This window comes from Bombus vancouverensis, unplaced genomic scaffold, assembly GCF_051014615.1.
Source record: "Bombus vancouverensis nearcticus unplaced genomic scaffold, iyBomVanc1_principal scaffold0034, whole genome shotgun sequence".
NCBI classification, from domain to species: Eukaryota; Metazoa; Arthropoda; class Insecta; order Hymenoptera; family Apidae; genus Bombus; species Bombus vancouverensis.
Genome location: NW_027468925.1, coordinates 385,334 through 457,422, shown reverse-complemented (window position 1 = coordinate 457,422; position 72,089 = coordinate 385,334). Strand labels below are relative to the sequence as shown.

General features: G+C 35.2%; 2 long non-coding RNA genes across 2 annotated transcripts; both read left to right on the top strand.

Annotated features, from left to right (window-relative positions):
• Window positions 1–6,120: 6,120 nt before the first annotated feature.
• Window positions 6,121–6,942, top strand: LOC143304423 (uncharacterized). The gene is made up of 3 exons (XR_013061112.1): window positions 6,121–6,343; window positions 6,419–6,539; window positions 6,660–6,942. It is a non-coding gene; the product is annotated as an uncharacterized LOC143304423 (long non-coding RNA).
• Window positions 6,943–25,416: 18,474 nt separating this feature from the next.
• LOC143304408 (uncharacterized) lies at window positions 25,417–67,308 on the top strand. The gene is made up of 2 exons (XR_013061095.1): window positions 25,417–26,168; window positions 66,214–67,308. It is a non-coding gene; the product is annotated as an uncharacterized LOC143304408 (long non-coding RNA).
• Window positions 67,309–72,089: the final 4,781 nt, after the last annotated feature.

Genomic DNA, 72,089 nt, shown 5'->3' with positions numbered 1-72,089 from the left:
TGTGATGATTCGAGAAATGAACAAATGTTATATAAATTACTTGAGCTAAGGAGGGCTGTATAATTCCAAAGATATTAAAAATCGTAATTTTCCTCAAACCGCCCTGCAATTATTATTTCACTTAAAAGCTAATTAAATTATACACGATAGTTATTACTAATACACGCGATCGCTCATGGTAATTATATCTTTCAAGTTACGACGAGATAAAGAATTGCTTCAACCTGATATACTCTATTTAACCAATCGCAAGTTGATTAAAATATTTCCGCCAGGACTTGTTTACAATATCGATTACAATAATTCCCCATGATCATGAAAAGGAAAAATCGCGTCTCTGTCTCTCCTTCTGTTCCACGTGCGCGACCGTTTTCTTCACGACGTACCTGGAAAAAATCGTCGATACTACAAATAACTGATTTGTTTCCTCTTTCGTGTAATATCAATCCATGAGCCAGCTGAGCGTGTCCAACTCGATATTTCCAAGGATACCTGGCTGAAAACGCATAGCAATAGGGAATAAATGGAATTACAGTTATCGAAAATCGTAGAAAACAAGCCCGAAGAGCTATCTGACGTCCATCGGTGGAATCCACCGAGGAACGGTCGACAAACTTCGGAAATGTGGTCAGTCGAAGCTTGCTTGATCAACAATAAGGGACAGGGCATGTCCTGAAAATTGATCATGGACGAAGGGGAAATAATTAATGTACAATATATCCAGTCCATATACAATGTATTAAAATTACATACGTCATGATTAACGTCTAACTGTTAAAAATGTGATGGCAATATGGGGGAATATTTTTCGTAATTGACAGAAAAGCTTTAACCATTTAATCATCGTTTATATAGATTTCATAAAAAATTCAAATGTTCTATAATTAAGTAAATAAATTGCGATTAATACACGTTTAACATGATATCAACGTACATTTCGATCGAATAAAAGCAAACTTAATTTTACTAGCTAAAAATGTGCTTAAGGTAAAGTTAGTCCTACTAAAAGTTAGTCACAGATTAAGATCATCGAATTTTATTGCATTCTAGATCAACTTATTTTGACGATTCGATATGCGTACGAAGAAACATGAATATAAACATACATACAAAGAGACATATGCTTATGTGCATGCATGTGTGTACGTGTAAGTACCGTACATGTATGCACGTGTACCGTTCAACGGTACAGTCACCTGTTTTTATGCCGCAGATACAAGTAATTAACACCGTATGAGTTGTTATTCGCCTTCAAGACAGATTAATTACAATGCAACTTGTTCAGAACAATTTGAAGCAGTTATAGAATGTTGACATTTCGACCACACATGCACGCTGCTGTACAAGGAATTGCTTCATACGCGAGGAATTGCACTGTCCTCCTCGCGCGCACGGCTTCTCCGAATCTCTTTCATCCACAATAAATTATTTCCTTTTTGTTGGAATACAACGATATCAGTCGCATGCGGATAGAGTGTTTGATCGTACAGATTCTTCCATTCGTTGCCCAGCGCCATCCCCACTAGCGTACGTTCGTTAGATGTACCGCGGCGGCTGGCGTGTGCATGCTCTTCCGAGAACTCGGCGGAAGAAACGTAAGGATATGGATGGAACATTGGGCACGTCGGTGTAGCGCCTTGACAGCGTAGCGCTTTGTATCGAGAAGCTGCTAGAAGGTTCCGTGGCACGTGACGTTACACAGACATCTACTCAGGTCACACTCATTACAGAGAGTGGGGGTTCAAAATCTTTACAAGCGCCACAGGTCACTAAGGCAGTTAGTCTGTGAATAGCTAGCCAACTGTCTGCATTCCAGAACGCACATTTATAACTCTCGAAATAATTGTTTAATAAATATCACATTATATTATTTCAACATAAACATTGTGTCTTCCACAGAATATTAATCCTAATTCCAAGATTAAATTCTAACAGGTTATGGGCCCAGACCCAATGTGCTAGTGTTGAAATAAGTTCGTGACTAAAGTTAATATTAAACAATTAACATAAAGCATTACAGTGAGATATAAGTGTATAAGTGTATAAGTGCGGACTAAAGCAAAATAACAATGGCAGGCAGTGCACGTTTCGAGATTCAAAGACTTAACGGCAGCAATTACGAGACGTGGAGAGATAAACTCGAATTGTTATTAATTAAAGATAAAGTTTGGACAGTGATCGGAGATCCAACTCCAGCGCCCGATAAGATGGATCAAAATTGGCTAGATAAAGACGATCAGGCTCGTGCGACAATAGGGTTACTTGTCGAGGATAGTCAGCTTATTCACATTCGGGGCGCAAGATCGGCGAAGCAAGCATGGGAGGCCCTGAAGAACTATCATCAGAAAGCATCATTATCGAATAAAGTATTTCTGCTCAAGGATATATGTCGAATGAACTTAGCTGAAGGCGGAAATTTGGAAGAACACTTAACAGAAATGTTGAACATGTTCGATCGGCTAACAGCATTAGGAAAACCCTTGGATGAGGAGATATCGGTAGCAATGATTCTACGTAGTCTACCAGAGTCATACAGTCCCCTAATTAGCAGCCTGGAAAGTAGACCGGAATCAGATCTCACTATGGAATTCATCAAAGGAAAGCTCATCGACGAATATAAGGGGCGCAGAGGTTCAGGATGGACAACAGACCAAAATGAGACGGTAATGAAAGTAAGTGATGGTAGAAGTAATAATACGAAATGCTTCTTTTGTAAAAAACCCGGGCACATGAAGAAGGATTGCCGTAAATACGCCACATGGAAAACAAAGAAGGATAAAGTGAATAAGGTAATGGAATATAGATCCGATGAAGAACAGCAAGCTTTCGTGAGTACAGAACATAGAGCATCTGAGAAAATTTCCCAAGAACTTTGCCTCGGAATGAGTGATAAAGATACAAGACGTACGCATGTATGGATTATTGACTCAGGGGCCACGAGCCACATGACGGCAGACAGAAACTTTTTCAGCAGCTTCAATCCAGATGAAAAGGGTTTTGTACTACTAGCAGACGAAGTTAGGGCAGTCCAAATAAAGGGCAAAGGATCAGGTATCATAAAGCACCCAAGTAACGGTAAGATAACAAACATGCATATTGACAATGTGTTGTACATACCTGAGCTAAGCTCAAACCTACTCTCGGTGAAAAAACTAACGGGTGACGGCTATAAAGTAAGCTTCGAGAATGACGGTTGTCGTATTGTAAAAGATGGAGTAGTGGAAATATTCGCTAAAGCCTCAAGCAATTCATATCTACTGCCGACCATCGAAAGCGCATGTACAACGAAAGAAAAGCAACACAACGAAAGCTGTCAACATACCTGGCACAAGCGTTTCGGGCATAGAAATATAAACGCGATAAAGCAATTAGAAAACGGCCTTGCGACCGGGATAAAGATAAAAGACTGCGGAATAAGGGAAATTTGCGAGTGCTGTATAAAAGGGAAAATGACGAAAAAACCTTTCCCTAAAGAATCAACGACAAGGACGAGTAGCATTCTGGATCTCATACATACAGATGTTTGTGGCTCAATGCAGACTGCAACTCCAGGTAAGAAACGGTATGCTTTAACCATAATTGACGATTTCAGTAGATTCACAAAAATATATCTGATGGAAACAAAACATGAAACCACGAAATATATTAAAGAATTTGTGCAATCAATGAAAAATCAATTAAATAAGGTACCTAAAGCAATAAGATCAGATCGAGGAAGGGAATACGTCAACAACAACCTGAGGAATTACCTGCATAATGAAGGTATAAAGATTCAATATACAGCAGGATACTCACCGCAGCAAAATGGAGTCGCTGAAAGAAAGAATCGCTCTCTAATAGAAATGGCTAAATGTATGCTTATTGACGCCGACATGGACAAGAAGTACTGGGGTGAGGCAATACACACAGCCAACTACCTGCAAAATATCCTACCCACAAAACACACAGGTAAGACGCCGTATGAATTATGGTATTCTAAGCTACCTGACGTCAAAAATCTTCGTCCTTTTGGTACTATGGCATATGCACATATACCTCAAGAGTGTCGAAGAAAGTTAGACGAGAAAGCAGAAGAATTAAGGTTTGTCGGATATTCGGAAGAATCGAAGGCATACAGACTACTCGATACAGCTGAAGACAGAGAAAAGATAAGTCGTAATGTGATCTTTCTTGAAACTCATAAGGAACCCGGGACAGAAGAAATTATTTTTGAAGAACAGACCGTTACTGAAGGTACAGCAAATAAAACAGGAGATAACAATAAGGAAATTATTGAAGAAAAAGAACCCAAAGATGAATCCGAAGATATTCAAGGTTCAGAGCCAAGGCGATCAAAAAGACTAAATAAAGGAATTCCTCCTGATAGGTACATGGGAGCACTAAACATGACAGTTAGCCTAGAAGAGCCAAAGGATCGAAAGGAGGCACTATCAAGGCCAGATGCAGAACTGTGGATAAAGGCGATGGATGAGGAAATGGATTCGCTGAAGAATAACAAGACTTGGGACCTCATGATTCCACCTAAAGAGCGAAAGGTTTAAGTGCAACTAAATTGAATTTTCTGTTACAGAAGTGCAATTTGCAGAATCAATGATCAAGCGACTAATATCGTTGAGGAAGGGTGTTGGAATACAACGATATCAGTCGCATGCGGATAGAGTGTTTGATCGTACAGATTCTTCCATTCGTTGCCCAGCGCCATCCCCACTAGCGTACGTTCGTTAGATGTACCGCGGCGGCTGGCGCGTGCATGCTCTTCCGAGAACTCGGCGGAAGAAACGTAAGGATATGGATGGAACATTGGGCACGTCGGTGTAGCGCCTTGACAGCGTAGCGCTTTGTATCGAGAAGCTGCTAGAAGGTTCCGTGGCACGTGACGTTACACAGACATCTACTCAGGTCACACTCATTACAGAGAGTGGGGGTTCAAAATCTTTACAAGCGCCACAGGTCACTAAGGCAGTTAGTCTGTGAATAGCTAGCCAACTGTCTGCATTCCAGAACGCACATTTATAACTCTCGAAATAATTGTTTAATAAATATCACATTATATTATTTCAACATAAACATTGTGTCTTCCACAGAATATTAATCCTAATTCCAAGATTAAATTCTAACACTTTTACAAACAAACCATCCATTTTAAAATCGTATTTAGCGTTGATGAAATTTTAATTACTCGCCGTGAAAACGTCGCGATTGTTCTCGACACCCCTCTTTGCCGGGATAAGAAACGATACAATCAAGAATTCCTTCGTATACGGAAAAGAGGGTCATACGCGCACGCCATAGCTGTACATTTCTACGTCTTCCCTTTTTTACCGACGACTCACGTAATTGTTGCGTTCTAACGTTCTAAAATTGGACCAATCAACGATCCTTTAATTACTCGTCACGGAGACTTGGCAATTGTCTTCGACACGTGCCTTTGCCAGGACAAAAATTATTCCATCAGAAATTCCAGATTCTACGGATAAGAAGGACACGCGTAAGAACGTCGTTTCCGTCATCCTGGTAACTAATTACTGATTCTACCTTGTTCGTTAATTGCACGATTTTTCGAGATTCTCGAGAAAAAAAGAAGAAGAAAAAAAGGAACAAGAAGTAAAGGAAAACGATTCATACGTATACTACATAAAACTGATCGAATCAGTTGAAAAATCCAAGCTGGCTCGAGGGGATTTTTTATCGAGAACGCCGGTGTAGTATCAACGTAGCGTCGCAGTAACGCAACGTTCAGCCATGCGACAGAAAAATGTATCACCATGAACACGAGCTTCTTTGCGTTTATCGACGAGATTCGTCTGACTAGCATTGAAGATGATCGATGCAACTCAATTACGGACCGAAGATACCTTCGCTTATTATTACTACTCTTGCTTGTTATTACTTCTTACTTCGTAGCAAACGTTTCCTGATTTTGTTTCGCAATTATCAAGTTACCATCGCAGTACGGTGTGCGATGGACAAAAATAGAAATAGTCGCTGTTCGATTTTGATCTCATTACGCCGATATGATATCGTCAGCGCGTAAGTAAGTAATATTATAATTGTAAACAATAATCGTCCGCGGAAGCAATACAGGATTGGTAAAATGGGAGGATTAGTAAAATCGTTAGCACATCAAAGTCTAATCACTTGAAAATTAGCTCGTTCACTGTACGTTCTTGTTTGTTAGCTCTTGTTAAATAGCGTTTGTTACGACTTATATATGAAGAATTTGAGCAAAGATACGTGCAATTTTAATTTCTAATTAGAAAATTTCTTCCCCCCTTCAAAGAGCAATTTGAAAAATATCGTTCAAACCACCTTACATTAATTTTGATCGTTCTGTGTCAAGAAGGTATCGTATCACAAAGTTACATGCTATGTAACTTTCGTTACAAACTGCTACATTCGATGTTCATTATTTTTTTAGTTGGATCTTTAGTTAAAATTAAAGTTACACGAAAAGTCTGTTCTTCGCCGAATGTCAGCGCAATATCTGAAGACACGGAAGGGGAGATAAATGATTTCTGCATGACGCTCACGATAAAGTGGTAGGATTTATTTACTTAAGCAACACTTCTCACACTGATGTGTGGTGATAAACAAAAAAGCAAATATACGAGTCAGGGAGATACCAACAAAAATTTTATAAACAGGCTTTTACTCGACAGATCTCCTGATGTCAAGCTGCAGAGAGACTGCACGTTATATGCGTCTTTTATCTTCGTCGCGAGTGCTCGCCCAAATGCCGTACTGCGATGACATGGCGAATTTTTTTCTCGTTTAACATGTTCAAGTCGGGAGGATTTCTACGATTCCTGCTTTCCGCTCAGGAGAAAAAAGAAAAAGGTGGAAACAATTTTCTCGCTTGATTTTTATTTCACAAATATTAATTCGTTATTGTTGAGAAGTATTGAAAAAAAAGTAAATAAATGATGTTGATACGTGCATCGATTTCGCACTGAAACGTGTTAATTTGTCAGTACATATATATTTACTGCTGAAGTTTATTTGTTTTTATATCTTCATAAATATAATTGAAAAACAATATCACAAATTATTTACAAATGTCAATGATCGCGTGGAAAAAACAGAACGTTCGTGATAAAATTGTCACCTGGTAGACCAAATGTATATTCTAGAATTATGGACATTTTTATGAATATGGAATATTTAGGAAAGCGCGAAGATAAATGTTTATCAATGGCAGATAACGCGAGAATAATCCGGGAATAATATGTTAAGAGAGAACACAATACAATTATTGTTCGAGTGGAGTATTTCATTTTATAGTTTCCAGAAGATTGATTTTCTCGGACAGGTGTTCGCGTTCGAATAAAAAATCCAGCAAATGGAGGTCGAAAATAGTATTTCTTACGCCATGGTGGTTGCTAACGATGTTCTGGTGTTCTATCGTTCATATCTTTAATTCATGTTTATAACGCTATAAACACTGATCGTTTATATGATAATATCCTAGAAACTGAAACGGAATTATCTTTCTAAGAGACGTAGTTCCTTCCGTCGATTTTATTTATAAATTAGTAATACTGATTAATCAAGATTATGGGAAATATTGCGATTGATTTAAGAACAATATAAGAGAATTGTAGTTTGTATAACATAGGCCATGAAAAGCAACAGGATATTATGAAACTTGTCTTTAAGGGAGGAAAGTTTCACTTTGTTAAAATGCCATTCTTCAAAGTATGATTTTACTCGACGAATGAAAGAATAATGGTAAATTAGATAATATAGATTTAGAATAATTGAATAAAAGCTGTGTAGCATTTTATATTCTCCAAATAAACGAGAACAGAATTATAAAATAGAAAGGAATAAAAAGAATAGAGAGTCGGATCCAGGAAAAGTACTACAAATAAAATTAGGGTAGAGAAGTATCAAAATTAATGCAAGAGTGTATTAAAATTTTATCAAAGTAGGATATATTTTCCCCAAAGGGAAGCAACATACCTCCGAGCGATTTGATTAAGAAGCCACTAACCAAAGTTCCCTCAACGAAAAGGTGGTGAACATCAAAGGAAAAGTTGGCAAAAACATGATGGCAGTTTCCGGTAAAGCACAATCTCGCAAGATCATTTTTTCGTCACGCACTAGCCCTTTCGTCGAACCCATTAGACTCCCTGTGGCCATGGAGCTAAATGGAAGGTCGAATTATAGAAAAAAAGGTCTCGGTTCCTTGTCGGAAATCGAAGAAAAATATACTGTAACTCGATCGAAAAAAAGGAATGTACTTGCTAGAAAATACAAGAGACATGTTTAAAAGAAAATTGCAATTTTCAAATATTTTCCTTTATAAATTGTTGGTACTTTTTTACAGGATTGAAACGATCGATAGGGAAACTGTGTCAATTTGGTGCATAATTTATAAACGATAAAACGGAAGTATCAAGGATATATCGATTCAAGAACTCTGTCTCTCCCTATTATTTCTCTAACGTAGAGAGATGTCCTTAATTAAAATATTCCAAGTCGAACGATTCTGCGCATTGCTTCGTAAATGGACAATATTTATCATTTTTAACGTGCACGCGCAATGACTTGAAAGGGGAGTTCTGAGCTCTGTTTGCTCTTAACGGTGTATTAATATTCGATTGAAATGAGAATCTAGAAACAAAGGGAGAGAATATTTTTATCGCAATAAATGTAACGATAAACGAAAGGACACGCGTGCATATGACAGGAAAGAAAATGGATGAAAGCGTGCTTCAAAGAAACGATAAATCCCCTTGAAAACAAAGCCGATACGGATAAACTAAAAAGTTTTTTGAAAAATTCCATTAATGAAAAGGTCATAATGAATATATAAATATACATAAGTGGCAAGTGTATCCTCCAGTCAAATGATTATTAAAATTGTTAAAATTGTTAGAAATTGAAACAAAGTTCTTTAAAGCCATTATAATTACCAACTTACACGTAATTTATATTTAAAAAATTAAAACTTCCAATATAATTAACTTGTTTCGACCTTTTGCCTTACATGATTTTTTTCTTTTTTTTAAAAACATTCCACGGTCGGCGCATCAAACATAAAAAGAAGATTAAAAAGGAAACACCAAACAGATTTCACAAAGGACGTAACCTAACATACAAACACTCACCACACTAAAGAAATAAATCAATCAAATTCGAAGATGGTATCCCACTGGTGGTAACCATCCACATGCTATATTGCTATATGACTAAACTATAATATTTTACCAAATGTCCTACTGGACAAATTGTAAGATATAAATAAATAAATAATAGAAAAAAAACATTCCGATTGTTCCATATTTAGATGATTGAACTATTTAACCATAAGCTATACACGCAATACTGTATAGTTACTAAACAGTATAACTAAAGTGTAATTAAAGGAAGCATAGCTAGCAAAATGGCGTTAAATGAAAGTGGCCGTTAAAAAGCAAAAGATACAGAGCGCGAGATAAGTAAAACAACCTAAGGTTTATTACACATCTCGAAATGGAAAAAGTCTGTTGAAAAAATTGTTTAATCAGCTAGTTAAGTAAGAGTTAAGTAAGGAAGTTACTTAAGAAAATGATATACCTGCCAAGTAGGACCGAAGCGAAATTGAAGGACGATTAGATAACATTTAACCGTGTCTTTTCGTCGAACTCGTTCAAGATCGTTTACGCCGGTGAACTTGAACTTAAATGTGTATTCGTAAAAAGCGAATGGAACCAGGCAGCCAGGATGGCCTTGCTTGCGGTCGTTTCATCCATTCATGGGAGTCACTTCTCTCGTCTTTATATAAAGAAACGATCGTACAAATTGCTTTTCGGCTCTTACCTTGATATACAGTTAACCGTCTCGCATCTAAACCTTCGTGTTAAGGAAATTAGAGGATTTGGGAATACAAATTATTGACTATATTTCCATACAACAGTTATACATCTATATTCCTCTCTAAGAACGTCTTGCACGCACGCTGGTTGCCAACCGACTTTACTCTTCGGTTTCTCGATTAACTCTAACGACTCTACTCTTCGACGACTCGATTAGCTCTGTCTCTCGCAACACACACACTTTTCGACTCGCACACTCTGACCTTTCGGTCGTCCCACCTTGAAACCGTCCTTCTGATCTAACGTTGTCTATTGTTTTCCTTCTAACATCTGACAACAGTCTTTTGTCTCCACTGAGTCCTTGACGCCCTCTAACCCTTACACACACACTCTCATGTACAGTGTAAATGTATCACTTCCCTAACACTTCGAAATTGCACGTTTCTTCGCTCCATCCTGGAGAACACGACGTTGAAATAATTCTATGAAAATTTGTCAATATTTTTCGAGTCAAGGAAATCGCTAATATCTTGAAATTTAACAATTCAGAAAGACGAACAAAAAGAAGAAAATTAGAAAAGTTACTTCGAAAGAGGGAAAGTTACCATTTTTCTATTAATTTACAATTTCTCTCAAGTCACAGTTTTTAGCGTGAGCTCGCGAACCAAAGAGAAATTGTAAATTATCGATTTACGAAAGTCAAGATATTTTATATTTCCCAAATAAGCAAACTCGATATCGTAAAATACTACGAACAAGGAAGATTGAAAAGAATGGAAAGATGTCGTAGAACCGATCGAATAATACTACGTGTAAATGAAGAACGAATGACCAAAAAACAGGAGAAAATATAGAAGCGGCGGGAGAAATCAGATGCATACGAAACTCGAAGGAAGAAGGACACGCTGAGAGGCAAATATTACGCACAGCTGTAAAAGCTGACACATATTATGCAAGCCAATCGGAATATCTGTTTCGTAGTGACGGTCATGTCTGTTTCAAAAGCGGACAATTCGATAACGACCAGCATAAACATTATCTCTAACATTAACGACAGATTACGAAACCGCAACATAGGAACTGAACGGTGTCCCTCGTATATTTCCTTCTTTCTGGCCATTCTAAAGGCTGCTACAGCTTCCAGTTTACTAATATGGTATTCTTCTGCATACGTCTATACGTTTCTTTAAATATAGAAATCGAGCCTATCATCGTGTAGAGAAGGACATCAGGAAGTAGAACGAATGATTTATCGCGCTGATAATCACCGTCATCGTTACATTTTTGCTTGCTGTCTTTCTTTCTGATTTTTATTTTATTAGCAATCATGCGTAATACCACGATTTGCGTCACAAGAGAAGGGCGAATGACGAGATACAGAAATTTCTCAACCGATAAGCAAAGTAATTGCATTGTGCCTGATTTCCTGCAGATAATCCGAGATCTTGTTTGAAATTGGAACTCCAGACAATTTTAATACCGTTCTTTTATTCGTGCTTCAGGATAATGTTAACGCTGTATCGTTTGATCTTCTCCGATGCATTCTACTTCTCATTGTTCTTTTAATTCTTCTGATTTTACACGTCGTTCGTTTTTAATTTCTCCAACATTGTTCTCTCGTTAATCTTCAAGCATGAAATTACCCTTTTTTTAATAGATGTCTTTATAGTCTCATCCTCTTCGTTGATGCTGCATCTATTAATTCTTCGTTAGTTGGTCATATTATTCGTATAACTATATAGTTAGTTATTTGCGTTTAACTTTCTCAACATTGTTCTTTCAGCCATGTTCATAGCCACTAATTTTTCTATTTTTAGGCGTTAACCGGTTGAAATATTGTTTTTTTCAAATTACAGTCAATTCTATTTACGCGCTGTTTCAAATTACTCCAGAAATAACATTTCAGTTCTTATAGCTGACTTATCTAAAATTCCTTAATTGCCGAGAAATGTAACGGAAAAGGTCTTACGTATTTTCGTTGCGTTATTCCAAGGCGTAACAAAAAATTGGAATTTTAAGTAGAAAACATTATCCATACCATTTATCCGTTTATAGAAGAGTGTAAATGGCAGGTAATAACATTATTTTCCTCTAAAGTCAACTGGGAAAGAATGGTTGCTACTTAGGCTATAATTTATTAATAACATACTTTACGCTTACATACGTAAAGCAAATATCTTATTTTTCCTAGAAAGTTCAATTTTCCTTGACATTAGTGTTAAGGAAATTCGAGGATTTGGGAATACAAATTATTTTCTATATTTCCATACAACAGTTATACACCTATATTCCTCTCTAAGGACGTCTTGCACGCACGCTGGTTGCCAACCGACTAGCCTAGATTCTTCTAACATCTGGCAACAGTCTTTTGTCTCCACTGAGTCCTTGACGCCCTCTAACCCTTACACACACACTCTCATGTACAGTGTAAATGTATCACTTCCCTAACACGCCTCCTTACATTTATACTGTACACTTAATTTTATTTACATACTTGTCGAATTAACAAAATATTTAACATTTATCGCTTTCTTTACATTTCTCTTATTTTACATTCATCCATGACCTAAACCTTTCAAATTTCTCTCTACACAGTGCCTTCGTAAAAATATCCGCAGTGTTTTCTTCTGTACTTACTTTTATTATGTTTATCTTATTTTCCTTTACGTACTCGTGAACGTAGTGGTAATGAACTTCGATGTGTTTAGAATTTTTTGTAAAAGTTCCGTATTTTGCTATACTCATTACTCCAGAGTTATCCTCATAGATTTTTACAGGGTTATCGTCTACATTTACATCGAAGATTTTCATTAGTTCTCTGATAGTCATTACTTCGCTCACCGCTTCCGATAGAGCTACATACTCTGCATACGTCGAGGCTTCTGTCACACACCTTTGTTTTTTAGACTTCCATCCAATTACATTTCCATACAATCTAATTACATACCCAGAAGTCGATTTCCTATCTATATGATCTCCTGCCCAATCAGCGTCCACATAACAATCTATCGTTTCGCATTTTTCATTTCTTTTATAATGTAGCCCTAAATCTCTAGTCCGGTACAAATATTTCAATATTCGCAAGGCATATTTAAAATGTGTCTCGTTACAACAATCTTGAAATCTACTCAGATAATTCACACTATAACTTATATCGGGTCTGATATTTACACTAATATACAGCAATGCGCCAATTAAATTCTTGTATCCAATGTCCTCTCTATTTATCTCAGCTTTTTCAATTTTTAAGTTGGTCTCCATAGGTGTACAGTACAATTTGCCGTTATGTAATTTATATTTGTTTGCTAATGATTCTATGTATTTCTTTTGGCTTAATCTCATTTCATTTTTTAAATAATCATACTCTATATTTATTCCAAGATATTCTTTTACTTCACCTAAATCTTTCATTTCAAATCTATCAGTTAATAATTTTTTTTTTTTTACACTTTGTACCTTCCCTTTGTTTTTACTACAAATCAACAAATCGTCTACGTATATTAACAAATAAACAACATTTTCTCCCTCTCCATAAGTATATAGGCACAGCTCTATATTGTTCTTTTTAAAACCTAATCTCGTCACATACTTATCAAAACACTCATACCAGTCCCTCGGACTTTCTTTTAACCCATAAAGCGCTTTCGATAATTTACAAACTCTATTCGTTCCGTCCGCATATCCCTTTGGTTGATTTACATATACCTCCGAGGTTACTTCACCATTTAAAAAGGCAGTTTCTACATCCATTTGCTCAATTATTAATCCATTTTGACAACAATATGATAGCAATATCTTAAAGGTCTGATTACTCGCCACTGGAGAATATATGTCATCGGCTACGTTTCTTTGTTGAAATCCCCTTACCACTAATCTAGCCTTATACCTGTCCTCTGATTTTTTCGTGTAAACCCATTTTACATCTAATACTTCTTTGCCTTTTACCCTTTCTACCAATTTCCAAGTTTTATTCTTATAGAGACATTCTATTTCCTTATCCATAGCCTGTTTCCAAACTTCATTATTTTCGCAACAAATCGCCTCCTCAAATGTACGAGGGATATCTACTTTACAATAATTTGCATGAATCTCGCAAATATTTTCCTTTTCTGGATACCTTACTGGAGTTTTCTTAATACGTGTAGATCTCCTAGGAGTGTTTGAGCTTTCAATACTACTATTATTTTCATCTTTCCTACCTTCTAACTCTTCCTTATCCATACCATCCAATGAATAGTTATCTTCGCTATCATTTCTATCTGCCTCTAATGAATTTTCCTCAAAACCGATACATTTAGTGTCTGTCTCAATGACCTCTACATGTCTAGCTATTGTTATTTTTCCACCTAATAAAACTCTGTATCCTACTTCACTATATCCTAATAGAATTCCCATATCTGCCTTCTTGTCCCATTTGGAAACTCTTTTTTGTTCTGGCCTTCTTACAAAAACTTTACTACCATATAGATGTAGATTTTTAACATTTGGTTTTTTCCCGAAGAATATTTCAAAAGGTGTCTTTCTTTCTATAGTATTCGCTAATATTCGATTTTTCAAGTATGCCGCTGTACAAACTATTTCCGGCCAGTACCTTTTATGTACTTTCGCTTCCGCTAACAAGCAACGCGCCATGTCCATCACTGTTCTATTATACCTTTCCGCTGTCCCGTTTAATTCATGTACGTATGTTGGGCAATTATTTATTCTTATACCTTTATCCCTAGCAAATTTATAAATTCGATTATTTAAATATTCTTTACCATTATCGCATCTTAATATTTTTAACCTCTTGCCCGTTAAATTTTCGGCTTCATTTACGAACTGTACGAAAGAATCAAAGACCTCATCTTTTGATTTTATACAATAGATCCTAGCTATTTTACTATAATCATCGATAAATGAAATGAAATATTTTTCTCCATTGAATCCGGTGGTCTTAAAGGGACCACATACGTCCGTATGAATAATTTCCATTATTTCCCTAGCCTTAGTTCGATTATTTTTGAAAGGTAAGTTATGCATTTTGCTTTCTATACACACCATACATTTCAAAAGTTCCTTTTCAAATTCATTCGGTATGCCAGTCACTAGCTGCTCTTTACCCAAAATCTCTAAATATTTAAAATTTACGTGTCCTAGCATCCTATGCCATCTTTCCTTTTTACTCATACCACTACGTTCGGCGCTGTTTACTAAGTGCTTCTTCCCTTTCAATATACTTTTTATTCTATATGTCCCATTTTCTTTGAACGCTACAGCTGTAAGTTTATTATCCTCATCTATTACTTTCGCAATATTTCCTTTGGAAATAACCGTATTCTTATTGTCTGTTAGTTTACCTAAACTAATCAAATTTGCGGACATTTCTTTCGCGTAAAATACTTTCCTCATATTTATTTTATTTGGTTTTCCGAATGCTTCAAAATAACTTATAACATTCCCAACTTTTGTCGCTTTTATCGGTCTATTATCGCCTAAATATATATTTACCGGTTCTTTTAGGTCGATAGATTTATCGAAATAATTTATATCATTAATTATGTGATCAGTACAACCGCTATCTAATAGCCACACTATTTCGTTCTTACTTATCTCATTCGTCTCACTGCTGTTTGCTGCGTGCGCCGTTGCTATCCATATGCCTGCTCTTGAGTTTCCATGCTCGCCCGTGCCGGTTGTTGATTGACGATGAAAGTTTCCACGTCCTCTGCTCGTATTGCCTTTGTTCCCTCTTCCTCTGCTTCGACCACGTGTTGGCCCATGCCAATAGCCGTTACTGCTTTCCGCTTGGACGCCATTTTGACACTCTCTCGCAAAGTGTCCTAATCTTCCACATCTGAAGCATCCTTCCTTTTTTGCAGAAAAGGCGTTGGTTTGCCTTTCTCCTCGATTGGATTTATTTTTCTTCTCTGCTACCTCTATTTTATTTTTTACATACGCTACCGTTTGATCCTCTTCTTTCAATGCGTCTATTATGTCCGCTATGTAGCTGTATTCTTCGGGTAACGTATTCAGCACGTAATTCAGCTTTTCCCTCTCACTTACTTGTGCGCCCGCACTTTTTAATTCATTGATTAATTTTTCGAAATCGTTAAAGAATGATGCTGAATCACTGTAGTTCTCCAGTCTTATGTTTTCCAATCTCCTTCTGCATACGATCTGCAGTGCCGTCGACTCTTTCAAGTACATTTCATCGAACCTTTTTATTATATCATACGCCGTTTTTCCTTCCCTAACATACTCCAATTGTCTGTTCGATATTGCACTATAAATTATATTTATCGCCTTCAAATCCTTTTTGTCCCAGTCTTCATCGTCTCTTTCGTTCTTCATTCTAGTTGTAACAACCTCGCATTCCTTATATTTGAGAAACATCGTGATTCTTTGCTTCCACATTCCATAATCCTCGCCATCGAATATAGGTACCATGATTTCCGATCTCTCCATTTTAATTGATTCTTCTTTTTTTCTTTTCTTACTCAAGCGTTCCTACGTGCTCGAAGTATATTTTTTTTCTGAAAGTTTTTTTTCTTTACTGAAAACTCACTCGCAAGATCGTAACCACGCACTAAATATCTTGCAAAACTAGTAACCACGCTCTGCTACCATGTTAAGGAAATTCGAGGATTTGGGAATACAAATTATTTTCTATATTTCCATACAACAGTTATACACCTATATTCCTCTCTAAGGACGTCTTGCACGCACGCTGGTTGCCAACCGACTAGCCTAGATTCTTCTAACATCTGGCAACAGTCTTTTGTCTCCACTGAGTCCTTGACGCCCTCTAACCCTTACACACACACTCTCATGTACAGTGTAAATGTATCACTTCCCTAACAATTAGCCAGAACTCTCTTGTAGTTTACACATGTGTGTTTATTTCTTTGCATGATGTCTGCATTAAGATTCTGATCTATGGAAACATCTATCCACGGAAGATTACCGAATGATGTCCATGTTTCGAAATTTTGTCGCAGATTTTTACACGTGAGTAATGTTTTATGAAATTAAATAATTTTAAATAATTTTTTTAGTAAGCTTTATCTAGAATGTATTATTATCTACAAAAAAAACAAATCAAGGAATTTGTCAGGATATCGTTTATATTAGGACTTTCTTGAATATTAAAAAAATTGTAAAATTTCTAATTGCATCGCGCTTTCTCGTAACAGAAAATAGCAGATACTTTACGATATGCTACTATTAATCTGTAACAAAAATTGGTCGGCGATATTATCGTGCGATATTATAGCGTGTCGCGTAACACGACGACGAAAAGAAGGATTTATGTTCAGAAATAACGGAAATGCGATAAAAAAAGAGATGAAGTATTTCGAAAATTTTTGTAGACATAAAAGATAGATAAATAACAGTGTTGCCTGAAGACATAAAGAAAATGGATAGATAATGGTGTTGCCAGAAAAATCGCTGAAAACTGAACATACCTAAAACTGACAATGAGTAAGTTCTGTGTGTTCAAGTTGAAACATCGAATTATTGAGAACACCTTTAATTTATACACGAACGAATGTTAATTTAATGTTGCTTTTTAAACCTAAAGTCAAGTCGATTCTGCTTTTCCAATAAAATTATGTCTCATATCACGCAATGAGAAAGCATAGCTTCATAGCTATCGGTAATTCGTGGTAATTGTAAAAAATTAATCTGAGAGTTCTAAATATTTAAATAATTTTATAATTGATATGTAAAATGATAGCTATTTCCTTTTAAAATTCTGATTCAACTAATAGTCAAAATTTCATTTTTCGTATTTACCGTGTTGATTATCGAACCCTCGACGCTATATGGTTGCTCTCATAAAACGTTAACACCTAAATTCGCTAACTCAGATGTCAAATAAAACGATTCGCTTTTATTAAACGCAAGTGCCTTAAAAATCTCAAGGTCCTCCGAATTGAACTCCACAATAGATCCAACCTTTCTACTCATTTCGACATTAATGGGCCTTGGTAAATAAAAATTCTGCCACAACTTGGGACGAAAGTTGGACTTTGAAACATTGGTTTGATAGTGGTGCAAGGTTTAGGAAGTTCCGCGTAACATCGATCATTGTAATTGACACTTATTGGACAAGAGAAAAATAGATATTTTCGTAAATAAACTAAACTCATAAAATGAGACACGCAAAGTAAAATCGAGTTCTCAAACACAAGGAATTCGTAAAAATATAAAACATTTTACAAAGTTATTATCTTTCTAATTGCTCATGAAAATGGACAATTAACAACTTCTAATCTATAGATAAAATATAACGATGCTAATAGAGCAACAATTTTCAAAATGCAACGATATCAATAAAATACAAATTTCCAAAATACGACTATGCGAGGATAAACGATGTTTACTAGAGTCTAGAAATAGTAAAGAATATAAATTTGAAGAATTTGATTTAAGAATTACAAATAAAATAAAATAAAATGAAATGACATAACAGGAAGAACGTAAAAATGACAAATAAATCGATAATTCGGCAAGGGAAAGTTCGTATCAAGGATAGTTGCGGTTTGCCAATGAAATTTTACCTGAATTTCTTTCATTGGTCGTACACACGGCTTATCTAGTCTCATGTTTTCGCCACTCTTCCATCTTCATTCGTTCTTCCATGAACCGGTTTCAAACTCGTCTTCGTGGCTTCTGGTAATCACTTGGCCGACCTTCTTCGGTCGCTGCTTGCCTGCGAGTTGCTCTTCGATTCGCTGGGAACCACGGACTTTCCCTGGGCGTCCATTGCTTTCAAGGTCATCAGCTTTCCGATGAATAAAACCGAATGTGACAGCACGCAAAAATCGTTTCGGCTCGTTGTGTCTAACCACGACCGATGGTTTGCCTGTAACGAAATTCCGGTTACAGGGATGGGAAAACCGAATCTTTCACGTCGTATCGAGTTTCAAGACAAAAGAATAGGAGTTTACTATGGGCGAGCTTCTATTACAAAATTCACAGCTTCTTGAATTTCGATCAAGCTCACTACTAGATCCAGAACTAGGACACCAGCTCTGGAATTTTGTTACGGAGCTTAGAACGTGAATTCATTGATTATTCGTCTCAGTTTGTTCGTAAATTCATGTTAGGTGTTTTCCATTGAAAATAGAAAAATTTAAAGGTACATGGAGAGAATGATTTATATTTAGCTTTAAAATTTCCTCGATTCCTTGGATTTCTTTGTTTACTTCTTCAATTCTTATTTACTTCTTCAATTCTTATTTTACTTCTTCAATTCTTATTTACTTCTTTAATTTCTTTCTTGTTTAAAACAGATCTACTAAACTGGATTTTTTGTTCTTGCTTAGCTAAATATTTAGAGCTAAACTTCTCAAAGAAAAAAAAAAAAGAAGAAACGTGTATTTATCGTAAAAAGAAGAAGCTGCAAGTTCCAAGATAGATTACAGAAAATGTTACAATATCGTCACTCGCGTTTCTCTGCCTTTCGATGTACGGAGTTGATCAACGTATATCCAGAAATTCGTGTAATTTTTCGATCTTTTTCTTTTATATTCGTGACTTGTCGATCTTTTGAATTTTTGACTTTTATTTAATTCCTCGACTTTTCATTAACTTTTATGTAACGTCGACACATTTGCATACTTCCAACAGACATTTTTATTATCCAAAATGAAAGAATATGCAAAGGTACGTCACGACTTTACAATCGAAGAAATAAATTCGAATGAGCTTCGCTTATGGTATCGCCTTTTCCATTATACGATTGTTTGATTTTCTACTCTTTAAAAACGATCGCCGAATGGTATTTAAACATACGGAATACAAACACGTGTTACAAGCATGTTGCATTCATCCGTGGGAATGTAGTAACGCTTTACGCACTTTCAGATATCTTGCTTCCTTTATTCATAAATTAATTCACGCGGCCGAAGGCCGCCGCGTTTCAGAAGAAATCGATTCAAAATTGCAAAACTTATGTGCACGTGCTATCTTTCGCTCTTTTTCCACAGACGCATGCTGCTGTAGCTTCATCGTAGTCCTTTATTGTGTAGCGCTTAAGCTGTTACTACACATTATTCTCTCATTAATCTCAATGATATTGCTATCCCAAATTTGTCTTGCAATTCAATCTCGTCTTCGTATTCGTCTTTGCTTTGATCGATATTGACATTTGAGAAATGATCTCCAACACGTTAAAGACGAAACTACAATAAAATATATCACACATAGAGAATTATAATTAATTTGAAATTTTAATCTAAATTATAAACGAATAGGCCTACACACAAAAACAGACTTACAAAAAAGTATTCGAATTTCTTTTACGAATACATTATCTGTACTATTGAAGATATTTTGAAATTTACAAGAACAATATTAAATATTGAATATTGAATTATGAAAATTATTAATATTAGATTATACTGTTGATAACGTTGATATAAGCTGTTTTTTTTTTCTTAAAAATCATCTAGTTTCGCTCTTGCATTTATAAAAATCTTCGAAGAAAGAGATCCCGAAATAGAAATTAATACACATGATGAAATAATTTGCAGGAATGGCAAATTGTGCAATCGTCTACACGAAATAGTAATTTCGTGTTTTGCAGGCATAATTGCTTTCCAAACAGCTATTAGACAATAAAACTTTATCTTCCGCAATCAACATCAAACATACATTTTAACGTCGGAAAATTCGCCTGAACTATATTTTATTTACTCGAAGATCATTAAACATTAATTGAATTTAATCTAATTTTAAATATTATCGCTTTTCCTCGAGGTGCTCCTCCTAGCTGGCAAGCAACATGTTCTCTTAATAACTTCTCTATCTAAAATCAATCTTTCATATCATGGATCGTTAATTTATGCATCATCGCGATGTCTAACCAGTTTCTGATTTCCACGAATATTACCTATGAAAATTATAGGGAAAAAGCAGGATAAATTACGTTTTATATTTTTTACGGAGCAGTTTTAAAATTGAATACTGTACAGCAAGACTGTAATAAGCCACAATTTTTGTTTTTTTTTTCTTTTTTTTTCATTATACACGATAGAAATTATTTGATTTTGGAATTGAATATGTGTTCTTGCCATACTTTTGGATATTTTGAAAATATTAATACGCTTATATTATATAAAATCCATAAAACTAATCTTATCTTTCTACCCGCGGTGTTCGATTTAATAACATCACACCAAAGTTGTTGTTTTATTTGATTTTAGGAATCTTTTCGTATATTATTGTAACTTCAAAAATATCAAAGTATTATTCATTTTAACAGATATGCACATTTTACTTCGACAAAATTTCCTCAGTTACACGTATCTTCGTATTTAACAGAATTCTTTCCACTTTTAACTGAAGCGTTTATTTTAAAAGTGATGTAAGTATATTTTTCGACAAAAATTGATAAAACGAGAGACTTGCGTGTACTTTAACGTAAAACTTTTATTTATAAACGAATTATAATTTCACTCTTAGAATATTCGTTCGTTTGGATCAATCGAAACATCGTTAATAAATGGAATAGCATAATCGCGTAATCATAATTATTTTGGAAGCAGTATAAGTCTATTTCTTAATGATCTGTAGCTTGTCCAAATTGTCGAGGCAGCAATAATTAAAAAGAAATGATATCGAAATTAAACAGCAGTATTTTACGTGTTTCAATTCTTCAACGACAAGCTTCCGACTTAAACTTTATATTTATCGTGAATCATCAAATCTTCTCTTCGATTTTATTCAGAGGAGCTGATAAGGAAGTTTGCGATATGTTTGAAGCACCGTTTATAGCTGCGATTACGAATGCAAATGTTGTCGTCCTATGTGTGGACGTACGACATGTAGACGAATCCCCGGGCATGTTGCGTTGTCATGTCGCAACGTTATCGGAGCTATCATGCACGGAAATTTTATAAGAACGATCAACGACGATGTATCTTTCCATGATCTTGGCGTGTGCACCTTTTGGATTTTGTTAAATAACAAAACGCACTAGAGTTGCTGAAATAATTTATTCATCGTGCAGCATTAAAATATTTACAAAATAATTATTTATTTACAAAATAATAAATATTTACAAAATTAAATAAAGAATGACTGTACTTCGATAAAAATTTGAAATCAATATCAAGCAATTACAGACGATAATCTGTAGATATGCATAGTAATTATAAACAAACTGTACATAACGAGGAAATAATGAAACGAAAATTGGATACAAATCATAACGAGTATAACGAGTAATTGATATCAGAAATACCTATATATTCGCAACGTAGAATTGACGACCCTGAATAACAACATGCTAATAATCACCTTGTCGATCGAGTAATTAAAGGAACGTTATTGTCTTCTGTGAGAATCACAGTGCGTACTTTCATAACGTCTTTATAAAGTCAGGCAAAAGCTATTGTATGCATAAAAATGGATTTATTAAAAGTATTAATTATGTACTATCCTGCAAGAGAAAAGAGAAATCTCCTTCCTAAAAAAAAAAGAAAAAGAAAAAAAAGGCGAAAGAAAAAAGATACTATATGCCTTCTAACGTTAATTTATGATACAGACGAACGAAAATGACAAGATCAATCAGCGTGATATACCGATTGTTCCAATTTTCTATGCTCTACAAGATGACGTAATTTTGAAAAAATATCAGCAAAAATCGTTATCTGTTTATGGTAATAATAACATCTCGCGACACACGTTGAACAGACCTATCAAACGGAATGATACAGGTATGTTACTTATAAGTAATCCCGATGATTTAGCGCTTTTATCGACAAATCTTAGAAACAACATATACTGCAGCAACCGAGACAATCTTCGAATTTGCAGAAGATCGTTGTAACCAACGAAAAAGAACGTTTTATGAACGTTGTTCAAACCGCTCGCAGGAAGATACCTCTGTTTTAGATTTCCTCTTAGATCAACACAAGACGATGACTTATAATTCTTATAAATGTAGTATCGTGGACGAAAGGCCTAAGAAATATCGGGCGAACTATGAACAATGTCGCGAGAGCCGAGGCGCCGTCGGACCCATCAATGTGTCATCGGTCTTTTCAAGTGCATAGTTTCGTGGAAAAGACCTACGTGACCCTGGCTACGAGCGTCTGCAGAACACGTGTGCGGTGGGCCTAGGAAAAAGGCAATAGTATGGGACAACGGCCAGAGAGTGTTAGTCGAGAAACAGAGTGCGAGTCGAGGAGCAGTGTGCGAGTCGAGAAACAGTGCGAGTCGAGGAGCCGAGTGCGAGTCGAGCGGAGACGGAGGTTGCGAGTGGCGTTGCCTAGAGAGTGTGGATTGCGCTGTTTTCTGTACGTTTGGTGTGAATAGTTCAAGTTAAGCAACAATCGTCTTTTTCTGTCTGATTAACATCTCTATTGTCCACTCTTTGTAAACATATTACATCACGATATTACATAAATATCGATAAAACGTCTTTCTTCACGCGTCTATTACGAAATCTATCCTCCACTGCGATAAAATATAATTAATATTTATCAACGAATTTCGAGAATTAAATCGACGAATAATTCGAATAGCTTTTCGCGTTCACGAAATCTTTCACGTTCGATTTCTATTGGCGAATTTTCAAGGAGGAACCCTTTACTGGAATACGCGCGAAATTCAAACTTCGTTTTCAAACTGTTCCGTTGCGTAAGAAAGATCGTAAGAGCGATCTTGCATCTCGCGTATATAACATGTAATTCTCTTCTTTTTTTTCTTTTTCAAGGGTATCGGGTTTCTGAAGCAAATATCTTTGACGGTTAAGTCCCTGCGTCTCCGTGTTTCGCGAGTAGATTTCATTACTCAGCGAATTTTCCTGAAGCTATCAATGGGGCTATTTTGTTTCGGGAATCAGAAAAACTACCGTGTTCTTTCGTGACAATTGATTTAATTAACTGCGGCTCGAGGAAGATAAAAACGGAAAATATCGCGCTCATTTATTTTCGGTGTCGAAGGTCGCACGAATAGAAAATTTGTAATCCTCGATTGGCATAATCGACACTATCCGATCATAATTTTTTTATCTCTCGGGTAAACATAGAAGGTCAAAAAATTAGAACTCCGGCGATATCGAAGTTTGGAAATTTGGAACTTGGACGATTTGAAAATATTTCAAAATTAGGATATTTGGAACTTCGAGCGCATCGAAACTGGAATATTTGGAAATTCGGAAATTTAGAAGTTCGACAATTTGAAAATTTGAAAGTTATTATTAGAAAGTTAAAATTGAGTGTTAAAAAATTTGAAAATGTCGATGCGATTAACCTCGATATTTTTCTATATATCTGTTGATTTTTTCGTTCACAATGTAACAAACCGAAGAACCGTAGAATTTTAATTTGAAAAAGATATCAAAAAACATTTACCATATGAAGAAACATAGTGAAACAAAGTATGGTTCACTGAACGGTTGATTCGCTTTTACTCGAGTGCTATGCGAGAAAATGATGGATAAAAAACAGAATTGCGTAAAACACAGAGAATTGTACAAGTCGAAGATAAGTAAATGATGTGATGTTGGAACAATAAAATTGCCGATTGAATGATCATTGCGAGTACCGTGTGAATTACGATGAAACCAACTTTATCATGATTCACACACGGTATACGATATACTTTTCAATTAATCCTATTAAATTTAATCACGCAAGACAAGCTGTTAATCAATTCACGTGTCAAGTATCATCGAGAACTAAAGTTTGTCTCTGTTTCTTTGTTTCTAAAGTCCTTTAAATTTAAATTCGTTAAGTCGTTAGTATATTTCCATATAGCTTTTACCCCATCAAATTCATTTTTTCTTAAATAGTAACATTTATTTTGTAAAATCTGTAAAACTAAAGCTACATATTACTCATTTTCCAACGTTTCTTTTCTACCATCGATTAATTAATGGTAAATCAATTTATATCAAATTTGTTAAATCAATTTCTATAACAATTAGTAATTAATATTAAAAGTCGAATAAATTAACGAGCCCCATTAGATAAATTCGTTCATTTTGTCGATAATGGAACGATTATTTCAAATTGTTTCATTGTTCGACTTTGAAACCACTCAAGGAACTATCAGTTACACGATATCTGACTAACGCTTCGACGGATGAATAATCAACGTTTGATTCACATGATCATTGTTTTTCCAGTTCACATTTCATTAGCCGAATTCAATACCACGGTAAACATGCGATACTAAAAATTACGTAATAATTTCTATTTTATAATCATTCTTTCCTACCTGAAAGAAATCGATCTTTCGTATATCATAAATCCCAATGTACGCAGCAAAGCAACTTAGAATTATACCTTTTTCTCTTTCTTGCTAAACAATTCATACTCAATTAATATTCCTGATTAATTAACCAGCCTAGCTGTCTGCTTATTATTGTATCTCTTCCAATCTATATTATACAAACAACACTGTAAATTACCATACGTAACATGGTGAAACACAGGAAATTCACAAATTCTCACTCCAAATACTCCGCAACTTCACCTCGTAATATCACTCAAATTTCCATGAGTCACCAATAGGCGAATTAAGTTAGTTAACCAAACACAGTTAACAAACTAACATATCAAACCATGCAACAACGTCGCAACGTTCTCGGAAGGTACACTCACCTGCGCGTCACCAGTTTATGTTTCTCGCTTTCCGGTCGCGTATACGTGTCGCGACAAAGCGACGAGAGAGAAAGAAGATTGCGATGGTAGTGAGAAGAGCGAGAAGGGCAAAAAGCGTGCAAACGAGTCACGAGAAAACCCAACGGTCGCGGTGCAACAGGAGAAGCGGCTCTTTGGAATCGTAAAATCCCCGCAGTTCTCCAGTGACGTCTTCGACTTCGGCGTTGCTGTCGACGGGACGATCCACGGAGACCAAAGTCATCGTCCAATAGCCGCACACACGACGCTGGTGGGGCTCCGCTTTCGTTTGCACACGCTATAAAGCCCCGCTAATTGTCCACGCGGCGAACAGTCGGTGCGTGCCCCCTTTTAAACGACGATGTAGCGCGGCATCCGAAAAATCGAGGATCCGTGCACCCAAGATCATTGTGACGATCGAGATCGAGCACGTGTCCTGGACTTGGATCACAGGATCACGAGAGTCGTTGCGATCCGCGATTTTTTTTGTTATTTTTCCAATTTCCGTTTTATCCTGTTGAAACAGTGAAAAGACATCCGGAAGAAGAAGAAGAAGAAGAAGAAGAAGAAAAGAGTAAAGTTTGTTCGAAATCGACTTATCGAGTCGGACAAAAGTGAAGAAGCTAGATTTCATTTTATTTCTGTGACTTCTGCAGAGAGTTTCTCGTTTTAGAAACAAAACCACGACGAGATTTGTGATACGCCTAGTGAAGTTTCGCGTTGCTCTCGGACGATCGTGGAAAAGGTAAACGTTTGTTTGCACCGATCATTCGTATCGATGTGTCGCGTGAGACTTGAATTTTGGTACAGTGGTTCGTCGTGAAAGTATTTGAACGCTGGTCGTAAAAGGCTTTGGTGTATAATGTATGTTATCTGTTACACGGAACATTATGAAGTATATCGGGAAAAACTTGTTCGATATAACCGTACCTGTGTTACCTTAGCCGTGTCTCATTACGGTGATAATTAAACTTCAAAATGTTTCGCCTAACACACATATTATAATATCTACTATATCCATAAAGGACTTCTATAAGTATTTCAGCATTTAGCATAGATAACTTACGTATCTTTATTGTATGCGTTACATAAAATATTTAAAAATTTCTTTAGTATCGGAATGAGACATGACTATTGTAGGTCAGTAAAATTTTAAGTCAATCTGAAAACTCATATATGAGCTACTGCGATATTCATTGATCGCGAACATAATACACATGATATATTTAAAAAATGTTTGCACAAATATTCAGATATTTTCATGTGAGCTACTGTATATTTGCTATTTTGCGAAGAAGGAAAAAGAATGAAGTTCTTTCATTGCTCCAATCGTGTTTTATCTCTCATTAACACTTGCGTCGATAACCTACTTAGATGACCAAATTTCCCTCGTTGAAGATAACAACTAAAAGTTTGGTATTTGCTTCGATCAAGTTACATACATACCTTTTCTTCGTGATTACTCGGTCTCTTCTCACTTTCACGACCAATTTAATTAAAATCCGAGCCAATGACTGCTATAACACTGCTATAATATAATAATATATGGCTCTTAAGATTGGAAGTTTCGTTAAATATCACGATATAATGGTGGTCCGTTAATTGATCGAGATTTTGACTTGTTAAATAAACAATTTTGTCCTTATTAGTTCTTTAAAATGTCTTCGTGATGTGACAGTCAGTGTATTTGTGTTGACCTTTAATATACTGATGTGCAGTGACTTTCACGTCTAGATTGATTTAGTTCAGATATTTTACTAATTATTAGAAACATACTGCAGACAATGTAGTAGAGCCTCTCTTTTCTGAAATAATAGGAAGACGAAATTTCATTTATCCAAATACAGTTTAAGAGTAATCGACAGATTCTTTAAATATTTATGAATCCATAATCAGATAATTTTTTCAACGTAAATAACTACACAGAGTTACGTTCTTTATCGTACTTCGAATTATCGGAGTTCTTCTACGAGTGCCACGAGTGCTTCGGCATGAGAAGATATCTTTTTATTAGAGTTTTCGTCTGCTGTTTTCATTTATATAAAATCGCCATTATTATCGTCTACGTGAAACATTTCATTACATCAGAATACTTGCGGCTTTCTACCGTTGCCAACATTCGAGGAATCTACGTGCTTTGAAGAATTTTCAATTATGTTTTTCTTTCTTTAATGTCTGTGACTCTGGCTTCTCCAATATCGTGTATTTTTCTAATTTTGTTGCGCTTACATCACTTTCCAGTTTTCTCGTTTACATCGTATTTTCCTGCGATAGTTAGACCGCTTCCTAGTTTCATACCAAATTCGTATAATCACAATTCAATGAATCAAATCAAGGAAAGAGTACATTGTGTATGAACACTGACGACATACGTATGTACATATTTGAAACGGAAAAGGGCATTCGTTACGAAGAAATATTGTGTTTGGATAATAGAACGTTCGGATATTAGGCTATTTGGATAATACCGTGATATACATTTGCTACATCCATTTCGGTGTACCAATTAGGAATAAAAACATTAAAAAACAAGTTGAAATGATTTACACAAGAAATAGAAAAATTACCACGGTATCTTACAATGTTTTAGTATATTACGTACATCATTTTGCTTCTTTTGTTTATTTTTTCAGTAAGTGAAACACAGCGTCTGTGCCAGAATAACTAAGAGTAAGTTAGACGTTTCTGAGAAACTGTAACTAACTCCGAGTACAACATACGATAGAATGGTAATAATAGTGAAACTCATATACTAGGTAAACATTTCTAGTAGGCACTATTATGACAAAAATATAACAGTACAAAGTAACTTAGGAGTAACAGAATCATAAAGTCCTTTAAGGACCCTTTGTGAAGAAACGTCGATGATGGCATAAACATTGGTATGCTGAGAGTTGAAGGATAGACGTCTATAGAATTTTGATAGTATCTGTCAGATATCTGTATCTCGTTGAAGATCAACAGCATCAGAGATTTCCTAGAACTCTGGCTCATTTAACAGCTAATTATTTTAAAGAAGGTTAGACAGAAGAAATATGATAAATCCATTTATGTTGATTTTCTAATTATAGCGTTACTTTATGATTAAGTATAAGGTTGAAGAGGAATAAACTTACTAGATCAAAGTCCTTTAAAGCTTGCTTATTCTTTCGAAGATAACTAACAAATCCGCAAAACTTTGTAGAAAGCTGTTTAATCACAAAGTTAAATAGATCTTTGAAATAGAAAATTTGCCAGCTGTGTATTCAATCTTAACGCTAGAAACTAGCAAATCAGATAAAATCACTGACATCGGATTTGTTGTTTTTGGAATTTCTAAAAATATACAAGTGTTTTCGATAGCATCAGTGTTCACTTTTACTATAACAGAAACGCGACTATATATACTTATCCATTATCGTGATATTTATCGAGACTATGTATAACATATTTAGATGGGTATCAAAAGGTCGGACGTTTTCATGACAAAATTATGTTTTTCTAAAGAACGTAAACTTAGAAAACTGCCTTCTTCTCTGTGAACTTGGTATGTTTAAATGCCACGATCGACTAACAAAGCACTGTACTACAAAATACCAATCGATGCCGATCAGTGAGAGGTAAACTCACTATTCTAGAACAGGTGGTCAAACACTGCAATTAAGCAACAAGAATAGGACAACCGTGACTCATATAGTCTTTCAGAAGCCAAAATGATCAACTCTTTGTACACTAGTTCTTGCACATTATCCTGGCACACGGCGTTAGCGTTCAATTTTTCTAGAAGAGAAATTACTTCCATAAGCTCAATTTGTCGCAAAAAAGAACGCCGTAAACAATCATAAATTCCAAGATGAATAAGAAAAAAATAATTCCAATGTTGTCGCTGGACCATGGACTTTTATCATATAAAGCGATAATTAATCTAACTTACTCATTGTGTATTACAACAAATTTTTATTTCGCTTAAAAGCTTATTCGCGTTAAATATGGTAGAACTCGATTAATTAATCGAACTTTTACCGATTTGAAGCACTCACTTGAACGTGAGCTCGTATCACGCGAACGAAAAATGATGAGTAGCGAAGAAAATTGGTGAACTCTTGTTATATGAATTCCAATCGATCCATATAAATTGTCCGTCAGGAAAATCAGATAATTGGGATTGCAATCTTAAATAAAATTTCTGTTTCTATCGACTACAATAAGTGTTTTAATGTATCATATTAAGAAACAATTAACTCGATAACGCCATTATAAATAAATAAATAGAACGATAATTCCTCGAAAACGATGGTATTCCAATATTAATAACAGATTTCTTTCCTTTCTTTTCTTCGTTTTCCCTTACGACCAAGAAGAATACCAATCAATAGGAAGACTTACGGTTGGAAGTGAAACCAAACGATCGTTCCACTTTGTACTGTTACGAGTCTATAAGTTTGTGCGAGTTCCGCGAGATCAAAACGCTATGCTGTATCTCGTGTGCATCGAATGAATTTCAATGGCTCGATCGTGATCACGATCGCTTTCCCTGATCGATTTGAAGGCGAGAAAACTGGCCCCGCAGGGAAAAATCACGTATGCAAACTATATGTATCCATGCTAGCCATGATCGCTCTTATTAATTAGTTCTGGGATGTAATAGTTGTTCAAGGTGCGCACTTTTGTGTAACCGGTTACCGAGAACGTTTGACACACGCTTGTCCTCGTTGTTAAACGTCCAGGCCGGAACGGAAGCGATCGGTCGATAACGATCGTCCTGAGATCGTTAAGTCACTCGAGTTATGACGATCGTTACGAGCCTCCATTTTCATTGGTGCGTCGGTGGACGAGTTATTGCTACTCTGCTATGCGTTTTCAATCGGAAAAGGTCGGTTTTGAAGCTGTGTTCAATATTCACGCGTAGCTTTTGCTGGAGCATACGTTTCTCATTAATTTCACGGATCGATTACTTTGGGGAGGTTTCTTACATTTTTTAATCGTAAAATTATTGGTTGTAAGATTTTTTTGATATACCATATTCTAAGGGATCTCGCTTTTTTAATGTTGTAACAATTTTCTAGAAATTGCAATGTAATTCTTAATCGAATTTTTGAGCCAGAATTATTTAAAATCATTATATCTAGCAATGTACGAGAAATATCGCAATACTTTTTTCATATAAGTTATTATATATACACACAGACAAATTATTTACATGCACAAATATCGCTTGCATTTTTTTGTCAGAATAAGGACGGTACCTGATGGGAAAATTCGTATTAATTTAGGTGGTCCTGGCTTAACGTTAGGGATAAACACGTGTTCGTTTTATTGCACGCTTTACGCACAATCCGGAAATCAATGCTAACTTAGTCGATCGTTGTTCAAAGCGAACAATTTATCACAGCTGACTAGTTGCTACGTAGGAATGTGTTTATTCAGTATTTTTGTTAAGGAAAATGTATTTTCAGTGTTGTATACTTCATGTATATACAGATGCAGCTACGACTCGGATAATTACTGATTAATGATAGCAATCTGCTATAATTGACTAATACTTACTATAATACGTTTACCTATTTTGCATACAATTTCTTTTATCTTTTTTTTTTTTTTACTATGAGCAAATGGTGTTGGATCGAACGCATTATGTATCTTTTTCAAATTTTCTTATTTTATATTTTATATTTTTATTTTATAGCTTCCTTGAAAATTCTATGAAAATTAGGATTTTTAATGATTCGAAGATTAGAAAATTCAAAGATCGTGAGACTAGAAGATTCGAAAATTCAGAATGAACAATTTGGAGATTTGCAACCTTGTGAATTAAAAGATCCAGAATTTGTTAGACTTATTAAAAAATGGTGTATTCAAAAATAGCATATTCTCTTTCGAAGACATTTTTCTCCATGTATCCTATTGGAAAGTACAAACTTCATATATCACTTAAATCTCGATTAGAATCTCAATTAAAGTAATCATCATTCCACACAATCATTATCGCCAAAAATGCCATTCAATTTGTGGCAGAAAAATTCTTTTCTCGTGTCCATCGGCATACCGTTGTAACGTAAAGTGCGTTACAGTATACGCGAAATAATTTATGCAAATGTTACCAAGCCCCTAGAAAATAACAGTTATGTCACGGACTGGTCACTTCCGGTTCTCTCGTCATTAATACTCTTTTTTTTATCTAAGTTCGTGGTAATCGCAACGAACATTAATTACACAGAACCGTAATAAATAACCATCTACACTTATGAAACATCTATGTATGGACTGTTTTAAATGTTTTACATATGCGCTACATCGGTGATTAATCGAACGCGATCATCTCGTAGATTTCGTGAAAGATCAAATCTAACCGCAATTATCTTACAAAAAATGTCATTAAATTAATAATATTTTAAACGAACTTAATTCTACGAGAAATTTCATTGAACGCCAGTAAATTAACGATATTTAAATAATAAATAATATTTCATCAAATAAAGAAATAATTAATCAATTAAAACTTGCAGGGACGATTTTATAATCGATTTAATCATCGATCTATTTTCGAAATGATTTGCAAGATTGAGATCTGAATCGTGTAAATTTGCACGGTGTAAATATCATATCGTGTTGTACGATGGTTGAAAAAAAGCGAGTTTGTGCAAAAGGGGATTTCTCTTTGGGGTATGAAAGGTTTCTTAGAAGACGAAGGTGGTTGGGAAAGAGTTTAATTGGCGGCAAATTAAGGATTCATTTTATATTTTATATTGAAAATGATTGCTCTTGATTCAACGTTTATAACGTTGGCCTTCGTGAAGTAAAAGTAAAATGGCGTTCGCTAACGGTGTCGAATTTTTTCTTAACGATTCTAGTTGAATAATATCACGAATTTGTCGGGATTATTGTAACAATAATTTTACTTACTTGTTTTAATTATCCAGTAATTAACTGTAGTAATCGTTCACTGATAGAATCAAATTTTTATCGAAAATTTTATTTAAACAAGATTCAAAGATTCATACAAATTACTATGGAGCTACAATAATTTCGTTTACTTCTTTCATAAGCACACAATCTTTACGATAAATATCTTCCTTGATAATTTTATTTATGTAATACCTACTTGGATTTTTTAATAATTAACTATAATTGCTTTTTTATTGGTGCTTGTTTCTTAACTGAATAATCTTTAAAAAAAAAAGGCAACAATCGTGTGACATTCTGCACAGTGTCAAAATAAGCAGGAACCGGAGGTATGGTGCTCTATTATTTAAAATTTTCATTAATTGTCTTTGGAATTAATTATTATTTACACATTACGCACGATACATTTTGTGTATTTCATGATCATTTCTTCTAAACAAACTCTTCTATTCCAATGACAATTTACATCTGATTACATTACATTTTTATTTAACAATCCTCACGTCCCAAAAATATTATCTTCCTATTTGCAAAAAGGATCTAATAAGAAGCAAATTATTTAAAGGACACTCCAGTTAGAACGTACAAGTGACAGCAATAAGCCTTCGATAGTATCCTCCATTTTGCAATAACCTTGCAAAAATGTTCAACGCCCTTTGATATATGCGGAAATACGAAGCGATCTTATGATCAAAGCAGTAGAAGGGGAAATAAAATATCTATACAACGGATACATGATAGGGCTTGGAAACTATTCTAGCAATGTAGCAAATAATCTACAAGCATTTGCATGTTATAAATATTCCAAAATATACATTTTCTTCCTTTCAAAAAGCACAATGTTATACGAATGAAAAATATTCGTCTGATTAAGTCAAAATTATCGACTTAGGTTATTTAGAAGATTGATCAGTAATATAGAAGGGTGAATATATAAAAACGAAATGTACGAACTATTGGAAACGGCAGAAGCCCAGATGCTGAAGATACCAGAAATGACGAGGGAACCACACGCCAGCCATCTTCTGCCCCATCGATCAAGAACGAGCGCGAGGAACGTGTCAGCAGGCAGCTCGGTTGCTGCAGCAATCGTGAACGTAACAAACACGTCCAGGCCTAAATTATCGACGTTTCGTACGTGACCATCGAACACCAAAGAAATCGCCATCCTATATATCGTAAAACAATTTCATATGATAAAGAAAAGCACGCTATCATATTTCATGTGAGAAGCAAATTCCTTGCTTCAGAAATGAAGTATTTTTAGACAAAAGATATAAAACTGTTCGTGAGATTTTTACAAGATACAATTCCGATTTTACGTCAATCTATTTGATATCTGTTTAATAGCGATACGAACCAAATAACAATAAATAGAATCGTGATATTCCGTAGTCGTGGCGTTCTAAATAGATCCAACACGGAGTACGTTTTGTCTGCTTCCTCCTCTTTGCAGATTCTGGCACAGGTTTCCTGTTATTAGCAAATTTTTAACTAGTTAATGTCGTTTGTCTGTTTTTCTTACAAATTTATGTGAACCTGTTATGTGTACAAAGATTACGATAAAATCCGGAAGAAAGTTTATGTTATATTTGTATGAGACGATCCTTTCGAAATAGTTTACTTGGACGTTCGCAAATTTTTTCATTTTACTTTATAAAACATCAAACCTCTGAAAGTCGATTATCTCCTTATATCGTTAATATTGCCATGATCTATTCATAGACTGAGCAGTTTCCAAATGTTTAATCTATTTGTATAAAAATTTTCAAAGATAAAAACAATATACAAATTCAATAAATAACATTACAGAAATAGACAATAACAGACAATAACAGAATTGACAGCAATTTATCGCTGGCAATTTAGGTGATGAATAAGATATAAAATTACTAGGTTGTAAACAAATTTTCATTACGTAAAAGACCCAATTAGACTTCTATTCAAAGAAAATGATTATATGATATGCTTAAAGGCATATAAATTGGTATTTATAGAACGCACATAAAGCAGGAAAGATCATAAAAGTAGAAAATACGGAAAAGATTGCGGTAATCGGTTTATTTACCCGGAATCGTCTATAGATGTCATCGGGCACCTTGGTGCCGTTGATTCGCTCGAATTTGCCAAGGATTTTAATGGCCCTGTCTATCTGACCTTGGCTGACCAGCCATCGAGCGCTTTCCGGTATCAACCATGGCGTACCTACGGCTAGAACAAGAGGAACTGAGGTGACAATACAGGTCATCCTCCAGTCGGCCAAATAATAGGCGATCCAGGGTAGAATGCAAGTTGCAAATGTGAAGAATATTGCGATCGACATATTCGCCACGAATGTCCTCCACTTTGGTCCAACGTATTCTAATACTGGAATAAAAAACATAATATTTAGAAGAATCATCTGTGAAAGAAATATTCTGTGAATAAAGAATGGAACAATATATTAGGTTGTCGCAGAAATTTCTTTCGTCTCGTAAGGAGATAATAGACGCATACTATTTTTTGTTTTATATTATTTTATTGAATTATATTCATTGGGACAAAATAGATCATACGTAATTCAATAAAATAATATAAAACGAAAGAAACTTTTGGGGCAACTTAACGCAATATGAAGAAGAAAAATTTGAGTTACAAATATATAAAAAGTAGATATACAATATATAGATTAATTTAACAAACGTGTTTAGTTCTACGATTAAATCGTGTTTAGATCTAATAACAAGGACTTTAATAATTTCCCGATGATTGTTCAAGCCCATTTAAATTTCCGTAAGTGTTTCGATACTTATCGACAAGAATACGTTTCTATTTACGAATTATACAGGGTGGTTGGTAACTGGTGGTACACGCGGAAAGGGGATGATTCTACGTGAAAAAAGAAGTCGAAAATATAGAATAAAAATTTTTCGTTTGAGGCTTTGTTTTCGAGAAAATCGACTTTGAATTTTCGCTCGGTACGCGTGCACTTTATCACGTCTCGTTATAACGGATCTCACTGTAGATCGTTGTCTCAATTGACGTTATTTTTAAAATTTTTAAAATTTTTAAATTTTTAAATTTTTAAATTTTTAAATTTTTATTCTATATTTTCGACTTCTTTTTTCGCGTAGAATCACCCCCTTTCCGCTTGTACCACCAATTACCAATCACCCTGTATTTCTTAAAGATACAAAAGGTAGAATCACGCGTAACTAGCAATATCATAAATTAACTGTGAATAAACGGATCGTTAGAGTCAAAGGATCATTTACATAATTCAAACACGAGCGTGTGTTACCTTGTTAAGCTATTTATGGTAGATATTGAAAGATCGATAAGCCTGAGATACATATTTATGTCGAAACGAACATTCTCTACGGAAAGTCGAGTCTAATTCGATGAAAACAATTGACTTCCTGAACGAACATATCGATATATATCCACAGTGCAATGACAAGTAAATATTACTCTATTTTCGTACAAGAAAACAGATTAAAACGATGAGAAGTTATCTTGAACAATTGAAGTGACCTTCGCGATGAATGAATCTCGCAATTTCACGAATACGTAGACGAAATTAATGTCTGGTGCGTATACGTCCAATAAATTAGAAACGCAAGGTTGTAACTCTTTAATCGCATAACAGGACAAGATGCGATAAACACGTGGAAATAGATCATAGTGAACAACGTCTATTTGTAGTTGCCGTAAAATAGGGAGTGATTGCTCTTAATGAAGCAACCGTGTTAGCCACTTAATAGTGGCTTGCTTCTAATCCGGAATCACCTTCAATCAGTTGTAACTAGTGGCTTCCAGATAATTACCGCTCAGTGGTTGTTTCTTTTTTTTTTTTTTTTTTGCTTTATTATAATTGCGATGCTCGAACCATGTTTACCATGGAACTCGCTTCCTTATTTAAGATCACTTTGTACCATTGATTTTTACTTTTCATGCTTCATAATGAACCAATTTATAATTCATAATAAACCAAAATGACGAACGTTCGTTTAAATCACGGGTTTCAGATATTTCTATTCTCTAAAATTACCTGAATTAATTTTTAATTATTACCTGAATTAATTAATTAATAGGATAATTCCACAAATCAGATATTTTGAGCATATATCTCGGAATTTCCTGTTTAATTCGCCGTAAATTTTCCCAATACGCTCTGGACCTCCTACATATATATAACGTGTCTATACATAACTGTTAATTCATCATTTTCTCGTAATCCTAACAAACAATGCTTAAAAACTTTAACTACATTTTGGATTGTTATCTCGCACGAATAAATTTTAAGCTATTAATCGCTTTCCTGAAAATCTGGGTTGGTTATCAGCTTCGGTACGAGACCATCGAGTAACTCGGTACGCATGAACGGAAATAATCTCCCAGTTATATCCAAATGTTTAATAATTTTCTACATAGAAATTTAATGAAAAATAAGAATAGAAGAATCTCGCATTACAAAAATCAACTTCCATGAAATCTAAATATTATTTATGCTGTCTGTAATTTTCAACATCTTCTTTCGCAAATCATCAACACCATTATCATCATCACCATTGCAACAGCCATTCTAAAATATATGTATCATTAATTTAATAGAAAATAAGAGTAGAAGAACCTCACGTTATAAAAATCAATATTCATAAAACCAACAAAATATCGTTTTTTAAATATATGTATCATTCAGTTTGTATTGCCTTTACAACGCGTAGATAGGGCGAGGAGATCTCTTCTGAAGACGAGATATTATTCTCATAGAAAGGATACAGAAAGGAGAAGAAGACGTAAAGAAGCTTCTCTGAGACCACTCGTTTCATCACTTCGCCTCTCAAGGTTTACTGCCTTTAACATTACATTATTCGCGCAGAAAAAGTATTCGCTTTTCTCCCAGCTGTTTCCGTCACCCTGTAATTTCATATCGTGTTACCGTTCGATCAAAAGCGACAACTCATTTATTGTAAACGAAGATTCCGTGCGGCACAGTTAGCAAAGATAAATTACAGACGATCGTATTAATAATAATAATCTGACCGATATCTCGCAATGCGACCAATCGATAAACGCGAGCACCGTCCAACGCAAGGACGTTGTTAACGTTTCGAAACTGATTAACGTTCGTTCTCTTCTTTCTTTTCTTTCGTTTCTTCCTTCTCGCCTGTTGGCTCGTAAAAGTATCTTAGCATTTATAGACATTTTTTATTTATTTATATTTATTATATATGATGGTATCATAATTAGTACAACAAAGTATTATTACGTTTCCGTTATATATTCATGAATATATTGGAATTTCATTAGGATCGTAATAAAGTCATATAATAATTATATCGAATATGACGTCAGAATTATAAATACGGTTATTATAATGCAGAGTTTCAATTAAGTAAATTTAAAAATCTATATACAAGATACAAAATTATTTAGCGTAATTATATATTTCACAGTAATTACAAAAATATTTAATTATAAAAATAGTCAAACATTTATTATATTAATAAATCCCGATATTTGATAACCATTTATTACATGTTTAAGATAACTATTTATGCTGTATATTTGTACTAAATAAATGCTTGCATTAAATATCTCGTAACTTCTATGTGCATCTTCAGAAATGTTTCAAACTTTACCAATATAATCATTACAATGCTAATGAAATTTCAGAATGTTTTATGTAACACATATTCTACATACATATAATTTTTCTGTGGTAAATATGTAAATGCTTTTATAAACTACTAGGTTTATACGCTTTGCAGTCTCATATTTTCCTCCCACTGTTAGCATTATCTGCAGTTTGTATGTGAGTTGTATGAAGTTGATCGAATTCTACGCTTTCAACGAGCTGGTCGAGTGAGGTTCTGCTTGAATAAGTTATAAATCCTGGCAGGAAGAAAGGCACGTGTTATTGATATCGACTGGTTAGCTGGAATGTTGAATAGGAATTTAAAGAACCAACTCAAACTTTATCGATAATAAAATATGGAAAATATGACTGCAAATAATACGTGAAAAATAATGGAAATATTCTATAGGATATTTGAATGTTTATTAGAGAATTTTAATAATAATATGGAACATAAAGAAGAACGAAATTCGATGATACTAAATAATGATGATACTAAAAATTTCAGTGATTTTTATTAATATAAAATTAACATTAATATAAATAAAAACAAAATCTATTATAAATGATATAGACGAACTTTTTAACTAAATATCGTTAGAAAGAAAAGTGACACAAGTATACATACGAAACAATACAAAAAATCCGCATCTATCTAGAGAAATTTGTTATGAATTTCAAAGTCTGTATAAATACGTATACTAATACATAAAGCTTCTAAAGCTCTAAAGTTTTAATGTTTAAAAAAAAGTACAAAAATATTTCTATTAAAATATATATGATATTTTCCACGGTATTTTCTACGCAGTTTCTACAATTAAGGATTTCCTCGTTCCCATCGATTTTCCTCTAGTTGTGAGACCCTCGGATAATCACGTCCCTTTCATTTTATCTTCGCTACGCTCGATTATAAATACGGAACTGAATATAGAATTATTTGCAAATCAATGAATCCGATGATGTAATTTGTTACGCGCTCGAAACGAATTAGTATCACTTATCTTAGTTTCAATCAATACCTCACTTTCTCAAGTCATTGATTAAAATACGATTTACACTCGTACAGATCGAGCCTTCTTTCTCAATATTTCCGTCGAATATTCGTGATCAATCGTTTAATCGACCTTGATAATTAGAATAGAAATAAGAAAATTTGAACGCCAAATCATTAACGAACCAGCCACTTGCTCACGAATCTCGTCAACTTGGCCTTGTTTTGTCGAACAAATTGTAAATTTTTCCAACCTCGGCTTGAGTCATCGATTCAGGGTTAATGCACGTCACCTGAGTTTCTTTGGTCTCGATTTTTACAATTGGAATGCTGTCTGCAGGACAAACTTGCTATTCGATCAAGAAAACTCGTTTCAATGACTCGTCTGATGAACTTTCAATCAGCGTTCTTACGTTTCAACAGAGTCTCTTCAAAAGTTTCAATCAGGGTCTTAACGCTGTACTTTCAGGGTATAAAATATCTTTCAAGACAGAGACTAGTCTAGATTTTCTCTTCAATATATTGATATTAGAACAATAACTGGAAAATATATTTCTACAGTATTATAATTGAAATTTTTTCATGTAGAGTTATAATAAAATTTTGTATTATAAATTGCCTGTATTATTATCAGACAACGAATTCAGCATGAATTATATCGATCTTGTATTAAACAATTTATTAGAATTTTCAATGGAATATTTAAAATGTTACTTGATTGTTTTATATTATTATGTGATATTTTTACGAATTTTAAATAAGTTTGCTAGAAGAAGATGTTCATTTTAATTAAAACCATATACATGTATGTATATATATACATAGATTTATAGTTGTGGAAGCGTTCGTTGTAGAACCATTCATTCGTTACCTTCGCTTTCCGTTGGGAAGTGAAAGTTTATGAAAACCCTGGTATGCTATAGTTGTCCAGAAATGAAAAACAATTTTGAACAACTAATCCTTTGTAATCAGAATATTGTCTCGTTAAAAGAGAAAACAAAATTATAATTGATCGCGAGTATAGAGGGAAAATATTAGTATAGAAAATGATTGCGAACTAACTACCTTTAAATATTATAAATATTCAATGGTATATATAAATCCAACTATCTTAAAGTTTCATATTTTTATCTTGCATGAAATTCTTATAAAATAGGAAAATTAATTTTTCTCTGTCTCTCTCCCTCTCTTTGATATAAACGCCGCAGTTAAAAAATAAATATGTATGACCTCATGTATATTCATATGTATTTAAGCATCTTTCTTCGTAACTTTGAATGGTTTTCAATTTCATTTAAATTGTTGCATGGCAACGTGAGTTCTGTTGCAAAATTCATATACTTGTAGAAACGTCAGTCGTAAATCAAGCATAACAACAGTTTTACAGTATGTTGTAGAGATTACTTTGTTATTTAAACTTAGAGATCTTTCTGCTTACAGTAATTACAAAAAGTAACTGTACACCATCGTATTTAGAACAGCATTTATATATATACCAATTAATTAAGACTAAGTCTTAAGATAAGACTGATTAAAATATTAGCTTTCGTATCATTTGTAATACTTTCATACATGCTTATAAATAATTAATGCTATCAAAATGAAACGTAAAAACTGATTTAAAAAAAAGGAAGAGAGACGCTTCATTGGGAAATAAGGATACATACGTACAAGTACTTTTTGTAGCCACTGTGTGGCTTTCAAACTCAATTCCAGGGCAAAAAAGAAATTATTGAAAAACGGTTACCTAATATGTACATCATAGTGAAGCAATTATCAAAGGCGAATCCAACGAAAAAACGACACAAAGTGAACTGCCAGAAGCTACCCGTGAACGCAGTAGCCACCCTAGCGAGAAATCCCATTAAATTAGCTCCGAGCAAAGCTGGTATTCTTCCATATTGATCAGCAACCCATCCAAAAATTAATCCTCCGAAGATAGCGCCGATGAAGAAGATACTTTGAGCTATGGTTGGCAGTGCATCATACTGACAAACCCATCCCAGCTGCAACAGAAAACTACAGTCGAATGATTTACTTCTGATCACGATCAGCATCACGGGAATCTTATAGCAATTTCAACGCCTCGATTAAACGAATTTTCGATCAAAGTTTCGAAATTCCTAATGAAGCGCGCCTCTGTCCTTTTTCCTTTCCCTTTGAGGAAAAAAGAAGGAGAAGCTTAAGACCCTGCGCGTTCTCGCGTCCTTCTTCTGGATGCTTCCTACCCCTCGATGAATAATTCTCCTCCTGACGAGCGACGCAAAGTTCATGGAAATCCACTGGAGCAAAAAGTCTTGCAATTTATGTCGAACAAATCTGTGTGTTCGCGCTGTTGCTCGTTATAACGTTTTATTAAAGTTTCTTTTCAATCCGGTATTTTCATTTTCAGTTTCATTTTCAGATTGTATTTTATTTGGCAATGTAACGCTTGAATTTAGAATGTATTCTGTAATTTCACTACATGCACTAATTATTACTGCAATATGTACTAGTAATTCTGTTACGTACTATAATTTTCCTCTGTGGAAATCGACATTGTTAATTTTCCCACTTCTGAACTATCGATCTTTCCACAAACGTTTATTCGACCCTTTCCATCGTTCTTCTTTCTTTCCAAAAATTGCACACTACGCTTATTTCTTATCGAAATAGATCATGCAAATAATCGAATACGACATACACAGTATAAAGGGATTGATTGATAGGAACAGATAAAATATTCAAAAAGCAGGAAATTACAAGTCGAACTTTTTCTGTCACCTCGGATGCCACAGACGCATAAGGGACGGTGGTATAATTAAATTCCCATCCTTGTTGGCAATCTTTCGTTGGCCACGATGGGTCCGGTACGTGGCTTCCATTTAGCAAAATTTCTCGAGTAACCTTCGCGGTTGACTGGTATCGCCAGCGACAGCCTGAAACGAAGGAGAAGATAACGTAGATTGGTTCACGGTCTTCGATGCCGATGGACGTTCCGACAAGCGAGTAATTAACTTTCTATTTGAAACTCGACAAAAAACATTGGGAATCTCGAGTATTTGTTGAGCTAATAATATTGATTGTTAGTCGAGTCTGATAAAACGTATTTGATTGGAATTTCATTTAAAGCGAAGAAAGTTATTTTCAATTGTAGCTGGATGTACGTTAATTGCTGTTTTCCTGTCTTTACAAATTACTCATTCCTTTGTTTCATCAGCCTTTTCGATTATTATTGTCTCGTATTATTATTGTCGAGTATTGTCTCGTGGTTATTATCTCAACGCTTTTATCGTGTCAATTTATTGCGTTGTGTTCATACGGGTTTGTAGAATATATAATAAACAATGCAATGAGAAATGAAAATGAGAAAATTTTGAAGAATTATTAAATTAGGTAAATTGAAGGGAAAGAAGTTCTGTGAAGGAACTGGATTGGATCTAAACAGATAATAAAGAAAGATGATCCAAGATTTGCGACCTCCGACGTATGTCGAAAACATTTACTCATTTATAACGAATGTCATTAAGATAATTCAGTGACGGTAATTGCGTCTGTTATTCTGATGAATGTTACATAACGAGATAGGAAGTCGATGTCATGATGACTGGCGCTGTCTGAATCAAATCAACCCTATTCACAACCAGATAATACCGTCAAACGATGTTTACATTATTATAATATGAAATCCAATTTGAAGGCTTCGTGAATTTCTATTATCCTTCAATGAAATTATGAAATAATGGCGCAATTTAATGATAAAGATTATTATTATTTCATTAGGCTTGCTGTATAATTTGCTAGATTGTCTTCAACCAGATAAATATATCAATAATTTTGGCAATGGCTATCATCACATACCTTATCGAAAGAGAGAACATTGGTTCTCTTTGATTTTCGATCGTTGAATCGTCGAAAGAAAACTTCGCGGCTCAAAAAAGTTCTCCTACAAACACGTACATAGCATAAAAATCGGTAACACGCGGAAGTTCTACAGGAAAAAAATCAAAAAGACTTGCTGAGCAAGGCAAGAACTTTCCAATAGAAGGTGAGCATAATAATAAATAACACTTGCACGGATGCTTGCGGAGGAGTCGTTGACTATATTAAACTAATACTAATTATGAAACAATGTAACAGTAACGGTACTAGTCGTAATTAACATACTATCGTTAACATTATCGTGATATCGAAATTTCTTCCCACAAGATCACCGATTAATTGCATCGATTTGCGAAATTCTTAGTGTTCGATGATTATCATAGTCGAGGAAAGGTATTTACAAGATATTAACATCCGCATCTAATCACATCTCGTAGCATCGCGACTTATCACGCGTATCGCCTAACCTTTACATGAATATTGAACGAACGAACACTTCGAACGCATTATGCAAGTGTACGTTACGTTTTTCATTCGCCGGTAAAAGCTTTCAAAAACGAGTTAATGAGCGAATGATACGTGGCATGCGCGAAAGAAACGAATGCTTGCCCATAGAATAGCTGAAAATGATTCGAAAAGTATACTAGCAAAATAACAATAGATTCAGATAACTGACCAGTCGACCAGGATTAGTCACAGCCTTTTAACAATTCTATCGATTTTCTGCTACTATTATACTTATTTACTCCAAAGCTAAGATCCTACCTAGGTTAAACTAAACGTTAACTATGACTCACAGTTGGAAAATGCACTTATCTTATACGTAATCATTTATCAATTACTGAGTTCGTTAAGTTCTATTTTTGTTTACTGAAAGGAAAAAATCTTCCATTAATTAATCATCGCTATATCGTTGTTTGCTATTGTCTTTCGTCTGATCTACAATCATTTACCCATTCCATCGTTGTAGAACTCTTCATTTCTGGTTCCTATAATCTGGTATTTAATATCATCGAATTTATTTTGAAGCACGTGCACGTGCCAAAAAATTAGGTCACGGAAGTTTTATGCATTTCTGTGAAATCTGAAAGGGCAAAATTGCAAAGTACACGTGTGACACATGGAAATATATAAAACATTGGAAAGTAGCACGCTTTGTAACGTTTAATCGAGGTAAAACAATTTTTTATCCAGCTTCTAGTTTTTTTTTTCGCTTCCTTTATATTCTGAAAAATATGCGTAAAAATCCGCAGGCTACGTATTATGACGTAAACGGAATGGAACGAATCAATAATAGAATAAATTAAATAATATTAATATTAAAATATTAAATAATATTAATATTAATATAAAAATTATAATAATAATAATCGATAATAAAAGAAATTAAGGACAATGGAACACATATTCGATTTATACTAAATATCCGCGGCTGTCCTGATATTTATTGCCAGTCGCGTACATACGTTCAAGTTATAATTTCTAATACCATTAGAAAGTTAGGAGAATTTTAATCGAGAACGAGCTCTATACCCTTTGAACGTAATTTGTTCGTCACTTAATCGCTGCACGCGGTAAACACTAACGAGCAGCTCTTAAACAAAAGTATTTGTACGTTCTGGTCAACAACGGGGTGACTAGTTATTAGCGCGTTCTCCTGTTTCATTGAAATTTTAATTGCATCAACGTAGTACGTTCTATGGTCGACGTCTTAACATAATTGTACGGATCGAATGTCTTTACGTAAAACTGTCCCGTGCATGTTGACGATTCGCGGCCAATCAACGATATCAGGCCGAATGTTACGTGCTCAACGCTATTTTTTCGCGTTCACGCTCTCATTGTTTGCGCGAAGGTTCAACGCGTTCGCGCGGCGTACGCGATAATACGCGCTCCGGGAATTTTATCCAAGGATAAACGTGTGCGAGCGCAACACGTTGCGACACCACATCCTTTGCCTCTCTCGAAACGTCTTAATAACGAATTATGGTGCAATCGAACCATGCGCGTATAGCGAAAATCAATCGTTTCTAGCCGTTCACTTTGAACACCGCGAAGGTTAATTTGGCAACTACATATATATCCATGTATTGTGTTTCTAACGATTGCCAAATGCTATTTTCATGCATATAGTGATGCCATCCTTTTGTTACGAAGGATTAGCATCAGAGAAATTTTCGGCTTATTACGCATATTGAAAATGTAACGTAAGATTCATCTTTTTTTTCAGCAAATATGCAGAGATACGCACAGGTGCGTTTGAGTATTAGAGCACCTACTGGTTACATTTATTGGAACGCTGTAAAACATACGACGTGAATGAAAGTTCGGATTTATAATAAAATAAGCAGAAGATACAATCGGAAAAAGGATCTCAGCAAGACGATAGTATTAGGACAGCGTTAGGAAACGGTAGGCCAAGAAAAGCCGGTCGAAAGATGATTCGTAGAACTAAAGGAAAGTGTTGAGATATTGATCCGTTTCATAGCGCCGATGCGAGCGAAAAGCGAACTAAAAATTGCGCGTTTAAGCACTAAAATGTCTATATACTATCACGAAACTACGAAATATTACTAATCTTCTATTTACAACGAAGCTCGTAAGTCTCGTGACCAATTTACACGAAAAAAGATCGAGTTAGGGACACGATAACGCGTTAATGAAACTTCTAATCTCTAAATCTCTAGAGAGAAATCCTTAAAAGCTGTAGATCCTTAATAAACAATTTACCGATTACGACGATAAGTCCCCTGATGCTCGTAACCAATTTTACACAGAAAACGGATCACCAAAGTTGCAAGACTTTCGAGTTGGAGGGAATGACGCGTCAACGAGAGCGTCGCGACGTATAATGTTTACAAAGTTTGCGTGGAAATTAACACGATCAGGAATAAGCTGGATCGTTGTCACCGTTTACGATCGTGTTTCCGAGATGAAAGAAACAGCTACTATTATGCAATCGATCGTTTCGAACTAGTAAACGGCGTAGCGAAATAAAACTCGGTGTAAGTCTTAACATACGTTCACTAGCAGGAACGTGTTTTATTGAAACTTTTACGACTCGCTACCGGCTGCCTCAGCCGTTGCATTATTTGAATAACATCGAAGGTTGTTGACCTAGCAACCGAACGAAGGTGCGATCCAATTGGATGTGGATGTAATTACACCTTGAAATACCTTTCGCGATTTGCAAGCACTCGCTAGCAACAGAATGTGCGATCGTCGTCGCGCGTCGCCGTTTCGACAGAATTAACGTCGTTGGAATCTCACAACGATTGAGAAACCGCATATTTACTTCGCGCGAAAACCACGATGAACGAGTTATGTCTCGTTCGGGCTAATTTCTTTGAAGTAGTCAATGTGTCGATTTTTAATTTATGCTTCAAATATGTAATATCGGAAGATAAGGATAGAAATTTTTTTCCGATTACTTACAATTTATTAATATTAAATTGAATATACAAATATAAATTGGACAGGGAACGATATTTATTTAACGGAAACTAAATGCAATACTCGTATCTATATCAAATAACTTTACAGTTATTTGATCACTCTCGTCACAACGAATCTAACACACACACTCTCTCTCTCTCTAACAACTCTATCAATTCTCACGACTCTACTCTTCGACGACTCGAAACCTCTAACGACTCTACTCTTCGACGACTCGATTAGCTTTGATCTTCGCCAATACACTCCTGCTCGGTCGTGCTCGCTCTTGCTCTCGTCCTCTCTCACACACACACACGCACACTTTTCGGCTCACATACTCTGGCCTCTCGATTGCCACTCCTTGAAATGTGGAACCGTACTTCTGTTTTGACGCTGCTTATCTTTTCTCGCGTCACTGTTACTAGGCGCTCTTGGATGTAAACAAACCACGAAAGACGACGTACACGGTGTTTTCTAATTTCAGCCGATCTCCAATCAAAGCTATTCTACGATATTACAAATATTAAGAATCGAAGATCCAGTGTGGAGAATTTGAAGGGTTGACTCTGAGATTTGAGAGTAATTTCAGAGAATAGAAGCTTAATTCCTGCGATTACTTCCTTCACATACTTCCCCTTTTCGGATCTTGACACTACGCAAGTCTCTTTCGGTCGTGCCGTACACCTCGCTGCAATATGTCCAAATCCGCTGCACTCGGAACACCTAACACCTTCTCCCCTCTCCGGACACTTAACACTTAGATGACGTCACTACCGCAAATGAAGCATCTTCTTTTCTTCATTGCATCTACAGATTGACTGGGCTTCCCGTTCTTCTGGGTTTTAGCCGGCTTCACAATCGACTTTGCTCTGCGACTCTTCTGCTCTTCGTACATCACTAACCTCTTCCTCAACTCTTTGATTGACGTAGCACCGTACAATATAGCCTTATTGTTCTCGTCGTCTATTATTCCATCCACAATGTATTCCACCTTTGCTTCCTCTTCTATGTCCACATGGCTGGCTATTTCGAGCATGCGGTACATGTAAGCCAAACATGCTTCATCACTCTCCTTTTTTGTTTCTTCAAGTTTCTGATGTACTTGCCTACTGTTGACTTTCCTCGAAAATTCTTTCACTAGCCCCCTCTTCAACTCATGCCAAGTCCTGGCATGACACTCGAAGCTCGCAAATATTTTCGCTGATCCCTTCAGCAGCTTCCTGGCGTAAACTGCCTTCTGCCCATCCGACCACATGCACGTATCAGCGATTTCCTCGAACGACTCGAACCATCGTTCGACATTTTCACCTTTGTCGCCACTAAACGACTCTAATGCATCTTCGACGTCTCTAAAACTCAGTGTCGAACCAACACATGCCCTTCGACAATATTCATCACGGTCCTGATACACCCTTCGCGTATCTCTCTTGTATCCTCTTGCGTTTTTCTTGTCATCTTCATCCTCACTTTCGTCGTCGCTTTCTTCTTCCGACGATATGTCGTTACCATCCATGGCCGCTTGTAGCCGTGCGCGTAATTCTACTTTTCTTCCCGTCGTTTTTAAACCCAAACTAGCGAGGCGCTCCTTCAACTCCTTCGTATTCATTTTCTCAACATCTTCATCTTCGTTACAATCACGCTCAGCTCTCTGTACGTTTCCTAAATCTCGTTGACCGGTTAGCTCTTCACCGCCCGTCGATCCCTTAGGATACGATTGTCCAGCCCTACACGCCCGATTCAGCCTTGCAATCAGCACTGACCTCGCACCCGATATAGGGAGGTTCATTCGCGCGAGCTTACTCCTCAGCTCCTCCAGCGTCGAACCCTCTTCACCCGACAATCGTTCGTCCCCAACGTTTGCCATTTTTCACACTACACAAACTTAAACAGTCAACGATATCGTCTTTTACCGCACCGCGTACGGGTAAATTCACAACTAGCTCGAATAGCTCTGTTAAACCGTTTCGTTTTCTGTCTTGTCCAATCCCGGACGAGCCCCCAAAAATATATAATATCGTGATATAATGTATTTACAAGGAGTGGACAATAGAGATGTTAATCAGACAGAAAAAGACGATTGTTGTTCAACCTGAACTATTCACGCCAAACGTACGGAAAACAGCGCAACTAAATAACTAGATAGCGACTCGACTTTTACCAAAACGCGATGAACACTCTCTCGGCAACGCCACTCGCAAAACTCTGTCCTCGCTCAACTCGCACTCCGCTTTTTTAATCACACTCTGTTTTTCGAATGACTCATCGTTCCTTTGTCTTTTTCTTAGCCCCACCACGCACGTGCTCCGCAGCCGCTCGTAGTCAAAGTCACGTAGGCCTTTTTTTGCGTAACCTATTCGACCGAAAGACCGACGATACATCGTTGGGCCTGTCGGTGCTTCGACTTTCTCGCGACATTGTTTATAGTTCGCCCGATATCTCTTAGGCCTTTGTTCCATGATACTACATATATATATACTGGTGTACTGGTCATCTTTTTTCCACACGTTTTTAGCTTTTTAGCTGTTTGTGTATGGGCGCCTAATCAGCCAATCAGAAATAGCCGGTATTCTATGAATCCTTTTCTTCAATGCTCGAAGAGCTGGATATTTATCCAAAGCTGATGCCCCAAACATATACTCGAAATTTTCAAGGGCCGCTGCAAACACGAAGTCCGCCCATGTCGTCTGAGAAAAGGTTTGTATACATTTATTTTGTACCTCCTCTATTAAACAATTTTTTTAATTTACCATGAAAAATGTGAAAAATCGAACTCTTAACTAAAGATCACTAGCTTTTTAGGAAGAATTTGGATTTTTATTTTATTGTCAGAATTTAATGGATAATTTTAGAAACTTCAACCTTTGCAGGTATTTGTTAATTAAAAATGACAAAACTGGTATTATGTAAAAAAGAGTAATGTGTATCCTGAATCAATGTCGAATGGAAATTAGACAGTTCTATAAAAATAATCCTTCTCACGATTCCACAACTTCATAGCTTAATTAAATACAATTCTTCGGCGATATAATTACGAATACATTTACAGGAATTGTGTAATATGATAGATATCTCGTTAAAGAAATTGAAATCGTAAATTCCGCGGATAACCAGCGTTTATCATATAGAGACAGGGATTTGCAAAGAATAAAAGTTGTAGAACGTTGAAAGGCGTTGAGAGAAACGTGATGTTATCCCGTTATTCGTTAACGCAACGCAGTTAAAAAAAATCCCGTAGGAAGATTACGATAATAGATAACCTGAGTCGAGTGTTTGTCGGGGGATCTAAAAGATTCTTTCGAGTTGAGCGTCTGAGATTGCAGAGAAGAAAATTTGGAAGCCATCGAATTCGTGATGTCGATAGAAATCTTCAGTTGGAATCGTTGTATCATAACGTAGTCTGCTTATTGTCGATAAGAATTTACTAAACTAAAAGTGACTACTAAAAGTTTCTATCCTCTAAATTCTATCTACGATTCTATAATCTAAAAACTGACTTTTGCAAACAAACTGTAACATTCGCTTAACGGAAAGACATACGTATCTTGTTTGTACTCGTCTTTTCACAATGAATTCTTGAACGTCTGTCTCTGTGGTGAGACAAATGCAAAGTCATCTCATCAGTTACTCACCTTGCTTCAAATCTCCAAGAGTATCGACGAGCACGTCGCATATCATCGCATCCCATTCGTTCTTTCCCATTAGATCGTACTTCCTCGCCAAGTATCGCGCCACAGCGTTACTCTGCGCTACCGGTTTCCCGTCTATCTCCAGCACAGGCAGCTTTTCATAAGGCATTGCTAAGAACAAACATGGCTCATATGAACACTGTGTAGAGGGAAACGATCGATAGGAAATCACAAGACAGCTTCCGAGGCCGTTGCGTTCTTGTGAATAGATGAATCGAAATCATTTCGGTTTTAATCAACATGGCCTAGTAAAGAAATACAGAAATGTCTTCTTTCTCCTTTTTTTCTTTTCTTACGATTACGATGGACAGGGTATCGCGTGTTTTTGACTGTTGGGAAGAACGTAAAGTTTTTAAAATCAAGGATAAAAGATAATACCAGACACGGAAAAAATATTAGAAAATGTACACGGTTCTTGTAATGAAAATTGAAATGCAAGGAATATAAATCGAATGTCTATTGCGAACGTAATTTTGTGTTTTACACCGACAGGATTGATTTACAGACTTACGTTGATTTTTTGTTTCTCTATTTGCAAGCGACATATAAGATTATATCGAAGACTATGCTGCGTAAAACTTTTACTATACCATTTACGATAGAAATGTCGCAACAGAAGATCGAATTTTATGTCTGCTTTGTTCTTTCGACTTTTTAGCTATGTTCTTGTTCATTTCCGAACTGATTTCAATTTTTTATCCTTTTTTTCCGACAAGTCCTAAAAAGTTTTTAAATTAACGAGAAACGTAGAAGTATTTTTGTATTCCTATTTTAAGTCACCTATTTACGGTTTTCTCAAAATATTCGAAATGCTTCGATTCATTGAAAACAATAAAGATTGCAACACAAAAATTCGAGAATCGTAAGTGAATTAAGTTGGTATTCGATAAACACGATATTACGGAAGCAAAACTTAATGAAAAGTTCGACTTTATTCCGTATGAAATTTTACTTTAAGTAAGTTTAGCCTGCACGTGAAACGAAAGTTTTATATACAGAAAAGTTTGAGTAAATGGTAGATACCTGAGAGTTGAACGATGAAAGTAAAAATCGATTCTTCACGCTTACAATCCTTGTATTCAGGCCAGAGTTCTTCGGGGATCCTCTCGTCGGTATACTCGATGCCAGTATATGCAAATATGTACCGTATATGTTCAGCACGACCACGGGCATTGAAGTAGATTAGTTTGTAGGTAGGTTCGTCGCTCATTTTCCTTGCTCTGTCAACTTATCGAGAAAAATGTTACAATTAACTCGTGTAATTAACAGACTGTGTGCGTGTTCGTGCGTAGAGAGAACAATTTATTTATAGATGGAATAATTCGTATAATACGCAAAATAAATCATTTAGAAGGCTGGAATATGTGTTTTTGAAACAATTAATTATGTCGAAAAATATTTCAAACGAGATATAATTATGAAAAAAATAATAATTAAATGTATGTAAATGTATGTAATAATAGTTAAATGTATGTAAATGTAATAATTAAATGTAATTAGTTGTGAAAAAAATAATAATAAAAAGTAAATAAATGTAAAAAAGGAATTAAATGTAATTAGTTTCTTTATACGCACGCGATATTATTGGCGATATATGACGGTCAACTTTATTTTTTTAAATAGATATATTTGTACGTATATTTTTAGATATAAATACATATATTATATAGATATAATAGTATATATAATATATATAATAATATATATGTCGAGTCTGAATCTCCGAGTCCGAGCTCGAGGCGCCCTCCCGGGGAGGGCTCGCGGGAGGTAGCGGTTCTGCGTTGAAGTTCTCCATCGTCCGGTCGCGCGTGGGGTACCTTTATTGTCGATAGTTACACTAGTGACGAGGGCCTCAGGCTTGATAACGAATCCGCGGCCAACGGGAGGACTATCATATAAAAAGCAACAGGATACACGAAATAATATAATTCTGACTAGGACAGCATAAACGCAAGAAGTGTTGATATTGAAAAAAAATATTTAATTTTGTATATAAATATTTTCATATTTAAAAAAGTTTCCGGAAGCAGGAAGATTTACAAACAAATAATATCATAAACCGAATGTTTCATGATCCTTTTCTAATTAGAGTGTGTGACAGCATGTGAGAACGTTTCTTAAAAATATGACTTATTGCAATTACTTAATCGCAATTATAAACGATTGAGACCTTCTCACAACGAGGCAATCTATCCAAAGTATAAAACTCGTTATACTTGATGAGAAAACAAATCTCTACTTAGGTTTCATTTCGTTTCATCGCGTTCATAAAAAGTGAATTTGTATGAACACATCGTGCAATTTAGTAATTAGGACCGTTGATCTCGCTGCAACATAGATGGATAGAAAAAAGCCATTTAAAATGATACAACGTCGGGAAGACAATTATGAAAATTATAAATGGAACACAAGATAAAATTGTTTAAGATTAATTCTTCTTTTTTTTTTTTTTTAATCGCGAGTGTTTGCAAACGAGGTTTCAATCTGTTTACAATGATAGCAATGAGAGGAGGATGTCTATGAAAGTTATAAATGCGATATTGAATAACATTTCTGCGAGTGGGTTTGTTTTTCGTTACAAATGTTTTTTAAACGAATCGGCAATCTGTTGGAAACAACGGAACAGTAACGGGACGACTGAAAGGGAAATAAAAAAGATCGCGTTTTATTTGAACAGACAAATCTTTGAAATCTATTCGAAAGTCTATTTGAAATGGTACGAGCTCGAAAAGAACGGTGAATACTATAGAAGAAGGATTAATTAAAATTCTTATTAATCTGTACGCTTTGTATATTAAATAATACCTTGATCGATGCCAAGATAACAAATTATTATACAAAACAGTGAAGTATCCACGTCTGACATTAATATTGAGTATTACCATTACTGTAATTTAATTTTTAACCGATCCTGAAAATTCCTTAGAACGTAAAAAGTATAAAATGTTACTGTGCATTTCAAGATTAAATGCACTGTAATTTAGAAACAGTTATGAAGCGGAAACAAATAATTTATTCAGAATAAGAATTCTACGTAATCATATTAAAAAAAAAGAACGTACTTATAACGCGTTTAAACTCCAAATATGTAAAGACAATAAGGGAAAAAAATTAAACGAAGAATCGTATTTTTTGTAAATTCACACAAGATTTTATCTAAAAAAAAATTAAGATTTTTTGAAGAACGTACAAGACGGAACACGAACAATAAAAAAAGGGATGTTAAATACAAAAAATAGATTGAAATTTAGATGATGAAATATAAAAAAAATGATATTGCATAATTTACAATTATTTTCGATAGCTTACGTCAGTATGTTGGAGTGTAAACTATAAAATATTCAAAAACTGATACCATTCAGACATAATTTAGAAAAACAATAAATTGCGGAAACCGATAGTTAAAACTCGATACGATCGATACTCCAAAGCTCTAATCCTAATAATTACTCAGCAATAATAACCGATAATTCATGTTGTTTAATGTTTGAACTCCGTTTTTTTTCTGTATGTGTATACAAATTTTGTACAGTTTGATAAAGCGAAATTAAATTATCATCCTTTTGTACTACTTCAAACATTGAGATTTGTCATCTTCAAGGTCGATCACACATAGTTTCAGATTGCGGAATTGCAAGGGTAATTAATTTTGCAATCGGTTTTCCTTTGATATAGATGTGAATACAAATAGCCATTGATTGACAATATACCGAAGCAATTCTAGTTTAATTTGAAGTCATCGATCCTTTGATATTTTTGGAAGAATAGTAAAAGTACAGAGAAAACAAGAAAAAATGGCGTTAACTAAAAGATAGCTCCAATGTATGTCATAAATATTATCTATATATCATTTGTAAGATGTAAGTGACCAAGATATCGAATTATACAAAAATTGTATGTAATGATTAATACTTGAACGTTACTTACATTTATGTACATGAAAATTTGATCTTTTATTAACTAAGTTATTGATCGACAAAATGACTTCCTACATAATTCTCCGCCTGAACTGAAATGCATATTTTTTTTTACGCAAGCCTTATGTGTAGCTAGTAACGAGCAAACAGATTAATTACTTTACACACGGTCGTATCTTGTTTGCTGTAGGCGAGTTCTCTCGTGTAATCAACGAAGTACTCAACTTTAAAGCGATAACAGAAGAACATTATTGTATCGATAAAAATCATGCTTTTTTCAAAGAAATATGTAACTCGTATTTTTTTTAAAGCAACCCTCATAACGTATTGAATATGTAAGGAAATTCGAGGATTTGGGAATACAAATTATTGACTATATTTCCCATACAACAGTTATACACCTATATTCCTCTCTAAGAACGTCTTGCACGCACGCTGGTTGCCAACCGACTAGCCTAGATTCTTCTAACATCTGGCAACAGTCTTTTGTCTCCACTGAGTCCTTGACGCCCTCTAACCCTTACACACACACTCTCATGTACAGTGTAAATGTATCACTTCCCTAACAGAATAAAATAATCATACATTTTTTTTTGTTCAACATTTGTAAAATACGATACTATCAAGATCACCAAGCAGGTAATCTTCAATTCTTAATTAATATAATAAAAAACATAATTAATGATTGGTTGATGGTTTTATTATTATCTCTATAATACAAAAGCACAACATCGTGTCAACAGTTTATATAGTTCGTATGTTTCTGTAGGAATACACAAATAATAGTTCTCTATCACAACGTAATCTAAAGGGAAAACCCTAACTAAATGACAAAAATATCGGTAATAACTGGAACTAATGAATGTTAAAAGCAATCAGTATATTCCATACAAACTTCCATCAACACGATTCGTTCTTCATTCTCTCAACACACTAAGGCCGTGTCACGTCGATTCGGGGTAATTTCACGTTCCGCACGCAAGGTGAGAAATTCGTACTTAAATTTTGATTGTTATTAGAAAATTTATTGAACACTGACAGAGTAACAATACAGAATGGTCAAACAGCACAGAAAAGAATGTTCTTACAACGACTCGAGAGGTACTTTTTTATATCAAGGACCCGGCTCCTGTGGAGGGGCTATCGCTGGATGCCGGTCACATAGGGTTTCTATTACTGCTTAGCCATCATATTGCTGACCAAGGTATGTGAGGCATAACCATCCTTTCGTTGCGTTCTCACGACCACCGGGACATTCCCCCCTCCTTAGCTTCGCTTTGCTCCGCTAAAGCGTAAGGCTCTGGTGGGGCTTCTAAGTTGAATGATCCCCTCATCTTCGTCTTCGGTGATATTTTGGAAGGTGACCGTCCTTGGTACTGTTGATGTTTGATCGATCCTGTTTACGCGAGCGGTAGGGCAGAGTATTTTGATACGTACATTTTTAGGAAATGATCGGCGTAGACATTCGAAAAGTTTACATTTGTACATTACATATATTGTTCCTAGTCCTAGGGCTATGATTCCTAATATTTGTAGTGTGGATATGCCATATTCCTTCAATGAATTTATGCGTCGCTCAAATTGCAGCGTACTGATTTGTGTTTGTAATGTGTCGAGGTTGGCTTTATATTGGTTAAAATTGTGAGTTACTTTTGGAGCTGTTTCTAATATTTTCTCTAATATTGGAACATCTGTTTCTTCGAAGCTGTATATGCTATTCTTAAATTTGGTTTCGTAAGAGATATTTTTATGTGATCCTCCTATTTTAATTATTTTTTATTATTTATTATGATCGTATGTGATTATGCACCCGGTTTTACTGCTAATTAAGCTTGGTTGTCTAATTTCTAGGATTTTATGTGTTTTACATAACACGTCGATTTGTACATTTTTCGCAGGAATAATAATATAATGGTTTTCCGTCTGCAAAGGTACGAACAATTCTTCCAGCTTGAAGACAGCAGTCGGGCAAGTTTTGACCGTCTGTCGATTAGTAATTAATTCTGATCTGCATTCAGGTGAATTGATTCTATTGTGACTCGGTTGAGTTCTTTTACAAATGTGGATGATTGCCGTTCGTTTACAATATTTATTTAAGTAGTGACTATCGACAAAGGTGTATTGTTCTGAGTCGGTTAGAGGCAAAAATCCGTTTCTATTACAGGCGCAATGAATACAGAGTTTTGTTTGGAAGGTATCGGGTAAATTTTAGTTATTTTCCATTCATCGTTTTCCAAAAGCGGCACAGTTATTGTATATATAAGTTTGTTATCTCTTATCCATACCTTTAGTTTGCTTAGATCTATAATTAGTTGAAAGTTTTGAACTGATGGTTCGATATGGTTAGTCATAAAGTTTTGTCTCGTTATTTGGTCAAGTGTTTTTAAGAATTATTCGGGTTCTATAACTTGTGGGTTTATGATTCCTTGTTTCCCTAACATAACAGTGTTAAAAATTTCGTCGATGTTTATATGGAGTTCTGATATGGTAGATTCGGTTTGAATTAATAGGGAGACTAATATTTCGTTTTTTTCATTGTGGTTTTCAATCTTGTGTATATCGTTGGCTAAGTTTTCAAGTTGATTTGTTTTGGTATTGTCTAGCACGCGTTTGATGAGTGCGGTTTGGTTACTAAGAATTGTTTTTATTTTATTGTTGGAATTAAACAATGTATCGATGTTCTTGTTAATGAGTTCTAAATCGTTTTCGTCGAGAGTTCCGAATAAAGTTTTGGATACTGAGCCTATGACATTGAGCAATCCGCGTTTGCTTTTATAACGCAATAATAATTTGAGTTGCCGAGTCAGGTTTTGAAGATTTCTGTACTTAAATTTTAGGCTGCTTATTTCTGGTATGTAAGCGCAAGGTGGTTTACATTGACGGTCTATTAAATCTATTACGCGTTGTAATCTATTAACTTGGTCAATTGGATCGTTAAGGCCTACTATAAGGGTGATATCTATTTGTTCGTTGCACAGATAGCAATTGTCAATGTGTTCCAGGAGTATGTTGGCGTAATTCAATGGTTTTACTTCTAGATCGCTTCTAATGTACTCGAGTGTTATGATGATCCATGTTATGGTCTTCTTCCTGAAAGGTAGGGTTTTAGCCTGTTACCGTGGATTCTTTGCGTGTGACCGTTGGAATATTCGATAAGATAGGTGGGTGGATTGGATGAGAGGATTTCTGCAGGTCCTAGCCATTCGTGGTCTAGCTTGTTAGTTTTGTGATCGTTATGTACCCATACTTTATCTTTTACTCGGAATATCGTCTGTGTTTTAATAATTTTTCGCATTTGATCCCTCTGGTATCGCTTTTTGTTAGATTCGGTAACTCGTCTTGCTTTAGCTATATAGGCGTTGTGTCGATTTTTCCAGAGGTTAAACAATTGTTCTCTGGTTAGGCTAGGAGTGGTTGATATTGAGGATGGCATGTTAGCTTGTCGTCCAAATGTTAGTTCGAAAGGGGTATGTCCGGTCGTCTCGTGTACCGAAGTATTATATCCCATGCATATTAATTTTAAGTTTTCATCCCAGTCGTTCTGTCGGTCGGTCGTACAAGTTCGAATAAGGTCCTTTACTACGGCATGCGTTCGTTCAAGGGATCCGTTAGATTGTGGATGGAAAGAAGTGGTTTTTATGTGTCGGATTTTGAAAGCCCTTTCAAATGTGTCCATCAATTTACATACGAAATTTCGTCCCATGTCCGTCAGAATACTTTTTCGTGCGGAAAATATGTACACATAGTGATCCAAAAGTTCGTTAATGATTGAGTTGGCTGTTTGGTCTTTTAAGGGTATGAGGATGAGATATTTGGTTAATTGATCTTGGATAGACAGGATAAACTGATTGCCCCGTTTGGTTTTGGTGAGAGGTCCGAATATGTCCATTGCGATTTTGTCATTAGGATTAAGCGGTGTGTCAGTTATCATAGGTTGTTCCTTGGCCCTGATACGATTTAGCTTTTCTCGTTGGCAGGTTTCGCAGTTTTGTATGAATTCTGTAACGTTTTGTTCTAGGTTTGTCCAGTGATGGTGCTCTTGTATTCGTTTCACGGTGCGGTGTATACCTAAGTGTCCTACTAATTCGTTATGATTTTCGCGTAGTATCGTTTGTTTTTGTTCGTTATCGTAGTCTACTGGCGGATCTTGTCCAAATATTAATTTAATTTGAGGGAATCTAGTTGTTAGAAACCTTAGCATGAGTTGAATATTTACCTTTTCTAACGTGCTGAAGCTATTGTCGTTTATTCCTATTTGTAAGCGTCCGGTTCGGTGTTTAATAAAGTGTTTGGTTAATTGACGCAACCAATGCTGTTCCTTAAAGTCTCCCAGTTCGGTCTTTGTAATTTGTTTAAAGTGTGGTCTGTTAGGTTTTTGGGTTATCGGAGCTGGGGTGATATTGATTTTCCAGTCTATATACTCGTCATAATAGTCCGGGTTTTCTACATTGGGTTGGATTTCTTCATTAGTGATAGGATACAATCGGGATAGAGCATCTGCAGCTGTATTTTCTTTTCCTTTTTTGTATTCGATTTCATAATCGTACTCCTCGAGTCTCAAACGCCATCGCATGAGTCTCGATGAGGGGTCTTTAACATTCTTTAACCATTTCAAGGCTTGATGATCGCTTTGAATTTTAAATTTTCTACCAAGTAGGTATTGTCTTAGTCTTTTGATTGACCATACTATTGCTAATAACTCTTTCTCGGTTGTGGAATAATTCTTTTCAGGACGGTTCAAAGTTCGGGATATATAACAGCATGGATGTCCGTCTTGGGAGAGTATTGCTCCTAACCCTTCGTTACTTGCGTCTGTTGTTAATGTGAATGTTTTGTCAAAGTCTGGATATTGTAGTACAGGGGCTTCGCAGAGTTTTTGTTTTAGTGTGTCAAATGCAAGTTGTTGTCTATCGGTCCAGTAGAATGGAGTGTCCTTTTTTGTGAGATCTGTCAATGGTTTTGCGATTTTAGAAAAATTACGTATAAATTTTCTATAGTATCCAACGAGTCCTAAGAATGACTTTATGTGGGTCGCGGTCTTTGGTGTTTTAAAGTCTTTCACGGCTTGAATCTTTTTGGGATTAGGCTTTACTCCTTCCTTTGTTACTACGTGTCCTAAGTATTCTAATTCCGGTTTCAAAAATTCGCATTTGTCCGGTTGTATTTTTAATCCTAAATTTTGTAGTCTGTCTAGTATAATGGCTAGATTTCGGTTATGTTCTTGGATGGTGCTCCCGAATATTATAATGTCATCCAGGTATACGAAACAGTTATTTCCTATTAACCCCCGTAGCGCGGTATCCATCATACGTTGAAACGTCGCCGGTGCGTTTTTAAGGCCGAAGGGCATGCGATTATAGTGGAAGTGACCTTGTGGGGTTGAGAATGCAGTATATTTTTTGGAATTTTGCTCCATAGGTATCTGGTGAAATCCTGACGAGAGGTCCAGGGCCGAGAAAAATTTAGCTTTGCCTAAGTGCTCGAGTATTTCGTCCGAATTTGGTAAAGGATACGCGTCTTGGTCTGTTTGCTCGTTTAATTTTCTAAAATCTATAACGATTCTCCATTTTTGTTTGCCTGATGCATCTAACTTTTTTGGAACTACCCAAATTGGTGCGTTATATGGACTGTCCGATGGTTCTATGATTTGTTTGTCTAACATGTCGTTGATTTGAGTCTCGATTTCCTTTTTATGACATTCGGGCTGTCTATAAGATTTGATGTTTATAGGTTTGTCTGTCTTGAGTGTGATTGTATGTTCTGTCAAGTTGATACATGGTAATGAGTCTGTTTCCATATTAAAAACGTCTAAGTAATTGATGAGGATTTTCTCAAGGGGTTCTCGAAGTTCTGGATCAATATGTTTGGTACGTATTATTTGTGCGAATTTATTAATTTGGCTTAGTTTATCGGGTTTCTCTATTTCGTTTGTAATGTGACAGATTTGCTTACCAGTGTTGATGAAACATACTGTTGTGGGCTTTCCTTCGATGTATTGGGCTGAGATTAGAGTTTCGCCTGGTCTTATCTTGCTATCGGTTTCCTGGAATGGTAATATAATTTCGTCCAAGGTTAGTTTATTGTTAGTGACGCTGTATTGATACTTTGTAAGGAATGGGAGTCCGATTATTCCATCTTCGATTAGGGGAAAGTTGTTAGGGACTACGTAGAATTGATGATTTTTCTTGAGCATGGTTAAGTTGCAAATTTTGTTAGTGGTATGTTTGTCACTTCCCATTAGGAAGGTTTTTGGGTTAGAAGTTTGGACGTTTAGTGAGGCTTTTTCTTTTATAAGGTTGATTCCTGCTCCGGTATCGATGAGGAATCTGGCTCTTCCTCCGTCTCTTCGTTGCAGTACGATTGATAGTAATCTTCCGGTGGTGGTGCAGTTAACTCGAGGTAAGCTTCCACTGGGTTCTCCGTTGTTTGGTTTACTCGAGGTGGAATCTTTCCTTGGCTGGCAAATGGAGAATTTCGAGAGTAGCATTTTTCGGCTGTGTGTCCAATTCGTAAACACTTTGGACACTTCGGTTTCATGCGGTCGTCTAATGGTCGGCTAGGTAGCTGAGCAGAAGTTTGTGGCTGTGAATCGGTAGTAGTTCGCTTGGATACTAATGTAATGTTGTGAGATTGATTCTTTGGGCGGTTGGCAACACGATTTGCTTCTCGTAACCATTGTTCTCTATCAGCTGCTAGTCGTTGGGCAAGGTTCAGGTTCTTTGGATCGCTAGATACCACCATCTGTCCTATCTCGTATCGTAAGTTGAGCAAATATGTTTTAAGTGCTTCGCGTTCTTCAATATCTATAGCTACGCGTCGTTCTGTTGGTGTGCGGTTTTCGTTTTGGACTGCATAATTTAATTCGTTTAGCTGTTGTCGGAATCTGGAGTCAAAAGATTGTACACTTTCTGTTGCCCCTTGTTTTAAATTCTTTAATTTGTCCCTACAGTTGCTAATAGTTGTTGGTGTTAATACGTGTTGTCTTAAGCATGAATATAAGTCTTCGAACGAGTTGATTTTTAGATATCGTATGTTTCGTTTCGCGTTGTCGGTAATCTTTTCGATCAGTATGAGATCTAATAATAGCTCTCTGTCACTTGCCTTGCACCTAGCTCTTGCTTTGCGGACCGATAAGATGAAATCTTCAACGCCTACGTCATCTTGACCACGTAGTGTCTCGACAGTTCGTATGGCCTTATCTGTCTCGAGCCCTCGATCTTCGTTGTAGTTGTTTATTGGTTTAATCGCGGCGCGGCTAGATGCGGCTCGTGGTCTTTGTGACGTGTTCGGTCCGTCAGTTTCGTCATCCGTTACGTTATCAGCAGCGGTTTCTAAATGGGCGTTTATTTGCGACTGGTCAGTCTCGGTGTCGTATTTTATTTCCATGGTTTTTGCAAGATCGCGTATTTCTTTAGAGCGATTTCTATCGCTAGTTTCCGCAAATTCTTTTATGTTTTTAATGTTTTGATCGGTGCTGTTTCTAAAGCTTCTAAACTCGTGAGTTAGGCTTTCAAATTGTTCAATCAGGGTAGCGATTAGTTCGTTTTGTTTAGCGGTACTCTTGTCAGTTGGGTTCATGCTGAGAAATATGACACTTTCGGCGGAAGAAGAGTCACTATCTTCAGAACGTATTTCAGGCTTACGGTTTCGATAATGTACGAAAGCCAGCTTACCGAGATTCTTTGCAGATCCTTCTTTTGATCAAGGAGGTGACCGTGGTCCTTCGCTGTAGAATCCGTAGAGTTCCCGTTGAAGTTTCCTCTTGATGCGATGAATGGATCCTGGCAGGATCGCCAATTTTGTCACGTCGATTTGGGGTAATTTCACGTTCCGCACGCAAGGTGAGAAATTCGTACTTAAATTTTGATTGTTATTAGAAAATTTATTGAACACTGACAGAGTAACAATACAGAATGGTCAAACAGCACAGAAAAGAATGTTCTTACAACGACTCGAGAGGTACTTTTTTATATCAAGGACCCGGCTCCTGTGGAGGGGCTATCGCTGGATGCCGGTCACATAGGGTTTCTATTACTGCTTAGCCATCATTTTGCTGACCAAGGTATGTGAGGCATAACCATCCTTTCGTTGCGTTCTCACGACCACCGTGACAACAGCAATCTTTAAACGCTTATAAAACCATAAGCAATCGTGAAGTTTAGAATTCGCTAATTGGGCGTCTCTCAATCCAGTTTTTGATCTTGGGCAGAAGGAGGACCTTTTTCTCCAGCAGCTTCAGATTCTCGTAATTCTCGATCAGATCAGACTTGTACATAAAGTTCAAATAATCGAGCAGAGCAACGAATGTTAAATCAGCGCAAGAGAGAGTACCATCGTAGAAGTAGCCGTCATTTTCCTTCACTTGCTGGTCCAAACGTTCTAAAATGAACGGCAGCGTCTCTTCAGCAGCCTTGCGTTTTGCAGCTTTGACCTTCTCGTCCTCCTCATAGTGGAAGGCGGCAATTTCTGAAAATTTGTTTTCAGTTAAATACTGAAGATAGAATTACAATCCTTTTTAATCCTTTGTCTTGTATTGTTGACATACGTGTATCGTTCGATTAAATCAAATATTAAATCGGATTTCAACTAATAAATACCTGAACAGATATGTACTATCTGTTATCAAGATTCTCATAAGATTTATGCAAAACAGCACTGGATACTCACTATGACGAATATCATGAATAGTATCAACAGTGGCATCAATATGAAGATTTGCCCAGTCAGTCTTTCCAGTTAAGTCATATTGTTTGGCTAAGTAACGGCAAATAGCTGTAGACTGAGCAACCTTCCTTCTATCAGCTACGAGCATAGGAAGCAGGCCATAAGGAGTCACTAAAAACATACAACTAATAGAATCAAAGATTCTATCGAACAAACAGATTATGATGCTTCTTAAATATCTAGCTTCCTGTTATCTGTTTTGGAAAGATATAATTTAATTTATTGATAATTTATCAGCAAACAAAGGGCATTGTCTCCTTAACAATACCTATTGTTCTCCCACATATCTTATAGAGCAATGGAGAGTAAACAATAATCTCTGTTATACTCTGCATAATTGTGTTCTACTTTATTTAGCTACTTTAGTTAAATTAGGAAAGATGAGATTTAAGAAACAGAACTTCTTTAAATTTTAAGCTTACAGGGCTTTATTTCTGGCCAGACGTCCTTTTTGATACGTTCATCTTCAAATGGAATACTAGCATAGCTGAAGAAGAACGGATTGGTTCTGCCAATGCCGTAACTGGGAAGTAAGTCAATTTATAGAGCGGCATCTTCCTGGAAGTATAATATATACAAAGTAAAAACGAAGAATCATTGATGACAAGAATTATATTATTACAAATTATGAAGCATAAGACAATTTAAGTAAAAAGCATCAACTACTAACTACTCGCATAGCTATGTGTATCTTTATATTTTAATATAGCTTAGATATAAAAAAAATATTATTTTTGGATGTAATAATGTATAAACTTGCGCCAAATATTATAACAAAATATTGCACTTTCTATTTAAGTAGGATAGACATATTACCGGCAGCATATCTTTTTTCTATAGCAATGAAATTGTTTATAAAAAAGTTTATAAGAAAACTATCAATTAATGCAAACAACGCATTTCAAAATATTAATTACATTCGCGCGATTCGTTATCTCTAGTATTAATTTAACCATATGGTTCTATACACCCAAGACCCTCTAACAGTAATTTAGTACCATTACTAGTCGTATGTACAATGTATGTTTGTATGCAACTTTCGTAACTACAAAACAGTCAGCAGTGATTATATATTTTTCCAAACATAAGAAACATTTTCTAATTGCATACTTAAATTTATCGATCAATTATGAACATATGATAACATTTATTTCTTTCAACTACTAATTTTCAAATCCTCTGCTGTTCCGTTAATTGAACGACGCGCCGACTTTTCGTACAAGTATCTTGTATCTTATCTGTATTATTTAGTTATCAATAAAGAAGAAACATTTTCTAATTGTATATTTAAATTTATCGATCAATTATGAACATGTAATAACATTTATTTCTTTCAACTACTAATTTTTAAATCATCTGCTGTTCGGTTAATTGAAGGATGTCGGCTTTCTGTAGAAGTATTTCATATTTATTATTTAATTATGAATAAGGAAAAAACATACAAAATATAGTTTTTAAACGGTTTATTATTTATAAAGAGAAACTTTGACTCAGGATATATATACTATATATATACTATTTACTTACAATTTTTTTTTTAAGACTTCAAAGTCGAAACAAGCACAGGAAATTTCCAAGCCGGTTAACAGAAACTTGAATGAGACAAAAATAACCTTTAGATCTCTATATGTTCTTCTTCCCCCCTGTTGCTTCCACGTAACTCTTATCCTATTGGTGGAGCTGTGCTGATATGTGAAATTATGACTACATAAAAACATCCGGAAAGACTCATTGAATGATTTTATAGTTTAAGGTTAATAAATTTCCATAAATTAAAGTTGAAAATTTATGAGAACATGTTTTCTGTAACAAAACTTAGTAAAAACAGACTAGTAAGGTTTGTAGATTCTTTAATGATTATGTATGTATTCATAAACTAATTCGATAAACATCGTTCGATAAAACGTCGAACAACACACAACATTGAAGCGCGAAATTTCAAATTCAATGAAAGATAAATAACAAATATTGCGAACAAATGATATTAAATTTACAATAATCTCATGTAAGAAAAAATAAAAGGGATAAAAGTAGTACAGAAGATAGAAAAATCTATAAAACTGGTGGCTGGGAAATAGAAAATATATAAATTTATGTTATTAGAGTTTAGTACTTCTGTCGATCAATGTGTTACGACCGTTCGCGGAGAGACGCAGTCGCAGTAGCGAGAGGCGTAAATTCTCGCTACGATTCGGTGAATCGACGCCGCGAAGTAGTCGTTCCCCTGTTTCGGTTAAGATAAGAGGTGGTTAAATGAATATGACACAGTATAGTAAGTTATATTTCACCGTTTATTCCAACAACTTATAACGAAGGCAGTTACGCTGGTGCGTATGTACGAGATTTTTTTTTTTATTTATTTGTTGAAATTACAATCAATTCTCGCGTTGAGAATATGTACGAGATGAATGAGTGACTGATCTGTGGGTGTGTCCTACCCGGTGGAAGGATATTGACCGTTCGAAGGATGTGAAATCAGAACTGTCTTGGGAGACGATGCTGTCTCGGAGGAAAGCTAAGGATGGGTGTGTCTAGCGCACGGGACCATCGGATTTGTTGGTGACGATTTTAGTTAGGAGAGTGAAGGAAGTGGCTTCGTTGTTAATTGGTTAACGAAGGGTCTTAACCGCCCTCGAGAGAAAGTGGTTAGTGGGAGGAAAGTTGCAGCATACGTGAGAAAAACTAACTTTCCCTTGTCCAGTCGGGGTAGACAATAGTCTTTAGAAATTCTTCGGAAACAGACGTTTGTTTGGTTTGAAGGACCTTTTCTAGGAAATCTATGAGATTTATGGAAGGTACTTGAAACTATGGAGGATACGCTGCGAGTATCCGGTGACATCTGGTTGCCATATTGCTCGCGGTGCGACGTAACAAAATGGAATAGAAAGATTATACCACAGACGAAATTATACTTTATACTTTATTATACTTTATACTTTATTATTACATTAGATCAATTGACATCTTTGGAATTACAACGATTCGATACACATTTTAACTAAATATTTTGCAATGAAACACGTATTATTAAACAACATAATCATACTAAATTAATTTAATGTGACTATTTATTATTATTATATAATAACACAGTGATGAAAGAAATAAACTGGTCAAGTAATCTAAGGAACGATAATACGTATCTATGTCAGTGACAGTGAGAAAAATTCAGATATCTGTACTTAAGTGATTACACTTATAAGTATCATTATATATTATATAAATATGATATTTCGAATGGTATCATTTATCACTCATTAAACAAGAGTGTCATATCCAGAGAAATGATTTTACATATCTTAATCTTTGCTTTGATTACGATAGTAATAATTTCTATCAAACTTGATGAGGAAGATACATGAATAATTATCTAAAAGCTGAAAATCTTGGCAAATTCATTTGTACATAAACTAACAGGAATGAATTTTAAAGATACACTCTGCTCTCAACAATTAAAGCTGTCTTGTCGCAACAAAGTTTCAATAATTTTTTATGGACAACATGGCCCAGTTTGCACAAAGACTAAAAATTTTAACATTAAATTTGGATAAAAAATCTTACGGTAGAAGGAATGATATATCCTTCATTTTCGCCAATAATCTGGTCGAATTTAGTCAAGTAAAATGGTATTGTTTCGTTCAAAAGTTGATTCTTCCTCGCTTCCTTCTTTTCAGGATTCTCCTCCATGCGATAGTAGCAGATAGCTGAAACCAACCGTTACGTTCATTTGTGTTTTTCCCCCCAAACGAAGAGAAAATAAGTTGTGAAAGAAGGAGTAGCCTCTCATAGTTCCTACAATTTCTTCATTCTCTTTGCTTTCTTCAATATTGCCTCAACAAGTTCCTGTGGTTCACGATACTTGAAATATATACAATGTTACCAGCGTGGAAATTGTCTTGGAAACTTGGAAAATCTTTCAAGAGGAACAACATTGCTAACTGAGATTCGAGAAAGGAAAGGTAAGTAAATCCTTGCTTCTACTTAGAGCTTTTTTATTTACTTCTGACGAGTAAAGTACTGTTATTAAAATTTGATTAAAAGTACCAAGAATGTCGAGATATAAACAACCATTTGTGGAAAGGTCAGGAGAAGCAGAATTATCGAATAAACGTTATATAACTCTTAGTGATTAAGTAAGAGAAGAGAAACGAGAAAAAAGTCTTTTATCTAGGTCTTAATAAAGTATACTATATTTATCTCCATATCAAGAATAACAACAAGATATAAACAGTCTTCTAGAAATTGAGTAAATATTACATAATTACATCTTGAGCAATATTTTGCGTCTTAGCTTTTGCTTAAACATTATGATAATCTTAAATATCTGTAAATTCTTCACAGACTCTTTGCATCTTCTATACAGGTATCTCATGATCATGTGATAACACACAGGAAGAAAAAATAGAGGAAAAAACAGCGTAAAAAAAAGTTGCGTAGGAGTATCGTCGCACTACATCATTCGACAATTGATGCACGTCATGGCGATCGTCACGGTTTAAAGCAGGCCATCAAAAACACGTTTGTTATCGTACGGAAAAATCTGCGACGTTCCAGCTGTTCAGGTGCATCGAATTGTGAATCATCGGCGGTACGAAGCAAGGCGAGGGGCGTAAATAGAGAAAGAAGAGAAGAGAAGGATTCGCATAAATGATAAAATATAATCGTTCGTTCCTCGTCGATGGCGGATGGATGGCTTTAATCGTGGACGATATCGATACGATTATATTTTATACATTTGAAACAAATATAAAAGACAAGCAAAAACCAGAGATACGATCGTTATGATATTATTCAATCGGTAGCCTATTTACCTCGTTTATTGTTCACCTTCTCTGTCTAGTAATAATTTTTCGATTCGACTGGCGTGACGTTACGTTGGCGGTGTAAGAACACGATTTTTGGAAGCCATCGAATTCGTGATGTCGATAGAAATCTTCAGTTGGAATCGTTGTATCATAACGTAGTCTGCTTATTGTCGATAAGAATTTACTAAACTAAAAGTGACTACTAAAAGTTTCTATCCTCTAAATTCTATCTACGATTCTATAATCTAAAAACTGACTTTTGCAAACAAACTGTAACATTCGCTTAACGGAAAGACATACGTATCTTGTTTGTACTCGTCTTTTCACAATGAATTCTTGAACGTCTGTCTCTGTGGTGAGACAAATGCAAAGTCATCTCATCAGTTACTCACCTTGCTTCAAATCTCCAAGAGTATCGACGAGCACGTCGCATATCATCGCATCCCATTCGTTCTTTCCCATTAGATCGTACTTCCTCGCCAAGTATCGCGCCACAGCGTTACTCTGCGCTACCGGTTTCCCGTCTATCTCCAGCACAGGCAGCTTTTTATAAGGCATTGCTAAGAACAAACATGGCTCATATGAACACTGTGTAGAGGGAAACGATCGATAGGAAATCACAAGACAGCTTCCGAGGCCGTTGCGTTCTTGTGAATAGATGAATCGAAATCATTTCGGTTTTAATCAACATGGCCTAGTAAAGAAATACAGAAATGTCTTCTTTCTCCTTTTTTTCTTTTCTTACGATTACGATGGACAGGGTATCGCGTGTTTTTGACTGTTGGGAAGAACCTAAAGTTTTTAAAATCAAGGATAAAAGATAATACCAGACACGGAAAAAATATTAGAAAATGTACACGGTTCTTGTAATGAAAATTGAAATGCAAGGAATATAAATCGAATGTCTATTGCGAACGTAATTTTGTGTTTTACACCGACAGGATTGATTTACAGACTTACGTTGATTTTTTGTTTCTCTATTTGCAAGCGACATATAAGATTAAATCGAAGACTATGCTGCGTAAAACTTTTATTATACCATTTACGATAGAAATGTCGCAACAGAAGATCGAATTTTATGTCTGCTTTGTTCTTTCGACTTTTTAGCTATGTTCTTGTTCATTTCCGAACTGATTTCAATTTTTTATCCTTTTTTTCCGACAAGCCCTAAAAAGTTTTTAAATTATCGAGAAACGTAGAAGTATTTTTGTATTCCTATTTTAAGTCACCTATTTACGGTTTTCTCAAAATATTCGAAATGCTTCGATTCATTGAAAACAATAAAGATTGCAACACAAAAATTCGAGAATCGTAAGTGAATTAAGTTGGTATTCGATAAACACGATATTACGGAAGCAAAACTTAATGAAAAGTTCGACTTTATTCCGTATGAAATTTTACTTTAAGTAAGTTTAGCCTGCACGTGAAACGAAAGTTTTATATACAGAAAAGTTTGAGTAAATGGTAGATACCTGAGAGTTGAACGATGAAAGTAAAAATCGATTCTTCACGCTTACAATCCTTGTATTCAGGCCAGAGTTCTTCGGGGATCCTCTCGTCGGTATACTCGATGCCAGTATATGCAAATATGTACCGTATATGTTCGGCACGACCACGGGCATTGAAGTAGATTAGTTTGTAGGTATGTTCGTCGCTCATTTTCCTTGCTCTGCCAACTTATCGAGAAAAATGTTACAATTAACTCGTGTAATTAACAGACTGTGTGCGTGTTTGTGCGTAGAGAGAACAATTTATTTATAGATGGAATAATTCGTATAATACGCAAAATAAATCATTTAGAAGGCTGGAATATGTGTTTTTGAAACAATTAATTATGTCGAAAAATATTTCAAACGAGATATAATTATGAAAAAAATAATAATTAAATGTATGTAAATGTATGTAATAATAGTTAAATGTATGTAAATGTAATAATTAAATGTAATTAGTTGTGAAAAAAATAATAATAAAAAGTAAATAAATGTAAAAAAGGAATTAAATGTAATTAGTTTCTTTATACGCACGCGATATTATTGGCGATATATGACGGTCAACTTTATTTTTTTAAATAGATATATTTGTACGTATATTTTTAGATATAAATACATATATTATATAGATATAATAGTATATATAATATATATAATAATATATATGTCGAGTCTGAATCTCCGAGTCCGAGCTCGAGGCGCCCTCCCGGGGAGGGCTCGCGGGAGGTAGCGGTTCTGCGTTGAAGTTCTCCATCGTCCGGTCGCGCGTGGGGTACCTTTATTGTCGATAGTTACACTAGTGACGAGGGCCTCAGGCTTGATAACGAATCCGCGGCCAACGGGAGGACTATCATATAAAAAGCAACAGGATACACGAAATAATATAATTCTGACTAGGACAGCATAAACGCAAGAAGTGTTGATATTGAAAAAAATATTTAATTTTGTATATAAATATTTTCATATTTAAAAAAGTTTCCGGAAGCAGGAAGATTTACAAACAAATAATATGATAAACCGAATGTTTCATGATCCTTTTCTAATTAGAGTGTGTGACAGCATGTGAGAACGTTTCTTAAAAATATGACTTATTGCAATTACTTAATCGCAATTATAAACGATTAAGACCTTCTCACAACGAGGCAATCTATCCAAAGTATAAAACTCGTTATACTTGATGAGAAAACAAATCTCTACTTAGGTTTCATTTCGTTTCATCGCGTTCATAAAAAGTGAATTTGTATGAACACATCGTGCAATTTAGTAATTAGGACCGTTGATCTCGCTGCAACATAGATGGATAGAAAAAAGCCATTTAAAATGATACAACGTCGGGAAGACAATTATGAAAATTATAAATGAAACACAAGATAAAATTGTTTAAGATTAATTCTTCTTTTTTTTTTTTTTAATCGCGAGTGTTTGCAAACGAAATTTCAATCTGTTTACAATGATAGCAATGAGAGGAGGATGTCTATGAAAGTTATAAATGCGATATTGAATAACATTTCTGCGAGTGGGTTTCTTTTTCGTTACAAATGTTTTTTAAACGAATCTGCAATCTGTTGGAAACAACGGAACAGTAACGGTACGACTGATAGGGAAATAAAAAAGATCGCGTTTTATTTGAACAGACAAATCTTTGAAATCTATTCGAAAGTCTATTTGAAATGGTACGTGCTCGAAAAGAACGGTGAATACTATAGAAGAAGGATTAATTAAAATTCTTATTAATCTGTACGCTTTGTATATTAAATACCTTGATCGATGCCAAGATAACAAATTATTATACAAAACAGTGAAGTATCCACGTCTGACATTAATATTGAGTATTACCATTACTGTAATTTAATTTTTAACCGATCCTGAAAATTCCTTAGAACGTAAAAAGTATAAAATGTTACTGTGCATTTCAAGATTAAATGCACTGTAATTTAGAAACAGTTATGAAGCGGAAACAAATAATTTATTCAGAATAAGAATTCTACGTAATCATGTTAAAAAAAAAGAACGTACTTATAACGCGTTTAAACTCCAAATATGTAAAGACAATAAGGGAAGAAAATTAAACGAAGAATCGTATTTTCTGTAAATTCACACAAGATTTTATCTAAAAAGAAATTAAGATTTTTTGAAGAACGTACAAGACGGAACACGAACAATAAAAAAGGGATGTTAAATACAAAAAATAGATTGAAATTTAGATTATGAAATATAAAAAAAATGATATTGCATAATTTACAATTATTTTCGATAGCTTACGTCAGTATGTTGGAGTGTAAACTATAAAATATTCAAAAACTGATACCATTCAGACATAATTTAGAAAAACAATAAATTGCGGAAACCGATAGTTAAAACTCGATACGATCGATACTCCAAAGCTCTAATCCTAATAATTACTCAGCAATAATAACCGATAATTCATGTTGATTAATGTTTGAACTCCGTTTTTTTTTCTGTATGTGTATACAAATTTTGTACAGTTTGATAAAGCGAAATTAAATTATCATCCTTTTGTACTACTTCAAACATTGAGATTTGTCATCTTCAAGGTCGATCACACATAGTTTCAGATTGCGGAATTGCAAGGGTAATTAATTTTGCAATCGGTTTTCCTTTGATATAGATGTGAATACAAATAGCCATTGATTGACAATATACCGAAGCAATTCTAGTTTAATTTGAAGTCATCGATCCTTTGATATTTTTGGAAGAATAGTAAAAGTACAGAGAAAACAAGAAAAAATGGCGTTAACTAAAAGATAGCTCCAATGTATGTCATAAATATTATCTATATATCATTTGTAAGATGTAAGTGACCAAGATATCGAATTATACAAAAATTGTATGTAATGATTAATACTTGAACGTTACTTACATTTATGTACATGAAAATTTGATCTTTTATTAACTAAGTTATTGATCGACAAAATGACTTCCTACATAATTCTCCGCCTGAACTGAAATGCATATTTTTTTTTACGCAAGCCTTATGTGTAGCTAGTAACGAGCAAACAGATTAATTACTTTACACACGGTCGTATCTTGTTTGCTGTAGGCGAGTTCTCTCGTGTAATCAACGAAGTACTCAACTTTAAAGCGATAACAGAAGAACATTATTGTATCGATAAAAATCATGCTTTTTTCAAAGAAATATGTAACTCGTATTTTTTTTAAAGCAACCCTCATAACGTATTGAATATGTAAGGAAATTCGAGGATTTGGGAATACAAATTATTGACTATATTTCCC